Source organism: Jatropha curcas, chromosome 8, assembly GCF_041381405.1.
Source record: "Jatropha curcas cultivar XTBG-Jc1 chromosome 8, XTBG_Jcur_1.0, whole genome shotgun sequence".
Taxonomy (NCBI): domain Eukaryota; kingdom Viridiplantae; phylum Streptophyta; class Magnoliopsida; order Malpighiales; family Euphorbiaceae; genus Jatropha; species Jatropha curcas.
The window spans coordinates 16,016,913-16,089,001 of NC_143158.1; the positions used below are offsets into that span (position 1 = coordinate 16,016,913).

General features: G+C 34.4%; 3 protein-coding genes and 2 long non-coding RNA genes across 7 annotated transcripts; 2 read left to right on the forward strand and 3 right to left on the reverse strand.

The window, feature by feature from the left end:
- Positions 1–3,089: 3,089 nt before the first annotated feature.
- On the reverse strand, positions 3,090–5,057 carry LOC105641369 (UV-B-induced protein At3g17800, chloroplastic). 2 transcript variants are annotated; one of them, XM_012225893.4, is made up of 3 exons: positions 4,738–5,057; positions 4,202–4,521; positions 3,090–4,103 (listed from the first exon to the last, which is right to left on the reverse strand). In XM_012225893.4, the coding sequence occupies exons 1-3, from the start codon at positions 4,879–4,881 to the stop codon at positions 3,272–3,274; spliced, it is 1,296 nt and encodes a 431-aa protein (XP_012081283.1). In that variant the 5' UTR covers positions 4,882–5,057; the 3' UTR covers positions 3,090–3,271. The 2 variants fall into 2 exon arrangements, with proteins under 2 accessions (XP_012081283.1, XP_012081284.1); XM_012225894.4 differs by having other exon boundaries at positions 4,202–4,518; positions 4,738–5,021.
- A 4,422-nt stretch (positions 5,058–9,479) lies between these two features.
- On the forward strand, positions 9,480–15,509 carry LOC110010306 (uncharacterized). The gene is made up of 2 exons (XR_002285283.3): positions 9,480–9,817; positions 13,936–15,509. It is a non-coding gene; the product is annotated as an uncharacterized LOC110010306 (long non-coding RNA).
- Positions 13,868–18,821, reverse strand: LOC105641371 (uncharacterized protein At4g15970). The gene is made up of 4 exons (XM_012225896.4): positions 18,469–18,821; positions 16,334–16,699; positions 14,656–15,137; positions 13,868–14,001 (listed from the first exon to the last, which is right to left on the reverse strand). The coding sequence occupies exons 1-4, from the start codon at positions 18,730–18,732 to the stop codon at positions 13,959–13,961; spliced, it is 1,155 nt and encodes a 384-aa protein (XP_012081286.2). The 5' UTR covers positions 18,733–18,821; the 3' UTR covers positions 13,868–13,958.
- A 15,318-nt stretch (positions 18,822–34,139) lies between these two features.
- LOC149494244 (uncharacterized) lies at positions 34,140–44,889 on the forward strand. Of its 2 annotated transcripts, none has more exons than XR_016322007.1 (2): positions 34,140–34,169; positions 44,669–44,889. It is a non-coding gene; the product is annotated as an uncharacterized LOC149494244 (long non-coding RNA). The 2 variants fall into 2 exon arrangements; XR_016322008.1 differs by having other exon boundaries at positions 34,140–34,156.
- Positions 36,927–38,702, reverse strand: LOC149494245 (uncharacterized). The gene is made up of 3 exons (XM_089724923.1): positions 38,687–38,702; positions 37,334–38,623; positions 36,927–37,009 (listed from the first exon to the last, which is right to left on the reverse strand). The coding sequence occupies exons 1-3, from the start codon at positions 38,700–38,702 to the stop codon at positions 36,927–36,929; spliced, it is 1,389 nt and encodes a 462-aa protein (XP_089581049.1).
- Positions 44,890–72,089: the final 27,200 nt, after the last annotated feature.

Consider the following 72,089-nt stretch of genomic DNA (forward strand, 5'->3'; position numbering starts at 1 on the left):
CCACCTATGGAGCTCAAGGGAACAAGGACCACAACAATGGCAATCCATTAGCACTTCCTAATGGACCAATTACAAGGAGTCGTGCAAAGAAGTATGGAGCAACCATGTCCTTACACATTCAAGAACAAGTTACAAAAGAGCTCCATGACCTTGCTTTCAACAAGTGCTATGAAGAACTTGAAGGAACACCTAAATTTCTCACATTAATAGAAGCACATGTTGAATGGGAACATGAATTGGTTAGCACGCCCGTGCTAGATGGCACACCCCAGGCCGTGCCCTCGTCTGACTTGCTGAGGAAAACAACTACCTTGAAGCACACCCCGTGCCAAATAGCACACCCAGGCCGTGCTTCCCTCTGACTCTGAAGCACCCCCGTGCCAAATAGCACACCCTGGCCGTGCTTCCCTCTGACTCTCACGAGGGAACTCCTACATTGAAGCACACCCGTGCCAAATAGCACACCCAGGCCGTGCTTGTCCCTACCTATCATTAAGTTAGTTAGCTTATTTTGAGTTTTTGCTTTGCTAATGGGTTGGGCCTCCAATATTTCGGCCACCCTTGAATAATTAGCCTTATTTTGATTAGATTTAGTCAATCTTTAGTGGATTTGGATTAGATCTCCAAATCCTTAAGTTGTTATGATTTTGTTAGTCAACTCCTTAGTTGGTTTAGATTTACTAATCCTACTCCTTAGCTAACTCTAAATCCTCTAAGGATCTGGACCTCTTAGATTAGTATAAATAGCTTGTTATTTTGTAATTATTCAACAATTATTCAATGAATTAAAGACTACTTCTTCATGCTTAGGCGTGTTAATGTTTTTAGAGAGTGTGAGATTGCATTCTTCTAATTGCATCAAGAATCAAGGTAAACTTATCAATTCTTTGTGGCGTTTATCTTATTCTTTTACTCTATTATTGGTGTTCTTGCTTCTTTAAGCTTTGGGTGCCATAGAGGGGAATTTATTCTAGATCTTTGATCTCTTCCAAAACTTGTCATTGAGTTCATGAAATTTATTTTCGTTGGGTTCCCCGTCACTTAGTGATTTTAATTTATGTTTGATTGCACTATTGGAAGATAGGTAATTAGACTAGATTAGAATAGCTAACAATACACCGGGAGAGCTTGTTAGTGATTTTAGGATTGTTTCTCCTACTTGAACAATTAAAATCGATTAACAGACTAATGAAATAAATTGGATAGAATTAAGTGAAATCAAATTCCCTAGTAGTTTAAATCTTTGATTTCTTTTCACCTAAACTTTGTTGCTTAATCTCTTTCTGTTTTATTTTTGAATTTACTTTCCTTATAACAAATCTCTCTTATTGTCGTTTAAATAACAATAGGTTAACATAATTTTGATACTTGATATACAATCCCTGTGGGTACGATACTTTCTCATTTTATATTACTTGTTGCGATTTCGTACACTTACGAAAATCTCTGTCAAAAGTATAGCTTAGTGATAAGTATATGTATGAATTGGCAATACATCTAGATTCGGAAGCTCCCTCTCCTAATACCCAAAAAAAAACTGGCTCATTTGATCTAGTTCCTGGGCAGCTGCATCGTCTTTCTTCATTTGGGACGACGGTCAAACAATTGGGCTGAAATATATATATGGACACATACACAGGTAATTTGAGTCAGTGGAACACTAGCTATGTTGATTTAAGAACCATACTTTGCAAAACTGAAACAATATGATGTTTTTTGCACAAGACAATCATGTAATGAACATAGGCATATAGCTTAAAAGTTATGTGGCTTAAACATCAAAAAAACCTTGAGTTGTAATTCAACTTAATTTGACCTTTTCAATAACCTTACTGGTTAAACAAGTTATGCTTCTTATGGGGATTAAAAACTCACTTCCATAGGCTTCATTGTGCATATGGAGATTATCCAACGAGTGTAGTTTAGTTAGTAAAGATGAATGTGCCCTTTTGTTATCAATTAGGGTTCGATTCAGCTAAAACAACTTCGAATTATTTCAAAAATGTAATTCTAAATGCAGCAAACTGATATGGGAGTTGAATTTACTTTCGGTACGATAAAAATGGTCCAGAATACTCCTTAGAACAAGTACCAAAAACAATTATCGGAAATTCAGCACTTCAAGAATCAACAATATTCCAATCTCCTTAACTGGAAACGGATCTGGAAACATAAAATGCCCAGAAAGCATAGCAGTTTTTTTGACGAGCATGTAAAATAATTTTCCTTCTGCTCAAATTTTACAGATCCCCTCTGTTTGCAAATTCCAGATCCATTGTCGTCAAATTTTACAACGTAGTCTTCTGGGTTTTTGCAGTCTGCAACACTTGAAGCAGGAAATCTATTTATGATGACAATATGGTATTCTAGAAATGTGCTTTATTTCCAGCATAAATGCATCTCACATCATCAGGTTATTGGTATTCCTTGTAGATAATTTATGAGCATCAAGATCATGAATATACCTTCAGGTTTGGCAAAACCAGCAGCAGGCACAATGAAACTTGACACGCAATTTTGGCTCTTATGAGATTGGATTGCAGACAATTGCAATGGCAACAGGCTCCAAATAGAATCAGATAAATGATGAGTTGACATAGCTACCTGTGCTTGGACTTTTTGTGGCAAGCTAGCGTTTACCTCTGTTTGCATAAAGTGACAGTATAAAAATGCCACATGAAAACAAGTCAAGATCTTCCAATTTTGGATGTTTATGAACTCAAATCTCATATTCTGCCTTTTACTTAGTTTCATGTGCGTAGGCAGGCTAATCAATCTGCTGCCGATCTTCACCTAAGTTGTCTCTTAATGATTAAAATGGGGATCACCCTTGGATCAAGGAAATTCTGCTCTTCTGAGCTCTCATTATATTTTTTCGCTTTCATTCTCAAAAAGTAAAAATACCAGTAACAATGATTAAGAAAAGAAAGAAAAGATAATACAATATTCTTTCAAACATTCAATGAATATATGTCAAATGGAACTTATGACCAAATCTTCTGCAGCTAACGATTTTCTACAACTGTGATACAAGGATGAGCGCGTTTTCTTCCTCCCAATTTCTGATTTCTGATCAGTAGACATAGATATAATAGAGAAACGAATTTCACATAGCCCGCCCCAAGTCACAGTGCATAAACCAGAAAATACATCACATAAACTATATACAGAGGTATCACTGCAATTCCTATAAGATGTGAAAGCCTAATTTTACTCTAATTTACTCCATTTGAATTTGGTTAGTTGCACGTCTGGAACAAATTTGCATTGCTCAGTTCATCACAAAATGGTACCTTGAGTCCACATAGCTCTCAACATCCCATAGGAAAGAACCAAAAGTCACAGCCTCCAAAACAAGTCTCTTCAGTCCACCAAAGCTGATCTTCATCAGTTCATCCTTGGAAGAATCAACAGTCCCTTGAGGTGTTATTACGATTTCAGGTCTTCCAAACAAGGCCTCTGTATGCTTCTCAATAATGCTAACTGCCTCTTTGGATCTTATTGTTGCATATCTTTGGAGTGTCTCTCCATCAAAGGACATAACATAACTTCGAAGTCGAGAGGCCCTTACGCCATGGCCAAAACCCCCAGGACTAATACCACCAGCTGACAAGCCTTCTGGATGGGACGACATAGCTTCAAAGGCATCCTCTCCACCACTAGATTTCATATCCTGCATTGCAGCTTGTTGCAAATTATCATCTTCCTCATCCATTACATTTGGAAGGATTTTCATTGACTTCTCAAGCTGAAACCTCTGATCAACACGCTTGAGGAAGTACCCATACATCACAGATGCTGCATAGACCTGTCCAACTCTTAGTTTGCTTATTTGTGCTACTGTAGTAGAATCTCCGATCTTGTTTCCCAAAATGAGAGCAAGGTGATTCTGAATCATCTCATATGCTTCAGGAGAGTGAAGTTGCTTAAGTTTCTCATCTTGGCCAGGCCATGTATCCACCCGGTCAGATTCGTCGGCAGAAGAGGGGGCTATTGTGGGTGTCAAAGAAACATTGGCATCCATAAATTTCTGCACAACCAAGGCATATAAAATCTCTTCTAAAGCCTTTTTCCTTTCATTAGCCTTCACCTCCGCAATTCTCCTATTAAAATTTCAGGGAAAAAAAGCCACAGTTAGATTCTTGACATGAAATATATCAACCACACACCACAGTTATGCTACAAAAAATATGCAACTAACCTATATAATACCAAGTCAGTGCCAGTAACAGAAGGTTCTTCCTTCTCTTTATCTGCATCACGGTCAGTTTGAAGTTGTTCAAGCTGTTGCTCAACTGCTGCTGGTACAAGATGTGGGTGACTCATCAAGATTTGAGACAAGAACTGTCCTATTGGAGACTCCATCTGAAGTGGGGCTATTGGAGCTAGAGACCCACCAGAATCCGAAGATGGTGAGGATGAAGATGAGGATGATGCCTTCACTACCGTACATCTCCTACTTCCAAAACCCACTCTCTTGTTTCTCCCTGACTTTCCATATGAAACTGAATACGAATGCTGCTGTTCATTAAAAAAAAAAAAGAGAAAATTTATCAAACACCTTTCCAGCATACAATATCCAAATATTTATCATCTACCATTTCCAAAACACAAATATAGAATCTAATATTTCAAGAAACAAAAGAGCGAAACCCATCACGCGATGAGAGATTAACGCAGATAAATTTGACTCGAAAAGAAAAATTATAGCAAAACCCTAAACCCAATCCAACGTACCTTAACTGGGAAGTGATATGAAATAGAAAATCGCAGAGAATCGGGAGGACTGGCGGCCAAGAACAGTGGTCTCCCAACAGAACTTGTAGGTCTGCAAATCCCAATCGCGGATCGAAGAACAGATCCTGACGCTGCTGCTTCCATCTTCTTCACAGCTCAGGGAACAATCAAACAAAAATAAGCAAAGATTTGCGAATAATTGGATCTAGAGTTAAATACGAAACTCTTGACTGAGATATAAAAAGAGGGATGGCTGAGAGATGATTGAGAATTGCGAGCCTCTTTCTTATATTTGATATAAAATTGTTTGGTCTTAGTCTAATCTGGTAGGCGTCTCTTTGCTAAAATTATACTAATTTTATAATGTCATCTTACAGATTAGCGTTCCACTCGTATTGGCTGAAACCAAAATTATATCCCCTTAAATTTCATTAAAACTACCGCCTTGCCACTGCTATAATAATTTAACATATATTGATCTTTTATTAATTTGGGTAAAAAAATTTCTCTACAACTGTACTCATTTTAAATTTATTATATTTGATATGTTAAAAAAGAGTTGAAATTACCAAATGATGAATACACCATATTATAAAGCTCAATTGGTCATTACAAAAGAAAATATTATCTGCACTTAAAGATCTGAAATACGTAATAAAAAAGATCAAATCCACCTTATATTTATAAAATCAGGAAAAAATGCAAACACATTTAAAACTCTTTAACATGAAGAAACACGAAACAGAACAAAACTCCATGGTAGATGAAACGACTCAAAAATTTAATTTCGTAAAATTTTTATTTAAAAACTAAATTTTAAATTCGACCAATGAGATTATACAATAAAATATTTAATTGTTGTTAAATCAGACCCGTTAATTAGCTTAAAATTTCGAAAACCAAGTGAAAAACCCATAAACCAAGTGGAAACCGAGTCGAATCGCTAATTTGGACCAAACCGATTCGAATCGAACCGGAACGGCCCAGAATTCTCTAGAACCGCCTTTCTTCTTTCTTTTTCTCTTCTTCTTCTTCTTCTTCTCCTGTGCGTTCTTCTCAGCCTCTCCTCCAATCTCTGGCCTTCGGCCACCAAATCCAGTGAGCCTTGACATTAAATCAGAGAGCACATCAAGAGGAAAGCATCTGTGGCTTTGCTTCGTGGAAATGGTTCCTGAAACGAGAAGGGTCGAGACAAGACCTCGTGCAACACCGTGCGGTAACATTTTTCGGTGATTCTCGCCTTTATCAGCAAAGGCAGTCAACAAGGAGACCTCCAATCGACTCCTCTTGGTCACCTAAACATTTTCCCCCCCTTCAGTTCCAACGATAGGACTCAAATGGTGAAACCACCATTGATGGCGTACCAAGCAGCCGTCAACGCTCGTTCCGGCCAAACTGGCCACTGACTCGACGAACGGACATCAAATCTAAGTTCCCCATGAAATTTCGAGCAGAATGGTGCAAGCCTCGTGAAGTGGCCGACTAGGTGTGATCTCCCAGCCACCATGGATGGCGACGGCGGCGACGTCCGACTACCGGCCGGCAACACTTCAGCGGGTCTGAAGAGGCAGAATCCTCTTCTCTTTGCGTTGATCATGGAATCGTCGCCAGATTCTCAATTGATACATGCTAAGACCAATTCCCCATTTTTAGTACAAATTCTAAATTTAAAATTATTATTTGATTAAATTAAATTGAATTCGAATAAATAATTAATCAGATATAATTCTTGCTAGGAATTAGTTAGTGGCATATTGTAAGATGCAATTTAATTTTGAATATTGTTAAATATATTTCATGAACAATAGTTATGACTAGAAGGTTTGATATAGAAATAAGAATTCCTAACTAATATTTATGTAAGTTAATTTAGGAATTTTAATTAAAAAAAAAGTTAGGAGGTGTTATAATTTAAGGTTTAGACAAGTAACTAGTTATAGAATAATTAAAAATAGCATTGGAACATGCTCGTAGGTTAATATAAATTGTTAATTAATTGATTTGAAATTATTAAGTGTATATATGTGAGTGTGGTGGATAATACAGGTAGTCTGAAGTGGATAGATTGGTTGGATTGATTACCCGATGGATGGACTGTATGAATTGAGTAAACGAATGATTATTGAATATGGTTATGGCGGATAGGATGAGTTGATGTGAATTGTCCGATAGATGGGCTTTGATATTTTATTGTTAAATTGTGGTTTAGTTAAACTTTAGGGAGGTTTTGCCAAAATTTTGACTGAATTTAGGCTAATCATAATTAATAAATAAGTTAATAGATTTACTCATATTAATCCTTTAACTTGATATATAATAAATAAAGTTCTTTAATTATTTTATTATTTAATTATTTGTTTATTTTCCAAGGTCAATTATTATAATATATTGTTAATTACTACTCCTTTATTTAATTGTAATTAAATATGAATGTCTAGTTGTGCAATTGCATCATGATATTTAATTGTTTATCATGCTTGCATTTAATTATAATGTTTGATTAATTGTGTTGTGATAATGTTATACTTTGTTTGTGTGGAGTTGGGATGAAGTGGCTCACCATGGGTTTGTGAGGACGGTCTTGGAAATGATGAAAATATGGAATTTGACCGTCGACCAGGTATGGGGAGATTGGTGCCTGTGTGCACCTGATAATATGATATGGATAATATGGAAAAGCACAGTGTGGCCTCCAATTGGTTTGGAAAAGAAAAGAGAGAATGGAAAAACAATGAGATGGCTGGTCAAGTGAGGATTAGACTGATCGGCCATGTATAGGGGAATCGGCTCCTTAGTGCACACGTTATGAGAGGATAGATGTGGGAGGACGGCTCATCAAGGGTTTCGATGATGCCACAGACCAATTTCCACGTGATGTGATTATGTGAAGGTGTAAATATTTATGAGTATTGTTGCGATGCCATTTGTGTGACTGTCTCCGTGATCATATAACTAGTCGGATGATTAGATTTAATTATTTACACATTTGTGTGAATGCGTGTGGGGTACAATAATTATTATTCTTTATAAAACTCACATGTTTTGTTTAACTTACTAGGAAGTAGACTCTCATAAACCCTAGTTAAAGCTTTGTTTCCTTCACCGCAAAGCTAGAAAAGAAAATATTTAAGTGTAATTGTGAGTTTACAAAATCTAATTATTCTGTTTGATATTGAATTCCGCAGTTGTAGGAATAAAATCAGTAAACTGATGAGGATGTTTAATTAATCATTTATGAAAATGCTTGAATCTGTTAGCCTATATTATATATATATTGGATTATATTTGGGCTTGGGCTATAAATTATTTAAGATGTTATATTTGGGCTAAAGAATAATAAAATTATGAGATTTATGGTGCATGATAATATGAGTTAAATATTTGAAACAGACATTGATATAATTAAATTTTATAGTTTAAGCTTACAACAGGTTCGGTGGCTTTAAGTTTATTTGAACCTTAACGCTTGTCTGATCCGTGAACATGATCGTGACAAAGTGTACCGAACTCCACCAACAAAATGGTATAAAAATACTCGACATTTACCATTAAAGATATATCTGAGGATGTATAAATAAATTGTGTGAATATTATTTTTATATTTTAATGTGTTATAAAAGAGCTAACAACAGCAATAGATTGAGAAAACGAAGACAAGTCAAGCTCGCCTAATCTCACGTGGACCGTCTAAAGAAGAATATTTATTATTTGATCCGTATAATGACACCTGCTACTTAAAGTGGAATAGAAAAGTAATTTAAAGTTGAATTTTTAGCATCTGAAATAGTTAAGATGCTTAATAGCTAACAGCTAAAATTGCTGTTTGTTACTGAATTTTCCAATATTCATAAAAGTTGTTATGCTTTCTTCAAAAAAATAATGATAATGAAATGAGATTTTGCAACTTAAAATTTTCATCACTTGAATAATTCAACTTTAATTTTCAATTTTATTGAAACCCAAAAAAATAATTTTACTTAATTATATGACAAACTAAAATAATTTATTTTTTAATTAGGGGCAGAGCAGCCCTTATACTCAATGAAGTTAATTTTCAGTTTCTATTAGTTTTACAAGTCATCTAAAATTATGAATGAATTTAAAAATAACTTAAAATGATAAATAAAAAATTTTAATATAGATTATTGGATCTTTGAATAATTTTACAATTTAATATAAGAAAAAACATATTATAAACAAATAAAAAGCACACGTCCTCGTGACTGTCATAATAAAATATAAGAAAGAAGGAAACATTTCTAATTAAAAAATATAAATGCTCAACCCACGTTTTTATTTTTTATTTTTCTGGATAGACAAAACGGTATCAAATGGGACATGGAAAGGGGTTGCTGGTAATTTCATATTTGATTTTGAAGATTTTCTTAATTTAGTCTTGATTTAAAAAACTTCGGGAGATCTCTGGGACCAGAAAATAGGGACACGTATTTGTCCACGTGTAGATGTTGCTTGCCTGCAGTTGATCATATATAATAAGGGTCTACGCGTTCCATTCTGAGTGCAATATGATATTTTTGTGGCATTGCATTTTTCGCTTCTAATTAATTAACGCGTAAACAAACTTATCCCTCAATCAAATCTTATGTATTGGCTCTTAGTGTGTTCCATGTAATAACAATTGAGGGGTGTGAAACGTGGATTACCAACATGCGCAACACGTGGTACGATTGCGTTCGTAATTGTATTAAATATTTAAATACACACACAGTATGAAAATCAACAAGTAATACGAAAATTTTTTTTCATTAATATTTGCATAGCGATATGATATATAGACATAGGCGTTTTATTTACATCAACATGGGACTGATTGATATGAAAAAAAGAAAAGAAAAATGTGCATTATAGAAAATTGATTGTCTTTCCCTTGTCGTGTTCTAACTTTCTTCAATCGTTTTCTCCATCAACGCCTTCTGTCTCCCTTCCTAAAACCTAATCCAATTTCTACTCGAAAACCTATGTATTTTATCGAATTTCAGCAAGCCAAGATTTGGTGCTCTATCTTTCCACCATAGCTCTTTCTCTCCACTCTGTTTCTGCTTTTATGCCTCTTCTTCAGGTATAGCGTTATCTTTAATTTTTTTCTCCTTATTCTACTGGATAGTTCTTTCGTTTTGGCATTGGTTTTTCTTTAACATAAATGTTTTTTGATTATCTAATTTGATTAAAAAAAATTCAGATTCTCTCCTTTATTCATTTCTGAGTTATATTGTTGCTGTATTTTTCCTACCTTTTCTGCATTTTATGAATTAAACCCGAGTTTGTTGTCTGTTGCTCTCTTACACTCTGAAACTTGATTTTTATGCTCTATATTGCTGGAAATGAATACCTTGATTTTAATAGTAATACTTGTCAAATGGAAGGTAAGAGAAGAGCCCCGTCTTGGCCTTATGAAAAATAGAAGGAAGGAACCTGACTTTATTTCTAATATTATTAATTATTAATCAACTAATGAAATATTTGACATTATTATTGCTTAAAATTTTACTTCTGAATTTATAGATGATTCTTACTTGGAACTTAGTTTATATTATCATTTGTTTTATATCTAAATATGAATTTCTGCAGCAAAGGTTCATTGCCATTAAGGTTGTGCTCTCAAAAAATTGGAACTCCAATATTCTTTTTGGGGTTTTTTCAATTCCATTAAAATTTAATTCTCAAAACTGAAATATTCATTTGCTCTACTGATTTTAAGTTGTTGTTTTTGGGTAACGTTAAAGTAGAGTTTTGCTTGAAAATTATTTATTAGTATTTGTTTTGTCCTGATCTCCGTTCTTGGCTGGCCTTTTTTTTTTTTTTTCGTTTTAGTTGTTTAACGGATTTTTCTTCCTTTGTTAAACCCATTTTTGCCTGGTATCTCTGCTGCAACTTTTATTATTTACAATACCTGCTGATTATTGATTATCATTGTGACTGTTGCTATTGTTTGGTTGTGACTATTTGTGTTGTATATGGAACTATATTGTATTGGCATTTGATGTATTGTTAGATGCTGGTGGATGGGCTCTTCTATAATACATTGGTTTCATTTGTCTTGGGCTTTTGTTAATCCCTTTTTCTTTCGCCTTAGAACTCTTAAACTATGGTTCCAAAACGTAAGGGCACTAGTAGTACCTCCTCTTCTCTTCCCTTTTCTAATTTTGACTTCCCTATCATAACCAGAAATTTTGAAGCATTTAGGGCCTTTGCTAAACGTTCTGTTCACCCCGGTTGTCTTGTAGATGATGTTGAGCACTTCATCCGACATGGATTCTTAGAACCCTTTAGAAAACAAGGAGGCTTCATTTGATTACCTCTGATGGTCCCACACATGAGATGATAGTCAAAGATTTCTATGCCAATCTTCAACCTTTGACTTCACATAAACCCCTCATTCTACTTAGCTATGTCAATGGTAAAAAGTCTGTGTTAAAACCTATAAAGATTGGTCAGCTTCTCAAAGTTCCTTTTACTGGTTTCACTCTTCATTCTACCCATAAATGGATTGAAGAACCTTTCTCTCCTCTAGAACAAACCAGAATTATATCTCAAGAACCCAATAACAATCGTCCTAAAAAGTTAGTAGCTGCAGAACTCCTTGCGATTTCTAAGGTAGTGCATCATATTGTCTCAAATGAGATAGTACTACTTCTTTAATGTATAGATTAGATTAGTTTAGTAAACAAATTATTACTAATAGATTAGAAAGTTCAAAGTTTGTAAAACAGAACCTAATAAAAAAAAGGGGATTAAAGTGCAACAGATTATTAAAATTGGTTCAAGCACCGACTAATGGTAATTCACATTTGTAAGCACTATAGTGGGTTTGCAGGTCAAGTCGTCAGACATAAAAAATTGGGTCATTTTGTTTGTAAGCACTAGTGTTTGGCAAATATTTAACTATATAGTTTGATTTATTACTTAGATGATTGAGTTTTAGAAATAGACTCTACATGTTAGATTATTTAATAATCTATATGTGGCCCATGTGATTAAATGACTGGTTCTAATTAAAGTGGCCCAAGATGATGGTTATTGGGCTTAATGGATAAGAGCTAGTTAGAGTTTTAATACTCTTCCTTTGCCTTATAAAAGATAAAGGGATCAACAGTTTACGGTTAACACAGAATATAGAAAAGAAAACAAAATAGAGAGTGTGACGGCTGCTTCAAACACATACGGTGATAGCTTGTTTTAGAGAGCTCATAAAAGAAACTCCTGTAGCTGTTGATTATTCTCTGACCATTGAGAGAAAACTTACGGACAAAAGGCCAGAGGAAGAAACATAGATTTGTTGTTACGGTGAGAATCGAATTGCCGCAACAAGGTAACCCATAATATAGATCTGCTGTTATGGATCAAGGTACGCTTCCGCTTATTATCTATTTTTATCAAACAAATTCTATGAACAATAGATTTGGGCATCTTCATGTTTGAGGTTGCCTAGTGGAAGTAAGGATATATAATCCATATGAAAAGAAGCTTTATGCTAGAACAGTTAGTGGATTTTTCTTAGGATATCCTGACAAGTCAAAAGGGTACAGATTTTATTGTCCTAACCATAATATGAGATTTGTTGAGTCTGGTAATGCTCGGTTATTGAAAATGGCCAAATTAGTGGGAGCAGTGAACCACATAAGGTGAATGTGCAAGAGATTCAGATTGAAAATCCAACTCAGATGGATTTTCCTAATGTCTCTTCTTCGGTTGTTGTTCCAATTGTTGTATCACGGTTTAACAACATGGTTGAACAACAAAACAACATTTCGAACCCACAAAATGACCATATAAATGATGAACCAGCAATAATGAACAATTCACGAATGATCAAGTGGTTTCACAAGAAATAGCATTACGGATGTCACAAAGGCAAAGAAGGCCAACTATTTCTAGTGATTATGTGGTTTATTCACTTGAGCATGAATGTGAATTGAGCATTGATAAGGACCCAGTCTCTTTCCAGAAAGCCATGAATTGTGATACTTCTGAAAAGTAGTTTAATGCCATGAAGGAAGAAATCCAATCAATGAGTGATAATCAAGTTTGGGATTTGGTCGAGTTGCCTGAGAGGTCAAAACAAGTTGGTTGTAAATTGGTTTTCAAGACCAAATGGGACTCTAAGGGCAACATTGAAAGATATAAGGTCAAACTTGTTGCTAAAGGTTACACTCAGAAGGATGACATTGATTATAAATAGACCTTTTCTCCAGTTTCTAAAAAGGACTCTTTTAAGAATTATTTTGGCTTTGGTGGCTCATTATGATCTTGAGCTTCACCAAATGGATGTAAAGACAGCCTTTCTTAATGGTGACTTAGAGGAGCAAGTATATGTGGACTAACCAGAGGGATTTGTGGTCACAGAAAAGGAAAACTTGGTGTGTAAGTTAAAGAAGTCAATATATGGACTGAAGCAAACTTTCCGTAAATGGTATCTTAAGTTTAATAATATCATCACTTTATATGGTTTTATAGAAAACACTGTTGATCGGTGTATTTATATGAAGCTCATTATGTTAGTCCTATATGTCGATGACATTCTTCTTGCTGCGAATGATGTTGGGTTGTTGCATGATGTAAAGGGTTTTCTCTCTAAGAATTTTGAAATGAAAGATATGGGAGATGCATCCTTTGTGATTGGAATAGAGATTATTCTGTTATAAATCACAAGGACTGTTAGGATTATCTCAAAGAACTTACATTGATAAGGTATTAAAGAGATTTAGAATGAAAAAATGCTCTCAATTCTCAATTTTGAGAATTAACAAATATTAACATAAGGGTATATTAGGAAAAGATAAATAAAAAATTATAAGTTTACTACATTAATTAAAATTTCTCAATTTGTGTACAAGTCATTGGGGTCAAACAAAAACAAAAGTCATGTGACAAAGTTCTTAAAAAAAAAAAAAGAGTTATATGATAAAGGGAGAATAATTTGATTTAAATTTCTAATATTAAAAATCCTAAATTTCAAATGCATAAAACAATTTAAAATTTCAAGTTTCAATACATGAATTCAGTACAACTTTATATATTTCTATCACATTATTATTATTATTTTCAAAAAGAAATGGAATTTTTTTTATCTTTCTATTTGCAAGAACTATGTAACGAAAAATAAAATAAAATTTGCCAATGGATGTTATTGTTTTAAGGAACATCAGGTTTCTTACCGTCATCCAATTGTCCTTGCAGTGAGAGGATGGTTATTGCGTTGTTCAATTACTCTCCGGCAATTTGGGAGGATGGAAAGATTTGAGACTGAATTTGTATGAATGGACAATTTTAGAAATAATAAAATGAAAAAATAAAACTATTTGTGTCTCAATAATGGAACTGTTGAATTACAGATTAATCCATAACATATAATAAAAAATAAAATTTACAAATTCACAATAAAAAACTATGTCTAAGATTTATAGATTAATCTACAACTATTTATTGTCATATTATGTTTTTAGAGGGAAAAAAGTTCTGAAGATAAATAAATAAATAAATAAAGTTTTTCTGATAAACACACTTTCAAAATTCGTTGAAATTACAAAATAAATAAGTATTGACAAGACAAATGATAATATTAGAAATTAAAATCTATACATAGAGTAGAGGTAAAGCTGAATCAAATTAAACAACCCAACTCAGTTTGAATTGAAATAAAAAAGATTTTTAGTTTGAGAAAATTGAGGAAAAAATTATTTTATTTAGGACTAAATCATTTCATCGTTTAATTAAGATAATTTTTAATTTTGGTCAATTAAACTCAATGTTTGTTTAAAAATAAAAATTGATTTGATATGTTTTGATAGTAAATATATTTTAAAATAAAAAAAAAAAGATTTAGCTATTTTAAGCTAATTAAAATAAAAGGTTTAATAATTTTTTAATGTTGTTAATTATTATAATTAAAAAATTTACCTGCATTTGTTTGGAGCTCTCCAATAGAATGGTGAAGATAAACTTAAATTTGAAGAGGCCAACATAAATCTTCTCCAATCTTGAAGCACAATTCTAAGATCATGAACTTTACTTTCCAAACCAAAACAACAATTTGCATGCATTGTGCATACCAAGTTAAAATCTTTGCTGGGCTCACAAAATCCACCAAAATAAGCTGTGTCCAAAAATCTTATTTGTAGTCCAATTTCGTCAATGAAATGATCATGTTTGATCTTATTCAAAACATCTTGATCATGCAACCCTGGATAAGATTTTCTAGAGGAGTACCAAAACTCGTAAAATTTAATCGTTCGAGGATTCGATTTGACATAGTTAAATCCACCATTTGGCTGATTATTTCGGTCGGAAGGGTTACCTAAATAATGGTCACAAGCTATCTGGAAGTCTGCATCTCTGTAAAAGTGTGGAAATGGATCTCGAAGCCACATTACATCAGCGTCCTGACCAAAAACGACGAATTCTTATATTTATAACACTAGCCTATACAATAATTAAAAGTGTGGAAATGGTATGTTCATGTTAAACTCAAGTATAGAAGTTCGATGATAATTGAAGACACCCAATCTTCAGTCATGGTGGAGACTTATTAGGATTTGAGTCAAAACCTTATAAATCCTTATGCCTAATTGAGGTTGAATTTGAGGAGGCGAACTCTATGGTGGTACCATAAAGTAATAATGGTGATGGCGTCAATGTAATAAGATTGAAATAGTAAATATTTAGAGAAGAATGAGAGGGACAAACTACATTACTATATTGCAATTAGGTATGGGTTTGCAAGTACTATAAGTACAATGATTTACTCCTCTTCCCATTTGTAGATTTCAGAAATAATAAATTAGTTTTTCCATTTTTACTCTTTGTACAGTGATTGTTTCAATTTTTCAATAATTTATTGTAATTTAAATAAATTAAAGGTAGTATAGTTAATTGACTCAGTAATTTATTGTAACTTAAACTAATCAATGGTTTTGTTAAGGGATGTGATAAGTGTTTGGAAACGTATGGAGTTAAACTGTTATGAATATAGTGCATGATGACATATATGTAAATATAACCAAATCACTATAATTATCTAATGTGAGAATGAATTATGTAAATTTTATATTGTGGTTTGTTTATTTATTTATGTTGGTTTTCTCATTAGTGTGAGGATTGAGAGGTTTTGAGTTTGAGTCCTCCTGACTATAAGAGTTTTCACCAATTTAGTAAATTAAGGAGAGTGTTACTCCTATTGTGTAGTCCATCGTATTATTCCAGCTCATTGGGACTTCTAATGAATAATAAAAAAAAAATTTCATACCTAAACACATTCAAAATGTATTTCATCTATTTCCCTTCAAATCCATTTCTTTTAAAAGTATAACAACATTTAGAAAAATAAATGAAAAGTGTTGGGATTATATCTCACAACCCTAATTAGGAAAAATTTTCTATTTAATAGAAAATTGATATTAGGTATTTATACTTTTTTTTTAAAAAAAAAAAATACAAGCTTGAACTCAGGGGTTTAGATGGGATTAACACAAAATTAAAATCTGATATTAAAAAAATAAAACTCAAAATTAGAATTTATGAGATGATTAATCTAAAATATAATAACATAATAGCCAAAAAAAGAGAGAGAAGAGTGTACCGTGAAGACGAAATTGTAGCCCATTCGGAGAATAGTAGCTAAAAAATCAATTCTGGTCCACATCATCTCCAAGTAATTTGAGGTCATGAAATATGCTTCTCTAGAAAAGTTAAGGCCCTGAGTGTTTAGCATATAACAGAATGGATGTAACGCTAAGCAACGAGCATATGCCTTTTGGTCTAATGATATTATTACCAAATGACTTAAAAGCCCATGTGTACGGTTCCCAATTCTAAAACTCTCCAAGAAGATATCAATTATAGACTGAGGTTCTGCCCATGCTTCATTTAATGTTGTTAGGATTACTGTTTTATCCTTCATGGAAGCAGATTTTAGAACTCTCTCCAAATCAGTATCAAACTTGCCCTGAAAATGATCGGAAAATATATTTTTCAACTAATTATATAATATAATAAATGTAATATACACACACAGAAAAAGATTATGATCATTAAATTTTAAAATTGTATTAGAAAATTGCAGTTATTATTGATATATTTGATTTATTCTAATATAAATTTAAAATTTAGTAGTTAATAAGCAAGTTGTTGTATAAGTAGGTTTTTATTTTATACATTAGATTAGTTTTATCGTTCAATTAAATACAATCTTTAAATTGCCAACCTTTTCAAAAAAATTTATATTTGTTAAACTCAGCACATGGTTTTACCAAACAAATGAAAAATATATTTTTTTTTTTTAAAACAAGAGTATTTCTAATCATTTAGTAGAAAAAGTAGTAACATGAAACATTTTTTTTTAAATTTATTTTTATTAATTTGATTCATGAGTGGACCCATAAATATGGGTCTTTGCAAGTTTCACTGGATGATGCATCCATTCAAATACGATGTTTTTGTTTAGAAAAAAAATACTATTTCATTATTGTATTTTGTAAATATATGATGCATAGTTAAAAATACATAGTTTTATTCCTAGTTTTTGCCTCTGTTGCATTGTCACATCTTCTCTTAATTTTTTGCATTTTTCCGTTAAATACAATGACATATTAATTAATTTTGCAAAATATAATGATAAAATAATTAGTAAGTATGAAGATAAAAATAGTTAATTTTGACAAATATAGGAATAAAATAATAATTTATTCATGAAAAAGTACAAAAAGTTGACGGAAGTATATAATAATAGACAAAAAATACTGAAAAAACTATGTATTTTAAAATGCAGCGAAATATTAATATTATGACAAAATATATAAATCATAATTTTCTCTTTTATTTATTTATCTATTTGTTTTCTTAGATAGAAAGATAACGTTTCTTCTCGTTGTTCTTGAATCTCGCCTTAGCAGTTCTATTGCGGTTACTTATATTTCCCCAATAATGGTGACCTAGTAAACGCCTGCTGCCGGCTCATATACTAGTAAACACCAACCCTGATGTAGCGTGAAATGCAATTATTGTTTTAATACTTTATCTTGATTGTTTATGATGTTTTACTAATTCACGCTTTCGTCATTCTTCTTTTTTTTTTTTTTAATAAAATGAGTGTTTAGTTTCTAGAAAATGACATTATACCGACTTATACATTTTTATTAATTAAAATTTCTTTCTGAAAGTCTAATTATTAAAGTAATAAAATGCTAATAAAAAGTTAAAAATTGATAATATAAAAAATGTTAAAATGTTAAGAAATGTGATATTTGTTTTATTTTTGGTTAAAAAATTTATGAAGAAGAAAAAGCAGAAAAAGCAAACGGTTTTCAATTTCCACATGTTTTATTTTTTCTAATTATTGATTTTTAAATAACTTTTATTATTTTTAAAAATAAAAAAATACTATTTTTTTGGTCAAAAATGGCACAAATTAATCATAAACTCAAATAAATTTCTAAATTAGTTAAAATATAAACGAAATTTAATATTAAGTAAAAGTTTAGGAGTTAATGGTTAAATTTGAAAATTATGATTTAGAATAAGTAAGTGTGCAGGTGAAACATGAACTTATTATAAATTAACGTTCACATTTACAGGAAAGGCAATTTTAAATATTTTTTATATAAAAAAAAATTAAATTCACATATCAATAACAAGTTGTATAGATGTAAAAAAGCACAAGCAATTAGCAAGTGAAACAAAAGAAAAGAATAATTGGACAGAGGAAATTAAACTCACCGGAGAGACGGATTTATTGGTGATGGGAAGTGAAGAAGACGCAAAATGAAGAGAGAGAGGAAAAGATCCAAAAGGATTGGCCGACTTGTATAAACCAAGGCATGAAATTCCAACTACTAAAACAAGTAGAACTGAAATTCTGCCGGTGGTTATATGATGATTTCTCCATGGAGTTGAGGAAGAAGAAGAAGAAGAAGAAGGCGACGATGGCTGCTTGGTTTCAATGTCGAGAGGAGCTCCTGATGATAAGTTGTTCATCGTCATGTTCGTTTGATCTTGTTTTTTCTGAACTTTTTTTTTTTATAATGAAACTTGTAGAGTTTTAGTAAGTCAACTAATGACTAAGTCAACTAATGGCTAATGAATGGTGGAACGAGTATCTACTTTTGATATTCTCTCTAATGACAACGCTATGAAAAGACTAGGAACAGGCTAAACTAATTATTTTAATGAGTTTTATTATATTTCGATTTTTATTATATTCAATCTCTGGAACACTCCAATTTCATGTTTTTTCTTTTTTTTTTCTTTTTTATAGTTATACCCAAATTCAAATTAAGGTTTAGAAATGAAAAAAAAAAAAAAAAAAAACTTAATTTGGGACCACTAGTAAAATTCAGTAAAATGTAGTGAGGTTCTGCCCATGCTTCATTTAATGTTGTTAGGATTACTGTTTTATCCTCCATGGAAGCAGATTTTAAAACTCTGTCCAAATTAAAATCAAGCTTGCCCTGAAAATCATCCGAAAATATATTTTCAACTAATTATATAATGAATATAAATATGCAAACAGAAAAAGCTTATGATCATAAAATTTTAAAATTGTATTGGAATGAATATAACTAGTATTGATATACTTGATTCATTCTAACATTATTTTAAGTTATCTTAATCAACAACTTTTTAAGTAGCTTAAACGGCTATATTTTTATAGTATTTGATAACGTAGCGTTTGAATTAGTTTTTAAAGGTTAAGATAGTATTTTATAAAAAGGTTAAGAGCATATTCGACAATATTAACTCTTCTAATAGCTGTTAGTTGGTAGATGTTAGTGGCTAGTTGTAATTATTTAAATACTGGTTGAAAGCGAAAACATTCGATGAAAACAGCCGTTTGATTGACAATAATTTAAAATAACAAAAAAGGATATTGAAATATTCACTTAGAATTTTCAATTAAATTCATTATAAAAAATGATTTTACTATAACTAAATTTTTAAAATTTAAGGGAGCAAAAATAGAAAAGTTCACTATTTTATAAATAAAATGGGAAATTTTGAATATTTTAGCGGATCAACATTTTTAATTTTTAATATTTGTTTGAATTTAAATATATATATATTAATAAATTTTTTTTTTCTTTTACTATCAAATATAAATAAGCCAAACATATAGATAATTAAACATGTAATGTGATAATAGAAGGGTTTTATATTAATTAAGGATAAGGATAAAGTTGTAAAAAAAAAATTAGTAAAAAGAGTGAAACGTTAAAAGTTAGATAAGATAACATTTGCAAAATACTCCATAGACCTTTGAAAACTACTCTATATATCAAGTTACTCAACATAATAATTTAGAGAAATAGTGTTTTAACTAGTTCAAAACACTAAACGCTACTGCTGAACACTCCCTAGGGTTTGTTTGGCAAATTTAGTTGCTCTAGTAGTTGTTAAATGTTTTAATAATTATTAGTTATTTTAGTAGCTATTAGCGGTTAGATATTAGCTGCTTAAATAGCAGTTAAAAGCAAAAGTGTTCAGTAAAAATATTTGTTTGATTAACAATTATATTAAAATAATAAAAAAAGGACATTGAAATATTCACTTAGAATTTTCACTTATAACTATAGAATTACACTCAGTATGAAAAAGAAAAAAAAAATTATTTCACTAAACCTAAATTTTCACAATTTAAAAGAGTAAAAATTGAAAAGTTCAATATTTTATAAATAGAATTGAAAATTTTAAATATTTTAGGTATCAATATTTTTAATTTTTAATATTCTCTTGTGTTCAAATGTAAATTTATGAACAAATATTCTTTTCTTTTACTATCAAAAATTTATAAACAAATATTTTTTTCCTTTTACTATCAATTATAAACCAGTCAAGCATAAAATATTTTTCAAAAATAATTTTGCATCACACATTAAAATAAAAATAATATATTCACCTTAAAATTTAAAAAATTATATATATAATACATCATGGTGTATAAAAATAATTATTTCCTTAATGGATTGTATATTTAACAGTAATTGCTATTAAAAATTTAGCACAATATTCATCATCTAAAAGCTATTAGTCACCAGCTACCAACTATCAGCTAATATGAATAACTGAACAAAAAAAAGTCCTATATTATTTGCTAATTACACTCAACTTTCAAATTGTGAATATTTTCAAAACCATTTTACATTGATTAGCCTCATATATAGATATATTCGTGGAATAAACTAATAAAGAATAATTACTTTTGAAATAAAAACACTTTTTACCATTTAGGGGAAAAAAAAGGATAAAAATGTGAATAATCTTTAAAAATTTTATATTTTCATTGGTTTGATTTATAGTGGACCTGACCACGTATCAAAAAATTTTAGTGAAGTAATGCATTCATTTTAATTCTATGTTTTTATTTATTTATTTTTTTAGGTAGAAATATAACGTTTCTTCTCATTGTTCTTGCCTTAACAGTTCAATTGCGATTACGTATATATCCCTAATAATGCGAATTAGAAAATACCTGCTGCCAGCGCATACTAGTAAACTCCACCCCTGATGTCGTGTGAAATATAATTATTCTTTTAATAATTTATGATGTTTGACTAATTTACACACTCGTCATTCTTTTTTCTTTTTTTTTTTTTAATAAAAAGAGTGTTTAGTTTCTAGAAAATGACATTATAATGACTTAAACATTTTATTAATTAAAATTTTCTTTCTGAAAGTCTAATTATTAAAACGCTAAAACACTAATTGAAAGTAAAAAATTGATAATATAAAAAATGTTAAAAAAATTGACATTTGTCTTATATGAATAAAATAAATAGCTCCATTAAAAGCTTTTTGGTCTTTATTTTATATATGTAATTCTCTAATCACGACTTTGCTTCCTCAAAATGTTGCAATTATATATTTGCATATGTCAACAATAAATAAACATAAAAAGAAAGAATTATAAATATAATATATGATGCATTCCATAAATAAATTTAAGGAATCGGATAAAAAAAGAAAGTTACTATAAATACTCAATTTGATTCTTGATTTTTCACAAAATGTTCAATTTCATGTAAATTAATATTTAGATCAAATTAGAACATAAATTTTGAGTTTAAAATCAATTTATCCTATTTTTGATTAAAAAATAAAATTTTAAAATGATAAAAGGATTTAAAATTTTTTTTAAAAATTTATTCCTTGGAATATGAAGAAGAAAAAGGAGAAAAAGCAAACGGTTTCCAACTTCCACATGTTTTTAGGTTTTCTAATTTTTGATTTTAAATACTTTTTATTTTTTGTCAAAAATGGCACAAATTAATCATACACTCAAAATTAAGTCTTGAATTAGTTCAAATTTAAACAAAATTGATTATTAAGTAAAAGTTTAGGAGTTAAATAGTTATATTTGGAAATTATGATATAGATTTAGGCCCGTATTTGGCAACAACTTTTTAATTAGTTTTTAGTGTTTTAATGCTATTTTTTATAGTATTCGGTAACATAGTGTTTAACTAGCTTTTAGAGGTTAATGTATCATTTTATAAATTTACGTTCACATTTACAAGAAAAGCAATTTAAAATATTCTTATGTTTGCTATTACATAACATTTTTTGTAAAAAAAAAAAAGAGTAAAATATTAATAAATCACAAAAAAATTAAGCAGCTATGTCATAATTATACCCCAAATTCAAATTAAGGTTTAAAAATGAATAAAAAAAAACTCTTTATATTCTCTTTATTTGGAGAAAACTAAAAAAACTATTGGATTAAGAAAATTAGTTAACTGAACTTTTCTCTCTAAAATGCCCTTAATAAGTGTTGATTTCATTATTAATCATGGGAACAATAGCTGACGCTAGAGGCAGTCCTAAAAAATACATTAATGGCCTAATTGCATGGATTGGGGCATCACTTTGATAAAAATTCAAACCTTCCATATTTCTATTATGACACTTTATGACATTGGGGGGACATTTTACATAATATGTGCCAAAAAATAAAATGAATTTTGTAGCCAAATTGAAAGACAAATTTTTAAATTTATTCATTGAAGGCCATAAATTCCAAGATTTTCGGGGAAAAGAAAGGAGAGAAGATTATAATTTTGGCTTAACTTGTTTAAGCTTGAATAATTTTTCAGTTCAAATTCAAAATTAAAAGCAAAATTTAGTTCCTTAAAATTTAATTGAAATTTAGAAAGAAGTGTCCAAATTCAATACGCTACGACCAAAATGATAGAATTTGGATCTAAATTTTTTTGAGTTTACAATCAGACTTCTTAACTTCTAAATTTTTGCCACATATAAAATGAAACTACAGTTAATAATCTGATTAAGAGAAAACCTATTCACCCTCTATAACACTTACATCGGCCACATCATATCCAAAAAGGGCCATTATTTTGCATCCTCCGGACTTGAATCCTATAGGTAATGAAGCAGAAATGACTTCATATTTTCCCTTAGCAATACTATCTTCATGCATTGCAGGATCGGACACATCTTTTAGATTTTGGTTATATTGGTAATCATCGTTTATTTGCTTCTTAAGAATACCATCAGGTCTGGCCACATTTGCATCTTCTTGGCCACCATTAGCAAAAGCAGGTTGTTAAGCTATCAGAATTTAAGGTGTAGTAAATTGTGAATTAACTCGTACTTAGGGTAAATTTGAAGTATATATACTCGATCTAGAGCAGTTGTGTTAGGATAAGGATTATGATTCCTATATTACTTAATAATTTGAGCTTATTTAGGAGTCTAATATTATTTATTTAATATATTTTATTATTATATGCTAACAGTAGTCCCCCTTAATTTATTTGGTCATTTTATGTCCAAATATAGTGCTTATGTCTTCGTACTGTATGTTATTATTTATTTTTTTTACATTAGGTTTTTATTGTGTTGCTTTATGAAGGCTTTTATTTCAAAGAGAACGAGGCGTTCGTCTTAGAGGGGGGCACCCAGAGAGTCACTTCATTTAATGAGGGGACTCTTCAGTGCCTGCCTGGCCTATATAAGGCCTTTATCTTCCTTCATTTGTTTCACTTTCCATTTTTCAACCACTAGAGCGTCTCTCTCTAGAACTTCTTCTCTCTCTAACTTTCAAGTAAGTTTTTTATATCTTCTTCTTTCCTTTTTTCATTAGTTGGGATCATGAATTCCTCTAGGGATGAGGATGTTCAAGTATTACATGATCAATCCGGAGATGAGAGCTTCGAGGATATAGACTTAGAGGCGAGCGAGGTTCAATATAGAAAGGAGAATGTTAGGATCGTCAACATTCTCTCTAATATCGATGAGGGCGAGCTGTTGGATATATGTTTTATGTACAGTATTGTGCTAGAGTGTAAATTGATTAGGCCTTCAGGGAATATGAGGGTGACCGAGGCATTGGATGAAGACTCTATTATGATGTATGAAGAAATTTTTCGATCTCGAGTTCGATTTCATTTGTCTAAACCTTTAAGATCGTTATTTAAGGAATATAATATCACCATTAGTCAATTGCACCCTAATGGCTTGAGGTTCTTATGCGCCATAGCTTCCCTAGCTCGCTAAGATGGATACACTTTAACAGCTCGAGTAGTTCGGGAGCTTTATCATTTCTCCATTCGCCCTAACGAAGATCATTGTTTCCTTTAAGCAAAGAAAGATTGCAATTTCTTTTCTAAGAATTCTAAGATTTTGTCCCTAAAGAACTGGAATCTAAATTTTTTATTGTTAAGCGGTTAGGAGTGTTCGACATGTTGAACCGGTGGTCTAATCATCCCTTTTGCCATCTGCCTGCCTCGCTCACCCCCTATGATCGTATTTATGTGGACTTAATAAAGGTTAGGGGACTAGCTGTTGTTAAACTAAGGCAAGTGATAACCGTGGGTTATCTAGTATGTTCTCCTAGTGGGTCTATGAGGCCGAACCCTTCCCCCACTGGTAAATTTTGTTCGTAGTCATACTATATTTTAATCCTTTACACTGACATTTTTTAATTTTTCTTTCATACCTTTGTGTAGGCATGGCCCCTAAAAAGACCAAGAGTTCCAAGATGGCGAAGGTGACCGAGGCAATGAAAAAATAGGCTACAGCTGATAGTTTAGCAAAAGCAGTTCCTCCAACGGTGCTAGATCCTCAGCCAACTGAGACTGAAGTTGTTTTGAGGGGTTCCCATTCCAAGCCTGCCCATTTGAGCCCCACAATCGAGCCTCGTCGGAAAAGGTAAAGAGAAGAGTCGATCCCTGTTCCCCCTTCTGTGCCTCCTAGAGCTGGTGAGCTTTGGATGTCCGATGCTAATTTATGAAGAAGCATGGGGCAAACTACAGTCTTCAAGAGGATGGGCCTAACTAGATGTTGGCTCGCCACTATCTCTTTCCAGTAGATGTTCATTGATTTGATCATCTGGATGACATGGCGAGGAAAGATTTTGTCAATCAGTGCTTATTGCAGGCGCTGAACACTAACAATTTGAGCTTCGCCCAGATAACTAAGTTGAAAGGCGGTTATACCGAGATGGAAGTAAAGAAAAATTAGATGGAAGATGCATTGAAATGCGCTGAAGCTGCTATGAGGGAGCAAGAAGCTTGGCAAAAAGCTAATATCGATGCCCGTGATGTCGAGCTTGAGAGGCGGAAGGAGGAAAAATTGGGACCTGTTGGCCACGAAGAAAGATTTGGAGAACAAAGTCACGGAGGTGAATGAGGAGCTACAGGGATTGCGAAATATGGAGGGGCAATAGCAGAAGATTTGGCGAAGGCATGTTTGAGCCTTAAGACCAAAATCGTTATTGTGTTGAAGGTTCGGGACTCGAACAAGGACTAGAGTTGGGTGAATGGCATATTTCCTGATGATGAAGAAGAAGGAGAGGAGGAGGGTGCTGAAGGGATTGGAGGTGATTCTTTACCAAAAGATCCTATCGTGGTTAGCTTGCCTCCGCTGCAGGTGGATACCGAGGCAAATATTCACCTCATTTCTTTGCAGGGGCAAGGCCCTGCTAGAGATTTGCCTTCAGGGCAAGATGCTTAGCCTAGGAATTGCTTTGTATTTAGCTATAGGGGAAACTTTTTGTACTTATCTCTGTGTAAGAACTTTTTGGAATCAATTTTTGTAACAATTTTTTGATTTAATGAAAAAGCAAAGAGGCTATTTCGTTTTGTTATGTGTTGTGCTTTTCTTCTAAGTGTTTCCCTATATTAGTGTTCTTCTTTATCATATCAATATTTATACTTAGGTTTTTGCATCAACAAAATGTGTATGTCCGAGCTATGGACTTAGCAAATAGGACCGCTTAGATCACTTAGGCGCGCTTGGTATGTTCGAGCTATGGACTTAGCGAATAAGACCGCTTAGGTCATTTGGGAGAGCTAGGCATGTCTAAGCTATGGACTTAGTGAAATTGGAATGCTTAGGTCACTTGGCGAGCTGAGTATGTCCGAGCTATGGACTTAGTGAAATTAGACCGCCTAGGTCACTTGGCGAGCTGAGTATGTTCGAGCTATGGACTAAGTGAAATTGGACCGCTTTGGTCACTTGGGCGAACTGGGTATGTCCGAGCCAAACAGAAGAACATTTAAAATAAGATCCTTTAGGAAAAACTCAATGTATCATGCCCCTTGTATATTTAAAGGGCATGCTACATTGAGTGAAAAAACTGGAGGCCTTATTTTTATTCAAATATAAAACTAGTTTACATATTACTGAGTGGAGATACAATATGCCTTTTTAGATTATCAGCATTCCATGTCCGAGGTAGCTCGGCTCCTTTAATCTTCCTCAGCTTGTATGTGCTCAAGTCCAACTGCTTTGAAACATCATTAGGACCTTCCAAGTTCTGCCCTAATTTGCCTACACCTACTAGCCTTTGGTGATTTTCTGCCTTAGGCCACACTCTGTCTTCTTCTCTGAATTGCCTATTTTGAACTTGCTTGTTGAAGTATCTCCTCACCCTCTGCTTGTGTGCTTCAGCTTAGACTGCTGCGTTGCCTCTAAGTTCCACTGCCAAGTCTAAGTTGATCTTTATGCTTTCATTACTACCAACTCCTCATACTATCTTGTTCTTTTGCTAGATATGCGTATTTCTACCGATACTACTGCTTTCGTCCCGTACATTAAGGAGAAAGGGGTTTGCCTTGTTGTTTGCCAAGGGGTAGTTCGATAAGCCCACAGTACACTATTTAGTTCGTCTACCTAGTTAGCTTTTCTCCATCCAACCTCTTCTTTAGCCTTGTAGGATAGTTCTATTAGTGACTTTAGTAAGGCCATTGGTTTGCGGGTAAGCTACTAATGTAAAATGGAGTTTGATATACCAGTCTTCACAAAAAGATCTGAAGGCTCTTGAATCAAATTGCTTTCCATTGTTGGTAATAATCTTGTGGGGCATGGCATACCTGAATATCACATTATTCCTGAAAAATCTGATAACCCGAGCTGGGGTAATGGTGCTTAGGGCTTCAGTTTCTACCCATTTGGAGAAGTGATAAATGGCGACTACCACAAACTTCCTTTTCCCAGTTGTTGCAGGAAAAGGCCTTAAAATGTCTATCCTCCATTGAGCAAAAGGCCAGGCCGAACCTAAAGGTTGTAGTTTTGAGGAGCCCGGTCATATTTTTGGTAAGCATTACAATGGTGAACGTGTTGGTGAACATCTTTTTTCATTATTGGCCAGTAGTATCCCAATAGCATAATCTTTCTAAGTATAGCATTCGAGCTCTCATGTGCCCCACAGACACCCTCGTGGGTCTCCTTCATAAAATAATTGCCCTCTTCTTCAGTTACACACTTTGCCTAAGGGTGTGATTTTGATCTCTTGTAGAGCTCTCCATTTTCCATTGCATAGTTCGCCGCTTTCCTACAAAGTTTGATCGCCTTTTATTTATCACTTGGCCGAACATCATTTATTAAGAAATCAATGATCAGACGCATCTAATTGCTGTCAAGTTGGGATACCAGGACTTCTCTCGTCTCATAACTCGGGGAAGTTTTGTGTTCGATTATCACCTCTTTGGGCAACTGTTGACGCGTGTTTTTTATGCCCCGCCTGATCCAATGATGATACGAGGATGAATGGGTCAATGCCATCTAGAAGTCTTTTAATCCAAGGATTTAAACAAAAATAATAATAAACAAATAAATAAATAAAAATAAAAATAAATTAAATTTAAAAAAAAGACGTTAATGTGCTACTGTAGCTACAGTCCTAACCTAGCTCTATAAATTCATCTCTTTCTCACAATTTTCATAACTTCTTTCACACAACTTCACAATCTAAAAAAACCTAAAAAAATACCCTGCAACCACATTCTCCTCTAGAAACTCTTGTGAGTTAATTTGGAGGAAAATTGGCATTAGATATCAATTTTAGGTGATTTAAACCATAAAAAGAAAAATTAAAAGATAAAAAAACATATCAATCCTTGAAAACAAAGCTTCTTGACATTTGATCCATTTACAATCCTCAATTTGAGGTTCAGGTAATTTTCTTAACATTTTTGTATTTTTTTCTTTACATATTTTTGTGTTTTTTTTTTACATGTTCTTGTGCTTTTAATATTTTAAGCTTCTTTAAATTATATTCTGTTCATATTTGGCCATTTTATGTGTCCTTAAATTACATTTGAACAAGAAATAATGTAAACAATCACTTAAAAATGAATTCTGGACAAAAATAAACAGCTGTTCATCGATGAACAGTAACTGTTCATCAATTTTCCCAGAAATGATCGATGAACAGTAACTGTTTGTTCAATGAATAGTAGCTGTTCATCAATTTTCCCCAGAATTGATTGATGAACAGTAACTGTTTGTTCATCGATGAACAGTAAATGTTCTTAATTTTTCCAGAAATCGATACTGTTCATCACACTATTAATGCACTATTCACGTACTATTCATTATTTTTTCCAGAAACGATCGATGAACAGTAACTGTTTGTTCATCAATGAACAGTACTATTCATCAATTTTTCCAGAAATAATAACAAAAAAATATAAATTTTGTAAAAAATAAAGTTTAATTTCTTCAATAAATCTGAGAATGCCCAACTATGAACAGATTATAATTTAATTGAGCTTAAAATATTAAAATGTGATTATATATATTTATTTGTATGAATTTTATTATTTGTATGAATTTTTATTGGTTTATGGATTTAATTTTTCATTCAATCTGTATATATATTTTTGGATCCGGTTTGTTACCCGCCTTTAACCATAAGGCAAGAGCGGGTCATTTATTTATTCCATTATATATTTTTGACTCGGTTTGTCGCCCGCCTTGAACCATAAGGCAAGAGCGGGTCTTTTTATTTATTTGGTTTGATTGCTTGATTTAATTGCTTTAATTTGAATAATTGTTATGTGATAATTAGATTTGTTTGGGACGATTAAATAATTTTCCAAATAGGAACTCGGTCCGATTTATTTGGGTTGGGTTTAAGTAAATAAATAATTTGGCTTTTCTAACTAAAATAAATTAAAAATCGTAGGTTAATAATAGAGGCCGGTTTTCCGGGCGTCGGCTTCCAACGGGCCGACGTACCCAATTCCCTTACCCAGAATCGTATCGGTGCGCCTGACTAGTCTTTTAAAATAATTTGACCTTAAAACAAAATTGGGTTTAAAATGGAGTCATTTTTATAAAAACGGTCCCATTGCCTAAATAATGGGTGGCGACTCAAAATTGTTTATAAGACTGATTTATCGGCACCACATCCAAAATAAAAACATTTTATCAAAAACCACAAAAAGGATGTTTTCGGGTCCTTCGGGGGGATTTCGATGAAAACAGATTGGCGACTCTGCTGGGGAATACAACCACTAATCCCCGATTATTTTTTTTAATTAGATGGTTATGATTAGGAATTAACTCTAAAAACCTATGTTTTCTAAAAAATAAAATTGAATAGAAAAGCTGTTGGAAAATTTTTAATCGTCCGTATATGTTTAATTGCTTTCCTTTTCTTTTATAGGATTTTTGCATTCATTCGCATTTCTCTCTTCTCACCTCATTCTACCCATGCTACCCTTCGGTACTGGTGTTAAGTTTGACGGTGGATCCAGCCTAAACCTTGCGTTTTAGGTACATCCATCCGAGAATTAACATTACTACCAACTGCAAGCCTAGTACCTTTTACAGGTGCGTCAAAAGGAGTAGGCCCATAAAAAAGCCTGAATTCTGTTTGCGGAACCCAGACTTTGTAAAGCCTAATGGACTAAAGCCCATGCATGTAGTCAAAAACCTTAGTTACTTCCCCAATAACACCTGATTCTGTTTGCTGTTATTATGCCGCATTCATTTCCGAGAGTTTATTTCGTCAATCTCAAAACCCCCTGTTGGTTGTCGAGATTAGACCAATTTCTAGGAAACAGATGTCGGAATTTATACCAACGGAATCCGTGTGTGGGAGAAATAAGGTTGGAAGGCATGCATTTCTCAACTCCCATTCCCTGTGTGTTATAAACTGTACATATGATGTGACATTCATGCACCATGTAACATTTTTCTTTTCAGCCATGCATTAATAAGAGCTAATTTCCGTTATGGATGTTTGACTTTGATTTTGAGACTGGACCTTTAGTTCGTTTTGAATAACATAATGCAATCGTTTATAGTGAATTGCGATTCCTTTGAATTTTCACATTTCTTGCATTATTTGAAAATAAGCGTGAGAATGCAAAAAAGCAAAAAAAAAAAAATTTTTGTAATTAATCAAAATAAGATCCTGCTTGGGACCATCTATTCCAAGGCAAAAAGTAAGGACACAAAAAAAAAAAAAACAAAAAATAGTAAAAAAAAAATATATATATATATATCCCGCTTGGAAATTCTTTCATTTCAAGGCAAAAATTAGGGACTCGAGAGAAAATAGTCGACTGTAAAATCCAAAAGGACCAGTCACCGACAAATAATGCTGGAAATGTTTGAATACAAAGTAAATTATTGCCATGTTATTCGTGCCGAATTTTAGGTCCAGTCGTAAAAAAAAAGAAAAAAGATTTTGACATGGGACAACAATTGCACATGATCCAGGCAAACCAAGCACGTATGGAACGGAAGTGGATGAAATATTTTCAAAAAATCAAAAAAATAAAAAAAAAAATCAAAAAACAAAAAAATAAATAAAAAAATTGAATTCACTTTGTCATCTTTAGGTTCGGGAGGCCTAGGGATTTTCTGTCCTTTGTTGTTCATTTTTTCTTGTGTGTTTTATGCATGTGCATTTTATGTGTTTTATGCATGTATTCTCCCACAATAAGGACATCGTGTCTTTTTTCAAGTGTGGAAAAGCCTTATATTTTCATTTCATTTCACTTAAAAAAAAATTTTTTTTTGACAAAAAAAGAAAAAAAGTGTGTGACAAAAAAAAAAAGTCAACTTCTTTGCCTTAGTTCAATGTTTTAGTCTCTACATGTTGATTGGTTTGTATTTTGCTTGTTGAAATAGAAGTCTTGAATAATATACCATGACCAAGAGATTTAAATGCTTTTATGAACTTAGGTATTAAAGTATGACATAAAATTTTTCTTTGGTAAATATTAATGTTCTAGACATTATCTTTGACCTTAGAGAAGCATGAATCCTAACTTAAATGAAGAATAGGAAGGAAAGAGAAACTAAAGCCATAATACTTGTTTCAAGTCAATAAAGGATGAGGGTATTTAAAAAAAAAAAAAAAAAAAACAACAACGATAGAGGGAATAATGGAAATCCGTTCTAAAAACAAAGTGGTACAGAGCATAAAATGCAACCATTTACCATTAACATTCCCACATCTCTCTATAAAAAAAATAAAAAAAAAGAAGAAAAAAAAAAGAAAATGTGGTATAGAGCATAAAATGCAACCACTTTGTAAAAAGGAATAGGTTACCTAAAAATACTTTGAGATAAGAAACAACGCATGTGTGCTATAATTGTCCTAAGTACTTCCTATTCTGCATTTTAGGGCAGGAGGATTGTTCATCTCATATTTTAAATGACTAGATTTTGTATAATTTAGATTTTTGTATAGCTATATTAACAATTTTAAATGTCATATTCATTTATACTACCTGGTTCATAAAACACGTCAAATCTCTTATCTTTGATAGATTACTTAAGAAGTCTAAATCAATGAGCAAAAATAAACATTATCAACATGCAGTTCTAACAAAAAAAAAAATGAATGTTTTGCTTTGGGATAAGCAAAGAGCAAAGTGTGGAGAAATTGATAGCCTCGCAAAGTGGGCAATTTTGTTATGTTATTTTCATTTGCTTGACTGCATGTTGTTTTTATACATTTTTACGTTTATTGTTTTTGTTTTAAAGTGATTATAGGAATACAATTTGAAAAAAAAAGAAAAATAAAAAAAATAAAAAAGAAAATAAATTAAAAAAAAAAAACAAAAACAAAAAAAAATGTAAATTTTTGTCCTTAGCTAAATAATCCACTTGAATGTGCTTTCATTTCTTGAATCTGAGGGCAGGAGGCCCAAAGTGCTAATCCAACAAATAGTTTCGAAAGAAAAGATTTGTTGTTGTTCTTTGTTGTCTTATATGCAGAAAATAGGATTCAGTCAAAAGAGAACCAGCGGATTTATTCATTGAAGCAAACAAAAATACATTGATTGGGAGCTCGTAGCTCTCCGAAATAAAAAAAAGGGAGTGCAGCAGTCATCTTTGGATAATCAAACATCAATGCTCATCACCAGCTAGCCATCTGCTTTTTGCGGTGGTAGGATACGAATGGGCCCCATTGGATTGAAAATTAGCGGTGGAAACATCCGGAGATGCAGCACACGGACAAATGACGTCCGAATAAAGCGGTGGACCACTCTTGCAGTAGATGGGCATTTATGCCCGCATTAACTGGACCACTCTCGCAGGTGAGTTGGATGCCTCCTTTTTATTTCTGTGGCTTTGGTTAGCTTTCATTTTTATTGCCTTTTGTCCATTTTGGAATAAAGTAGGTGGGCATTTATGCCCGCATTAACAAGGTGGACCACTCTTGCGAGTGAGTGGTATGCCTCTTTTTGTTTTTGTGGTTTTGTCTTCTTTGTGCAGGAACAAAGCAAATCAAAAAAAAGAAAAAAGGGCCCTTAGGCAATTTGGAGTCAGTGTGCGGCTCATCACACAAGGGGGCAAACTCAGCACATCCCCTCAACCTCCAGGTAAGTTTTTGAAATATCCCGAATTTTTATTTTCAAAACTTTGGGATTTTTATTAAATCAAAAATCCGAATTTTTGATAGTATGGGTTGGTAGGATCGAGCAATTCTAATTTGAGCCCAAAGTTTTACGAGTTGGGCCCAAGCCCAAATAAAATGTCGAAAATTTTGAATCGTAAACAAATAGAAACCCCGTAATTTAACCTATTATGGATATATAAAAATTTATTATCCTAAAATCAAATACTATTATTATTGTTATTATTGAGTAAATTGAGGAAATGTTCTAGAACCTAACTAAAAGAATCAAAATAAATCAAATCGGATTAGAAAACCAAGCAAATCGAGCCGAATTATTGAATTAGACCAAACCGGTTCGAATCGAACCGGAATGGTCTAGAAGCCAAGATATTTCTTTCTTTTCTTTTCTTTTTCTTTTTTTTTTCTTTTCTTTTTCTTTTCCCTTCTTCTTCCTTGCGCCAGTGCAGCGCGCAACATCCTCCTCCCCCTTCCTCCCTGTTTCCGGCCACCAGGGCCGATCGACCTCATCTCCCCGCCGTCGCCTCCTCACCTTGCGTCTCCAGCCTCTCCTTTCCTCTCTTCTTTCGTTTCTAGTGAACGCAGTGTCGCAGGAGGAGCTGTGACTTTGCCTCGATCGGGAAGTCGCGTCGCAGCCTTCTCCTCGATTTTTCGGCGACACCAGCCCATAGCCGGCCAATCACCTCGTCTCCAGCACCCCTCGAACGCTGTTGCTCCACCTCTGGTGACTGGTAGCTCGCGATTCAGTGAGAAAGAGGAAGGACAACGAGCTACACTTCATTTTGCCGATCGGTAGCCTTCTTCAACGCTTCTCGTTCCATTTTCTAGGGAGCCCAGCCAAGGACCGGCCGGACTATGTTCTCTCCGCGACTCCAGCGTGCCTCCGGCCACCTTTCCACCCATTTCTGGTCACGTCAGCGGCAGCAGCGACTGTGTTGGTGCCTTGTTGCTACTGCCGGTCATTTCAATCGGAAAATTTCAAGTTCCAGCCCGTTTTGCAACTAGGTAAACCATATTATGAACCTCTTCATTTTAATTCATGAGTTCTTTGATCTTAGTTGAAGGATTTGAGATATATAAATGAGCTATTGTAGAAATTTAAATATTCAGCTGCTATTTATATCAATATGATTAGGAAATTCAATTTGTACTCTTTAAATAGGTATATAAACTAAATCCTATATAGAAATGGTTAGATTTTTTTGCTTCTATTATAGATATTTGTGAAGAATTAAAGATTCCTTATATTGGCAGTAGCTATTTAGCCATTAGCTTGAGATTTAGGTAAGTAATGAAGGTAATGTATACTATATGCTAAACTTTTGATGGGAAGTTTTGATCTTTACCTTCTAATTGATATATAACCTGAAATCTTGTATAGAAATAGGTAGATTATTTGCTTAAACTACAAATGTTTGCAAAGAAATCAAGGATCTCTTAACTATGGCAGCAATTAACTTAATTATTTATAGAGTTCTATTTTTTTTTAGAAGGAATGGTATTAAACAAAATGATTATGTTGAGAAATGAATTGATTATTATGTAAAACATGAATTTTGGTGGAGAAACTTAAAGGCAGCAACTATATTGTTCATCTTGATGAGTTTGATAACGATGAGATTAGAAACGGTATATTACAATGAATTCTTTGTTATTTAAATGAATTTGCTAGTAAATGAGTTTAAGCTGGAATTTAGGATTTTTATGTAATGGCGGTTGTTGCGAGGTTAGCTCTTATGAGTATCGGCTAATTGAAAGCAAGAATGGTTGTGTTTGATTTCCTTAAGATGATACGGATTTATTGGGTATATCTTTATTTAAAGTGAAGTTCAATCTAAGAACATTTAAATTAAACTTTAGAAATTTGATGTCCTTTGCAATAATTTGAAGAAAGGAAGATATGTACATAATTCCTACTTGACTCATGAAGCATATTTAAATAAATTTGTGTAAGGTAATCAATTAAAGAATATTAAGTAAGAATTAATTGTGGAATGTAATATTGATATTTGAGGACGGGTATGTGATTGGTTGATTGCCCGATGGATGGGCTGTATGATTGATAATTGCTAAGTATATTAAATGGTGATGTTTAAACAGGTAGATAGTCAAATTTTTAGGGGAGGTGCTGCCGAAATTTCGATAGAACTTAGATTAACTTTAATTAACAACATAATTAATAAGTTTAGTTAGATTAGTTCTATAACTTGGTACATAATAAATATAGTGCTCTGATTATTTATTATCTTTATTACTCATTTAATGATTTACATATTTATTTATTTATTTATTTCCATTATTATTGTTACTATTGTTATTTATTTTGTCATTGTTGTTTATTGTTAATACTATTTATTTATTTAGTTATTTGCATTGCATTATGATGTTTAATTGATTAATATGCTTGCATTTAATTGCAATACTTGATTAATTGTGTTGTGATATTGCTGTGCTTTGTTTATGTGAAATTAGAATGAAGTGGGTCACCATGGGTTTGTGAGACTGTTTCTGTTATACGGATCCTGATTCCGATTTCTGTTATATTCTGATTCTGTTATATGGATCCTGATTCTGTTTCTGTTAGCCGGGTAAATGGGAGATCGGCGCCCCCGTGTGCACCTACTGTTACCGTTACTGTTAACCACAGGTTGGCTTCTTTATTGGGCGCACCTGATAATCTAGATTTGATCGCAGCCCGCAGGGTGGCCTCCTGTTGTGAGCGCCTGATGATCTAGATTTGATGGAGACGACCGGGTTGCCTCCTGTTGGTATGAAAAAGAAAAGAGAGGATAGAAAAACAATGAGAGGGCTGGTCAAGTGAGGATTAGACCGGTCGGCCAGTATGGGGGATCGGCTCCCTGGTGCACATGTGAGAGGATGAGCCATGTGGGAGGACGGCTCGTCGGGGTTTCGGTGACTCCACTGACTAATTTCCACGTGATGTGATTAATTGAAGGTGATATTGTTTGTGAGTGCCGGTGACATGCCATTTTGTGTGACTGGCTGCGTGAGCATATACTAGTCGGATGACTAGATTGATATATATATATATATATATATATATATATATATATATATATATATATATATATATATATAAACAAAGGATCGTGACGACAACTTTAATATCTAACTTAGAAATGCACTGAATGGGATGAAATAAGTGGAAGATCTATTTAGATTTAAGTCATATATAATTAATACAACTATCCGATTTAATGCATTTACAATTACATGTATGTATTGCATTTCAAAAGTATGATACGTGGCGTTGTTATACCAAGAAGATGACTAATGAATAGCCCTTTGGACCAGTAGCCCGCACTTCTGGGTTTCCAGCCGATATATCAATACTTTATATCCGATTTACAAATAAAACATACAAAACAAATTTCTGATGTGGAAGATCAGACTAGGCTGCATCCACAGAGCATACTTATAGCAACACACAATACTCAATTTAATTTAATTTTATTTTATGGTTTAGGGTTCCTGCAACCTTAACCTGGGATCCCCAGAATTAAGTCAGAGTGTGGAGGGAGAAGAGAAGAAAGCCTTTAACAGGGCTTTAGATAGTAGCAATTTATAAATTTACAAAATATACGAACTTTTATTTAAATACAAAATTTAAATATACAATTTTAATGTAAATTTACAAATTTAAATAATGTTTATACTTACTTAGAATCTCTAACCTTGAATCCTTACAATCAACTTGGAATGAAGGAGGAGGAGAGGTTCTAAGGTTTTACCTAATTTATATAGAAGGGCTTCTAAAAAGAACGCCTGCCTTTACAAGGGGAAATGCTCCCTTAAATAATAAAATTTAGAATCTTTCCTGTTTACTTTTACTGTGTGAACAGTAGTGAGAATCTCTACTGTTTACTTTTACTGTTGAAACAGTAGTCTTTGTCGAAGAATCTCTACTGTTTACTTTTACTGTTGGAACAGTAGTCTTTGTCGAAGAATCTCCACTGTTTACTTTTACTGTTGAAATAGTAACTGGACTGTTGTTTACTGTGTCGAGTTGACCTTTACTGTGCCGAGTTGGCTTTTACTGTGCTGAGTTGGCTTTTACTGTGCTGAGTTGGCCTTTACTGTACCGAGTTGGCTTTAACTGTGCCGAGTTGACCTTTACTGTGGAAGAATTTAGCTGTCACTTGAATTATGACTTGGCGTTTTATTGAAAAATTGAAGGAATAAGGTTCCCTCTGCCTTTTTACAATGATTCAGAATAGGATGAGGACGATGATGTGTCCTTCTTTTTCTTTTTTATCTTTTCTTTCTTTTTTGCCTTTTGCTTTATTTTTTCTTTCTTTACTTTGGCTTTTTCTTTTTCTTTTTTACTAGCTTTACTTTTGATTTTAATGGGGGAAGGAATATCATCATTACTGCTTTCACTTTCTTCAACGGATGATGATGATGTTGAAGATGATGATGATGATACCATTTTATTTTTACCTTTACAACGCGTAGTCTTGGAGGATTTACTGGAAGTTGCATTGTGTGCTTTACTAGAAGATGGTTTTATGGGCTGATTTGTACTGGATGAGAGTTGTTCAAACATCTCTTGACAAATCAGTTTATATTCTTCAGGGGTTTTAGCGGCAGCTAAACGGGCCTGACATTGGGCCTTTTGGATCCCAAATTGAGGGTGATCCTGTATGGCTAATGTACTGGCATACGTTAGGGCTGGTTTAGATGGGCTTGATAATTTCTTTAGAATCCACTGACGGATTTTATATTCAGTAGTGGAGTTTTTAAAAGATCCCCACCATTTGATTTTATGGCGTTTTATAAGCATAGGAATATTGGTTCCTGGTATATAATGATAATCGAAATACCATTGATATACCCAGGGTGTGAAGAAGGTCATACAATAATACATAAGAGAAGGGATATGGGCTTCTTCAGGTTTAGGTTTATAATGGGTTTTAAAGTATTGATATAAAGAAATGATATCTTGGGGAATAATTTCCTCAGAGATACCTTTAAATTGCCACCACCTTTTAAACCAATTTGGTATTTTTAAATCAGTACGTATACTATTATCAAAATAAATTAACCAAGAATGTGTTGCAGTGGGGTTTTGTATGCAAAAAACTTTATCCCACGCATCTTTATAATCAAAATAATTATAGTTAGTACTATAAACTCCATAAGTTTTATACAAACTTTTAAATCTTACTGGAGTGTATAAAGAAGAAGCGGGCCAATCCTTAGGGTGGATGACTCGTTTTATTTGTAAAGATGAATATGAAATAATTTTATTTTTATCAAAGGTATGTTTAATTTTTACAGATTCAGTATCTACTAAAATATTATAGTAGTATTCCTGAGGTTTTGAAAGATCAGTAGGAAGAAAATACCAATCCTCAGGATAATAATTTTTACAAATTTGCCAAGGATTAATATTGGAATATCCATCCTCGACTTCTATTTCAAAATCATATAAATGTTTTATAAACCATTTATGAATTTTACTAGAAGTACCAGTTTGGATTTTTGGCAAATCCACAGCCATTAACGGATTTGATAGCTCTTTACCGCCTACCGTTTGAGACGGAGTAGCCGTATCATGAGCGGATACGATCGCTTTAGTTTTAGAAACCATACCTGACTCTTCTGTGGAAGAAGAGGCCATCGCCTGTAGGGCTTTTACTACTTCTGGAGATTGGGATAATTCCTCAATCCATTTTTTAAGGTTTTTAGGAGAAGTGGGTTTAGTGTTTATGGTTTTACTAAGGTCTTCTGAATGCTCAGAAAGAGCTTTAGTTGGGGAGCTGGAATCTTGTTTAATCTCTTTCTCCTTACCCTTCTTTCGACCCATTGTTCTGTAAGAATTCACGGGTTAGAAAATCCGGAATATTATTATCATTACCTTTAATATATTCGATATCAAATTCAAAAATACTTAATATAGCTTGCCAACGAGCAAAAATCTGTTTAGAGGCAAGGTTTTGAACATCTTTTAGTAAAACATCTTTAGCAGATTTACAATCAATTCTTAGTAAAAATTTTTGGTTTAATAGATCAGATTGAAATTTATTTATACAAATAACAATGCTTAAAATTTCTTTTTTAATGGTAGAATAATTTAATTGTGCAGGATTCCAATGTCCTGAAGTATATTGGATTATCCGTTCTTTATTATGAATTTTTTGTTTTAGAATGCCTCCATAACCAATATTAGAAGCATCAGTTTCAACAATTTTAAATGCATCAGGATTAGGAATATATAAGTATGGGATTTCTTTTACTAAATTCTTAATCTTTTTTACTAATTGTGTGTGTTGGCTAGTCCAAGGACCAGCATTTTTACGAAGTCTATCATGTAATGGTTTTATCATACAATTTAAATTTGGATAAAAATCAATAACATAATTTAAACAACCAAGAAATCTCTGAAGTTGTGTTTTATTAGTTATTTCATCTGGAAATTTTTCTCCAAAAACCAGAGTTCTTTCTATAGGTTGGATTTTACCTTGTTCAATATAATGACCTAAAAATCTAATTTTAGTTTTGAATAAATCCATTTTTGTTTTACTAAGTGCTAATCCATTTTGCTCTATAACCATGCAAAACGTTTTTAAGTTTTTAATATGTTTTTCAAGGGTTTGACTAAAAATTAATACATCATCGATGTAGACTATACAAAATTCAGAATAGGGATTAAAAATGTCATTCATTATTCTTTGGAATTCTGAAGGAGCATTTTTTAATCCAAACGGCATTACATTCCACTCATATTGGCCAAATGGAACTGTGAATGCAGTTTTATACCTATCTTTAGGATCAATCTGAATCTGCCAGCATCCAGATTTCATATCAAATTTACTAAAAATGTTTGCATTATATAATTTCTTTAAAAGATTTTTTTTATTTGGAATAGGATATCGAATCCATTTTAATGCTGTATTTAATGGTTTATAATTTATGACCAATCTAGGTACTCCACGTTCTATTTCTGCATTTTTATTGACATAAAAAGCAGCACAAGACCATGGGCTTCTAGATTTACTAATTAATTTTTTATTTTCTAATTCTTGAATTTCTTTCTTACAATGCTCAATCAATTCAGGATTCATCTGAATTGGTCTAGCTTTAGTTTTTATAGATTTTTCATCAAAATCTTTTTCATATGGTAAATCAACAACATGCTGTTTACGATTCCAAAATGTATTTGGATGATCAGCACATAGTTTATTTTCCATAAATTCTTTTAGATTATTTATTTTATTTTGTATAGATTCATCTTTTAATTGTTCCTCAATTCTTTTGAGACATAAATTATTTTTCATATCTTTTATATTTTCTTCTTTAGATTTTATTAAAGAGTTAATTTCTAGAATTTTTATTGAATGTGCTTTTAATAAGTTTAATTGCTTCTTTTTAGGTTTTTCTGTAAATTCCAATTTAGCTTTATTATTTTTTATTTTAAATTTAATACAATCTTCTTTAATTGAATATGGTGTTATTAGGTTTATAAATGGAGTGCCTAATATTACCATATAATTTATTTGAGAAGATAATAAAAATACTGTGTTGATTTCTAATCCTCGATTTACTATTAATGCATCCGTTTTACCTATGATTTCAAGTTTAGATTTATTGGCTGTACTTAATTTTTCATTAGTTTTTAACCAATATCTTTTAGGTACTAAGTCAGATTTTATACAATTTAAATCAGCACCTGTATCAAAGAGTGCAATTGCTTCTATAACAAAATCATTTATTTGAATATTTATTTTTACTAAATATTTTCGTGAAGTAATTTCTTGTAATAAATTTAGAAAATTACAATCAACATCTTCGTCTAATTCATTTATTTCATCTTTTAATTTATCATCAGGTTCTTCATCTGAAGAGGAACTTGAAATTAATTGAGATTCTAAAAATTTTATTCTTTTAGTGTTTTGTTGAAGTTGAGTTTTTAATTCCTTGATTTCATGTTTTAATATTTTAATTTCTTCTTTAGTAGATACATCAACATCTACCTTTTTAGTTTTGTTTTTATTTAAAATGGTAGTTAAATCATAAGTATTAGATTTGAATTTTGGGAGTAATATCTTTTACTTCATTTTCTTCTTCAAAACTTTTTATTAATTTTTTTAGAAGTTTAGCTTTAGTTTCTTGATCTTCAATACCATTAACTACTGTCAATAAATTACTTTGATCTTTAGTTAACATGTTTAAAGAATATTTTGATGAACTGGAAGAACTTGTGGTAGTTCCTAATTCATCAATTTGATTATCACTTTCTACAATTCCAGACTCTGAAGGATCAGAATCAATATATAATTCATAAATTTTATTTAAAACATTATCCTCTAAATTTAGTTCATGTAATCTTTTATTGAATTTACAAAATTTAGATGTGTGTCCTTTTTTACCACAATTATAACAAGTCAAATTTTTATAAGAAGTTTTAGTTGTAGATTTAGAAGGTTGTTTATTTTTGTGTCCATGAGAAGGTTTTGTCTTCTTTTTACTATAAAATTTATCTTGACTAGGTGTAGACCTATATTGTCTTTTATAATATTTATTTCTATAATATTTTTTAGGTTTAGTTGTATTAGAACATTGACCATCACATCTTTGGTTTGATGTAAGGTTATAATCAAATTGTTTACAAAATGATCTTAATTCTCTTTTAGTTTTCTTCATTTCATATTGTAATTTTCTTTGAAGTTTTAAATCTTGACAAATTTGTAATCCTTCTTTTTGAACTATACTAATTAATTGACCATAAGTTAATTTACTATAAGGTATAGGTTGTCCATACTGTTGTTTTATATGATTTCTAACTTTTTCACCCAAAAAATAAGGTAATCCAGCCAAAAACTTTTCTTTCCAAAAGCTTTGGTTAGAATCTTCCCTTAACATTAATCGAGTGAGGAAAGTGGTTTTATAATTTTGAAAATCACCTAAGTGTTTACATTTAAGATTACTTAATAATTCTGCATTTTTATCTTTTAAGTGAAATGGATCTCCTATAAAATGTAATGAAATAGTGAGAATCAAAGATGATACTACATCTTGAATTACTTCACCATTTTCATCATATATAGGTTCACCTTCATCATTTACTAAGATTGAATTTAAAATTTCTAAATGTTGTTGATCAGTAAGATGGTAATCCCACCAACCTTTTAATTGGCCTGTGAAGCCAGCTATAATTATTTCTGCGATAGCTCTATCTGAAATAATAGATTGAGTTTTATACGCATTTGCAGCCATAGTCATTTGCTGCAAAATACTCAATATATTATATTCAGAAAGTCCATTTATATTCCACTCATAAATTGTGGTGGCATTATATTTAAATTGAGATATAGTATTTGGTTTATCAATTATTCCTAGGTCTGGTGCCCTATTTACTATTTCTCTATGTGTTATATGATTTAATTCAAATTGTTTAACATCTTCTGAGTCAGGTTCACTAACTTCAGAATTTGAACTTGAATTTTCTTCTATAGTGTTTATATTTCTTGATGCTTGAGGTGTTTCAGGAGCTACTTGTTGAGTAGTTTCTGAATTTAATTCTAATTTACTAAGTTGTGCTTTAAGTGTATTTACAAATTCATTTTGACTGGATTTGGAAATTTGATATGGTTTAAATATGTGAGTTTTAATTTTCTCTTTACCTTTTACTTGATCATTTACCAGAGGTTTTTCTTCCAATAAATGTTCAATTTTCTTTAATTGTGTATTTAAACAAATTAAACTAGCATTACTGAAATTATTTTGTTCAATCACTTTTTTATTTATATCATTTTCTTGAGCAATTTTATATGGAGCACATATAACTTCATTATCTTGATATTTTAGTTTTCTAATTGTTTTAGGTGGAAAATCACTTTTTATTATTTGATCATTTACTATCCATTCCTGTCTTTTATCTCTTATAGTAATTGGATTTAAGGTTTTATCAGAAGAGTTTTCTTTAATTAGTTTATACCAATCAAAGAATTTTATTTCATTTTGTGAATTTATTTTATAATCTAAATATTCATATTTTAATTCTTCAAAAGTATAAGTTTTTAATATCTTTTTCATTTTAATTAAATTTTTCATTTTAGATACTTCTTTTATTAAACTTGTTTCTATATCTTCTTTACTAAGTACATTTAATTCTCTGTTTATTTCACTAACATTTTCAGTTATAGTTGAAGCTGTTGGTGATTCTGGAGATGTATTTACTAAATTTGATTGTTGGTTTAAGTAATTGTCAACAGGATTATAAACTGCCTGTGGAATAGAATTACTATAATCAACACCTTTCATTTTTAAATTTGGGATATCCGAAGTGGAATATCTTGGTTTTACTAATGTTTGAATTATTGGTTTTGGCTCAGTTTCTTTATATTTAGCATAAATAACAGAAGGTATAGATGAGTTAGGTTTATCATTTTCATCTGTAGTAACAGAGGAAGATGATTCCGTATGTCTCATACTATGACTTCTATTAAATTTTAATGTTACTTTACCATCTTCAAATTGTTCAATTTTTTGAAGATTTATATTAGGTTTAATTTTATCAAGAACTGGAGGAGGTACAACCCCTTCCAAAATCCATTCATCTGGAAGTGTTATATCCTTCCATTGGATGATTTTAGGAATTACTGTGTTTGTTTTAGTCAAATCAGTTTGAAGAAATCTTGTTTCTCCAATTTTAGGTTGTAATTTATATTTAGTACCAAAAGCTGAATTCATGGCTTTATAATGAATTTTATAGATTAAAGCAATAGGAATTGATCCTTGCTTCATTTTATAATTATGAGTTTTAATTTCCAAAACTATACTTTCAAGAATATTTAAGTCATTTAATGAAACTGTCATATCCGGGTATATTTCAAAGGAAATAGGCCCTTCACTTAGACTAGTTTCAACAGATCCTAATAAAGAATCTTGAAAATTTAAAAATCTAGCATCCCTTACTACTGCAAGAATACTAGTATTTAATCCTTCTCTAGTTAAAGGTTTTATTCCTACTTGTATTAATCCTATGTGAATATATTTATATTTTTTATCTTTATGTTGTTTTAAAGTTTTAGAAGATAAAAGAGTTATTCTTTCAAAAGGTTTCCTTAGTTGAAAATCTCTTTCTTCAGTTTTAATAACATAATCTGTTTTAAATAAATTAAATTTAGAAATTTTATAAATTTGTTCTTTATCAACTTTAGGAATTTCCCATTCATCAATAGCTTTACTAAAATCTTGTAAAATTAATTCATTTCTATTTATTACCCTTTTAATTTCTGAAGATTCAGAGTCATCAGATTTAACACTACTTACAGATCTACACAATAAAGGATCCATTTTAATATACCACTAGGTAGCGGCCACTGTCTGGTTATACCCTTATTGCCCTACACTCAAACGGGACTTACAACCGGTTCAGTAGACATACCCAATACCATCTATGGTATCTGTCAAATGAATTTCTTTATTATATAGTTGTTTATAGTGTTTAGATCGAAGGCTCTGATACCAACAAAAAGGGCGGAAGCAAGGGTAACAATTTTAACAAAAGTTTCTTTATACAAGATCTATGTTTAATTCATCAATTGTAAGTTCATTATATATATTTACTTCATTTAAAACATTAAATACATCATCAATGTAAATATATATTTCATTTAAAACATTATCAAAAAGTACATAAAAATAAATCATATATATATATATATATATATATATATATATATATATATTTATACATTTGTGTGAATGTGTGTGTTGTGCAATAATGTTACTCCTTAGAAAGCTCACATATCTTGTTTCATTTTCCAGGACGAAAGTTTCTCTTTAATTCGACTAAGCTATGTTCCTTCGTCGCAGAGTTAGAAAGAAAATTTTACTAGATCAATAAATATTTTGCTATGTATCTAGATGTATAAAAATCTATGTATGTCTATTAGTTAGTGACTCCGCAGTTGTAGAAACTGTATACAATTAGTCGTGTATTAACATAAACAATATAATTATATTGAGCTGGTAAAGTTTTAGTGTTTTAGGCTTACTACGGGCCTCGGGAGCCTTAAGCTTACCTGGGCCCTAGTGCCGGTCCGACCCACGGAAATGGGTCGTGACAGTTTTCTTTCAACACCACATCACGAAGGGTATACCTGAAAATTTGCTAAAATTCCAAAGCAAAAAAAAAAAAAAACAAAAGAAAAAAAAAACTCCAAAGCCGATTACACTGAGCTGTGGAGGTGGACAAAGCCGATTACACTGTGCTTTGGACACAATCAAACACTCCAAAGCCAATTAGACCGAGCTGAGGAGGCCGATTACATTGCGCTTTGGACACAATCAAACACTCCAAAGCCGATTACACCGAGCTGCGGAGGTGGACAAAGCCGATTACACTGTGCTTTGAACACAATCAAATCCTCTAAAGCTGATTACACTGAGCTGAAGAGGTAATGAAACACCCCGAATTTTTATTTTGAAATCTTTGGATTTTTATTTAATTAAAAATCGGGAATTTTGACCGTGTGGGCTGTAAATGTAATATAGTCTCAATTCGAGCCCAAATTTTCGAATTGGGCCCAAGCCCAAATATAATGTCGAAAATTTTGAATCAAGAACAGTTAAATTTTCGAATAATAATGTGAAGTCCAGCAATTAATCTATTATGTATATATATAAATTAATTTTCCTAAAAATCAAATGTCACAATTGTTCATATTATATTAATATTGACTAAATGGAGAAAATATTATGGAACCGAACTGCATAATTAAAATAAATCAAACCGGGCCTTAAAATCAAACTAAATTTTCCAAAACCACATGAAAAATCCGAAAACCGAGAGAAAAACCTGCAAACTGAGCAAGAATCGAGCCAAATCGTTGAATTTGATCAAACCGGTTCGAATCGAACCGGAATGACCTAGAAACCGACATACCTTTCTTTTCTTTCTTTTCTTTCCCTTCCTCCTCTCCTTCTTCGCGGGCGGGCGCGACTCCCTCCTCTCCCTCTCCTTCTGTCTTCGGCCACCAGACTGACGATGGTGGGTGGCGATCGATTCCTCTCATGCCGCCGGTCACGTTGCCAGTCTTTCTTCACGCCGATCAGGCCCTCAGCGGTGACGATGCAAGCCTCTTCCTCTTAGCGACGCAGCTTCGATTCCGGCGAAATCCACGCCGTTTACGATTGCTTCACGTACAACTGAGGGACTCAATTGACTCCGCATCACTTGCTTGACGTTTTCCCTGCATCGATTCCGGCGATGAAGCCTGGATGACGGAACTGCCATGAATGGCAGTGGCGAAGCCATTGTCGAAGTAATTTTCGGCCAATCAAGGCACAGTCAGTCCAATTTGAACACAGATCCGGAGTCCCCATGAGATTTCGAACATTTTGGTGTATATATTGTAAAATTCTGGGCAAAAGTCGTTTTTCCGACCACCGTGCACGGCGGCGACGGTGGCGGTCCGGTTACCGGCCGGCGACACTCCGGCGAGGCCTCCGAGAGACAGAATTCTCTTCTCTTCATGCTGATTACGGAATCGTCGCCCGATTCCCAATTGGTACGTTCTGAACTAAATTTTCAATTTTTGTATATAACGAATTAATTGATTAATGAATGTAATTGAGTTATTAAATAGATTAAATTGAATAACAAGAAATTAGGTTATTGCATTAGCTTAAAAATATATGAACATTTATAGTCTTGTAAATAAATGAGATTGATTAGTGTGTGTATTTGAATAGTGAATATGATTTGTTAATTGGCTTAGGATTTTAGAGTAATGTAATTGCAAATTAGCTTAGAACATGGTCAAATAAATCACATGAACCATAATTAATTAGGAAGTTTGATATTAAGATAAAAAAAAAAAATATATATATATATATATAATAATAATAATAAATAAAAAAATAAAAAAAAAATAATAAAAATTTCTAACTAAATTCTATGTAAGTTAATATAGGAATTTTAATAAACATTGTTAGGAGAAGTTACAAGTTAAAGTAAATAGTTATAGGGTAATTAACGCTATTAATGAATCACGCATGGAGGTTAACTAGTTGAAATCATTTAAGTATATATGTAAGTGTGATGAATGATATATGTAGCTTGAAGTTGATGGGCTGTCTGAATTGATTGATCTATGATTGAAAAATAGGATTATGGTGAACGGGTTGAGTTGTTTTGAAAGGAGGATGGGAATATAGCTGATTGATTGCCCGACGGATGGGCTGTGTGCATTGATTCATAAAAATATAATAATATTGTGATATTTGAGCAGGTAGATAGTCCAATATTTAGGGGAGGTGCTGCCGAAATTTCGATAGAACTTAGGCTAGTTTAGTTAACAATGTAAAATAATAAGTTTACTTAGAATAATTCTATAACTCAATACATAGTAAATAAAGTATTCTAATTATTTTACTATCATCACTATTTACTTAATTATTCAATTACTTATTTATTTTCATTGTTATTGTTTATTTTCATTATTATTGTTTATTCTATCATTGTTGTTTATTGTTAATATTATTTATTTATTTGCATTTGAGTATGAATGTCTAATTGTGCATTGCATTCCGATGTTTAACTTTGCAATATTTCTGCAATTAATTGCAATGCTTGATTAGTTGTGATGTGACAATGCCTTGCTTTGTTTGTGTGGAATTGGGATGAAGTGGGTCACCATGGGTTTGTGAGACTGTTTCTGTTATACGGATCCTGATTCTGATTCTGTTATATTCTGATTCTATTATATGGATCCTGATTCTGTTTTTGTTAGCCGGGTAAATGGGAGATCGGCGCCCCCGTGTGCACCTACCGTTACCGTTCCTGTTAACCACGGGTTGGCTTCTTTATTGGGCGCACCGGATAATCTAGATTTGATCGCAGCCCGCAGGGTGGCCTCCTGTTGTGAGCGCCTGATAATCTAGATTTGATGGAGACGACCGGGTTGCCTCCTGTTGGTATGGAAAAGAAAAGAGAGAATGGAAAAATAATGAGAGGGCTGGTCAAGTGAGGATTAGACCGGTCGGCCAGTATGGGGGATCGGCTCCCTGGTGCACATGTGAGAGGATGAGCCATGTGGGAGGACGGCTCATCGGGGGTTCGGTGACTCCACTGACTAATTTCCACGTGATGTGATTATATGAAGATGTTAATAATTGTGAGTGCTGGTGATATGCCATTTGTGTGACTGGCTGTGTGAGCATATACCTAGTCGGATGACTAGGTTGATATATTTATACAAATGTGTGAATGCGTGTGTTGTGCAATAATTATTATTCATTAATAAACTCACATCCCTTTTGTTCAATTCTTTCAGGAAGTAGCATTTTCTAAATCCCAGTTATAACTCTGCTCTTCACCGTTAAAAAGAAATTCGCTAATTTTAGTATTGATCAATTAAATAGATAATTGTCCGAAGACTTATATGTATACATCCGTCAGTAAACTCCGCAGTTATAGAACTTGTATACTTTTAAGTTGTGTATTATTATAGATGGAATAATTCTGTGAGCCTGTATTATAACTATAGTGTATTGTAAGCAGGGAAATTTGTAAATGTTTAAAATTTTATTGAGATAGCAAATTTGTAGCGTTTCAGGCTTACTACGGGCCTCGGGGGCCTTAAGCTTACCTGGGCCCTAGTGCCGGTCCGGCCCATGGAAATGGGTCGTGACAAAGTTGGTATCAGAGCTTAGGTTAGGGTTCTAGGACACAACTGCGGAGTATAGGAAATTTCTTTATATTGGGATCGGCCGTAACCAACATAAGGAAAGAAACTTTGTGATTTCCTCCTCTAGGGATGGTGGACGCACTAGACCCTATGAGGTGGGAAAATCCACACTTATTGTGTAGATCAATAGACTATAGAAGAATTAATTGAGGATTAGAGTGGAAATAGTGGATAGTAGAATGAACCCATCGCAATACCTGTAGGGGTTAACGCAGGTATCAACCCTCAGGCTAGGGAATGGAGTAATACTTGGATGGTAATGGATTGGCCTGATCACCCAATGCATTACTTTTCATGTGAGCTCTATTCCTATATTGAATCGGATAGTGTAGAGAATAAATAGGTTTTTCATCTGTATGGCGGATTGGTGAACTTTGGGCGATTAGGAATTGGTATCCTAGTATTCAGTTCGGCTACTGAATTTCTTTGGAATTTCTTTTTATTGTTTTAGTTATTTGATATTTGATATTTAACTTTAAAACCCCATTTTAATTTTGAATTCAAATTGTGTTATGATGAATAATTTGAAATTGATTATTTATATAGAAAATTATTTTTGAAAGTTGTCTATTTATATCACGGGGCTAATGGGATTAGATCATAAAATGAAATGGTTACAAGGATAGTAAAATTTGAAAGAAGGTTGGAAAAGGAAGGCTAAGACTGGTGGTGGTAATAATAAGTAGACAGGTAGTAATCAAGTTGAGAATATGAACGTTGGAAATACCGGGTAACCGACTTTGGTATAGAAGTTAAATGGTGATTAGATTTGGAGTACATGATTGTTTAACATAATAAAGGGAAGAAATAATATTACGAATGGACTTGAATAATTTAAGGGTATAGGAATGATATATATAATGAGTTGTAATATAGACATGAGGAGTAAATGGTAGATAAAAATTAGAGGAATTCAGGGATACCTTACTAGAATTAGATAAGGAAAAGATTGGTTGAAAATTTAAGATAGATAAAATAAGTAAGTTGATATATGGAGTGGATTCTTATCGTAAATACAATCGATAAAGGTGTAGAAATAGGAGATTATTACGTCTATTGAAATTTAGTATGGTAACAATTGTCTAGTCATTAGCTTGAGTTTTGATATAAGGTGAATGGATGGATAATATATTTTTAAACCTGAAGGTATATAGGTTATAGGATGGAAAATAAAACAATTAACTTATGTATTATAGGTACTAATTAGGGACTTGTTATTGTTACATGATTGAAGTATAAATTGAAAATTTCATGTAAAAACGAATAAATTATTTAGCTAAAGGATTTGGTAAAGGAAGTTGGGTTATTATGGTCTATTTGTTTGATTATATATTTTGATGGTAAGGCACCATTAGGTCAAGAATTAAGAAATTTTATTAAAAACCTCAGTATTGTTATATTTAGGACATGTAATAAATGGTAGGTTAAAATGTTAGCGAGTAGGTAAGTCATGAGTGATAATGATTAGTTGTATGGAAGAAACCAAGTGGATAAAATAATTAATAAGAGTATTTAATATCCTTAGGATGGACTAATAGCAACATTGGTGGAATGAAAAGTTATTAACAACAAGAGCTAAGAGGGATGAAAGGTATTATTATGAAAGTCCATTAGGTGATAAGTTTTAGAGTAATTTGAGAGATCAAGTTAAAGAAAAGTTGATGGTTGAGTCAAAAACATGAGAATCTTTGTAAAGGTAAGATATTTATGTAGTGCAGTGAGATCCTTGAGTCCAGGGGTCATCGAATAGTGGAACTGGTATAGGATAAGAATATCATAGGAAGAATAGGACTTGCATAGGTAAAAACCAAGAGAATGAGCTTGAGTCGCCCTGTGATACTAATAGACAACGAAAGTTACAAGATTGACTTTTTCTTAAAGTTTTGTATTAAAGTAGTGGTTTCTGAACTTTTGATTAAGGAAAGTTTTAGTACTAATATATGTAATTAGACAAGTTAATTCTGATTATTATAAATGAATTAAATTTCAATTGTTGTGTTTGGAAGCTATGTGTTAAGTTTTCCTGAAGAAATGCCTAGTGAAAGTTTAAATTTTCATATGAAATTATATAATATAATATATATATATATATATATAAAAAAACTATATATTTTCTTGTTAAACCCAGTTTTATTGTAAGATTTTATTCAAGAGAGATTTTCTAAAGAGATTTCAGTAGCTGTCTGAAGATAGGAATTAGAGAATTAGACAATAAGCTTAAGTTTCTCGTAAACTTCAGCCAAGTGGCACTAAATAGGATTGTTAGCAATAGAAATACAATTAGAATACTTGACTCTTTTCTTTCCTAGGTTTATATTATCTACTCTCGAGCTGTGCCCTTGGTGTTGGAAGTAATTTCTTATGGCTTTGGAATTCTCTGTGTGCCCATTCTTACTCTCTCCTACTAGATTCCAATTCGAGGACGAATTGTCTTAAGGGGGAGAGATTGAAACACCCCGAATTTTTATTTTTGAAATCTTTGGATTTTATTTAATTAAAAATCGGGAATTTTGACCGTGTGGGTTGTAAATGTAATACAGTCTCAATTCGAGCCCAAATTTTCGAATTGGGCCCAAGCCCAAATATAATGTCGAAAATTTTGAATCGAGAACAGTTAAATTTTCGAATAATAATGTGAAGTCCAGCAATTAACCTATTATGTATATATATAAATTAATTTTCCTAAAAATTAAATGTCACAATTGTTCATATTCTATTAATATTGACTAAATGGAGAAAATATTATGGAACCGAACTGCATAATTAAAATAAATCAAATCGGGCCTTAAAATCAAACTGATTTTTCGAAAACCACACGAAAAATTCGAAAACCGAGAGAAAAACCTGCAAACTGAGCAAGAATCGAGCCAAATCGTTGAATTTGATCAAACCGGTTCGAATCGAACCGGAATGACCTAGAAACCGACATACCTTTCTTTTCTTTCTTTTCTTTCCCTTCCTCCTCTCCTTCTTTGCGGCCAGGCGCGACTCCCTCCTCTCCCTCTCCTTCTGTCTCCGGCCACCAGACTGACGATGGTGGGTGGCGATCGATTCCTCTCATGCCGCCGGTCACGTTGCCAGTCTTTCTTCACGCCGATCAGGCCCTCAGCGGCGACGATGCAAGCCTCTTCCTCTTAGCGACGCAGCTTCGATTCCGGCGAAATCCACGCCGTTTACGACTGCTTCACGTGCAACTGAGGGACTCAATTGACTCCGCATCACTTGCTTGACGTTTTCCCTGCATCGATTCCGGCGATGAAGCCTGGATGACGGAACTGCCATGAATGGCAGTGGCGAAGCCATTGTCGAAGTAATTTTCGGCCAATTAAGGCACAGTCAGTCTAATTTGAACACAGATCCGGAGTCCCCATGAGATGTCGAACATTTTGGTGTATATATTGTAAAATTCTGGGCAAAAGTCGTTTTTCCGACCACCGTGCACGGCGGCGACGGCGGCGGTCCGGTTACCGGCCGGCGACACTCCGGCGAGGCCTCCGAGAGACAGAATTCTCTTCTCTTCATGCTGATTACGGAATCGTCGCCCGATTCCCAATTGGTACGTTCTGAACTAAATTTTCAATTTTTGTATATAACGAATTAATTGATTAATGAATTTAATTGAGTTATTAAATAGATTAAATTGAATAACAAGAAATTAGGTTATTGCATTAGCTTAAAAATATATGAACATTTATAGTCTTGTAAATAAATGAGATTGATTAGTGTGTGTATTTGAATAGTGAATATGATTTGTTAATTGGCTTAGGATTTTAGAGTAATGTAATTGCAAATTAGCTTAGAACATGGTCAAATAAATCACATGAACCATAATTAATTAGGAAGTTTGATATTAAGATAAAAAAAAAAAAAATATATATATATATAATAATAATAATAAATAAAAAAATAAAAAAATAATAAAAATTTCTAACTAAATTCTATGTAAGTTAATATAGGAATTTTAATAAACATTGTTAGGAGAAGTTACAAGTTAAAGTAAATAGTTATATGGTAATTAACGCTATTAATGAATCACGCAAGGAGGTTAACTAGTTGAAATCATTTAAGTATATATGTAAGTGTGATGAATGATATATGTAGCTTGAAGTTGATGGGCTGTCTGAATTGATTGATCTATGATTGAAAAATAGGATTATGGTGAACGGGTTGAGTTGTTTTGAAAGGAGGATGGGAATATAGCTGATTGATTGCCCGACGGATGAGCTGTGTGCATTGATTCATAAAAATATAATAATATTGTGATATTTGAGCAGGTAGATAGTCCAATATTTAGGGGAGGTGCTGCCGAAATTTCGATAGAACTTAGGCTAGTTTAGTTAACAATGTAAAGTAATAAGTTTACTTAGAATAATTCTATAACTCAATACATAGTAAATAAAGTATTCTAATTATTTTACTATCATCACTATTTACTTAATTATTCAATTACTTATGTATTTTCATTGTTATTGTTTATTTTCATTATTATTGTTTATTCTATCATTGTTGTTTATTGTTAATATTATTTATTTATTTGCATTTGAGTATGAATGTCTAATTGTGCATTGCATTCCGATGTTTAACTTTGCAATATTTCTGCAATTAATTGCAATGCTTGATTAGTTGTGATGTGACAATGCCTTGCTTTGTTTGTGTGGAATTGGGATGAAGTGGGTCACCATGGGTTTGTGAGACTGTTTCTGTTATACGGATCCTGATTCTGATTCTGTTATATTCTGATTCTGTTATATGGATCCTGATTCTGTTTCTGTTAGCCGGGTAAATGGGAGATCGGCGCCCCCGTGTGCACCTACCGTTACCGTTCCTGTTAACCACGGGTTGGCTTCTTTATTGGGCGCACCGGATAATCTAGATTTGATCGCAGCCCGCAGGGTGGCCTCCTATTGTGAGCGCCTGATAATCTAGATTTGATGGAGACGACCGGGTTGCCTCCTGTTGGTATGGAAAAGAAAAGAGAGAATAGAAAAATAATGAGACGGCTGGTCAAGTGAGGATTAGACCGGTCGGCCAGTATGGGGGATCGGCTCCCTGGTGCACATGTGAGAGGATGAGCCATGTGGGAGGATGGCTCATTGGGGGTTCGGTGACTCCACTGACTAATTTCCACGTGATGTGATTCTATGAAGATGTTAATAATTGTGAGTGCTGGTGATATGCCATTTGTGTGACTGGCTGTGTGAGCATATACCTAGTCGGATGACTAGGTTGATATATTTATACAAATGTGTGAATGCGTGTGTTGTGCAATAATTATTATTCATTAATAAACTCACATCCCTTTTGTTCAATTCTTTCAGGAAGTAGCATTTTCTAAATCCCAGTTATAACTCTGCTCTTCACCGTTAAAAAGAAATTCGCTAATTTTAGTATTGATCAATTAAATAGATAATTGTCCGAAGACTTATATGTATACATCCGTCAGTAAACTCTGCAGTTATAGAACTTGTATACTTTTAAGTTTTGTATTATTATAGATGGAATAATTCTGTGAGCCTGTATTATAATTATAGTGTATTGTAAGCAGGGAAATTTGTAAATGTTTAAAATTTTATTGAGATAGCAAATTTGTAGCGTTTCAGGCTTACTACGGGCCTCGGGGGCCTTAAGCTTACCTGGGCCCTAGTGCCGGTCCGGTCCATGGAAATGGGTCGTGACAGGTAAACACTCCAAAGCCGATTACACCGAGCTGAGGAGGTGGACAAAGCCGATTACACTGCGCTTTGGACACAATCAAAAAATCCAAAGCTGATTACACCGAGCTGAGGATGTGGACAAAGCCGATTACATTGCGCTTTGGACACAATCAAAAACTCCAAAGCCGATTACACCGAGCTGCGGAGGTGGACAAAGCCGATTACACTGTGCTTTGGACACAATCAAACACTCCAAAGCCGATTACACCGAGCTGAGGAGGCCGATTACATTGTGCTTTGAACACAATCAAATCCTCTAAAGCCGATTACACTGAGCTGAAGAGGTAAACACTCCAAAGCCGATTACACCGAGCTGAGGAGGTGGACAAAGCCGATTACACTACGCTTTGGACATAATCAAAAAATCCAAAGCCGATTACACCGAGCTGAGGATGTGGACAAAGCCGATTACATTGCGCTTTGGACACAATCAAACACTCCAAAGCCGATTACACCGAGCTGAGGAGGTGGACAAAGCCGATTACACTGTGCTTTGGACACAAACAAACACTCCAAAGCCGATTACACCGAGCTGAGGAGTTGGACAAAGCCGACTACACCGTGCTTTGGACTCTTTTCAAACCCTCTGAAGCCGACTACACCGAGCTGAGGAGGTGGACAAAGCCGACTATACCGTGCTTTGGACTCTTTGCAAACCCTCTGAAGCCGATTACACTGAGCTAAAGAGGTGAACAACAAAGCCGATTATACCGTGCTTTGGACTTTTTTTCAAATCCTTTGAAGCCGATTACACCGAGCTGAGGAGGTGGACAAAGCCGACTATACCGTGCTTTAGACTCTTTGCAAACCCTCTAAAGCCGACTACACCGAGCTGAAGAGGTGAACAACAAAGCCGACTACACTGTGTTTTGAACTCTTTTCAAAATCCCCTGAAGCCGATTACACCAAGCTGAGGAGGTGAACAACAAAGCCGACTACACCGTGCTTTGGATTCTTTTCAAAATCCTTCGAGCCAATCAGACCGCGCTTCGGAGGTAACTTCAAGGCCATCAAGGCCAATCAGACCGTGCTTTGAAGCTGATTACTGATCCAACTGGAGCCAACAAAGCCGATCAGACCGAGCTTTGGACGTGACCAGATGATCAAGTCAATTCAAATCAAAATCCTTCGAGCCAATCAAACCGAGCTTAGAAGGTATCTTCAAAACCAATCAGACCGAGTTTAGGAGATTGTTACCGATCCGACTGGAACCAACAAAGCCGATCAGACTGAGCTTTGGACGTGACCAGATGATCAAGACAACTACTTCATTCAGCCCAAGATTGAAGGCGTGTCAATAGGCCACTTTAACATTAATCGTTTATGCAATTAATGCTAAAGTGGGGGGGGGGGGCAAACTGTTGACGCGTGTTTTTTATGCCCCGCCTGATCCAATGATGATACGAGGATGAATGGGTCAATGCCATCTAGAAGTCTTTTAATCCAAGGATTTAAACAAAAATAATAATAAACAAACAAATAAATAAAATTAAAAAAAATTAAATTAAAAAAAAAAAGACGTTAATGTGCTACTGTAGCTACAGTCCTAACCTAGCTCTATAAATTCATCTCTTTCTCACAATTTTCACAACTTCTTTCACACAACTTCACAATCTAAAAAAACCTAAAAAAATACCCTGCAGCCACATTTTCCTCTAGAAACTCTTGTGAGTTAATTTGGAGGAAAATTGGCATTAGATATCAATTTTAGGTGATTTAAACCATAAAAAGAAAAATTAAAAGATAAAAAACATATCAATCCTTGAAAACAAAGTTTCTTGACATTTGATCCATTTACAATCCTCAATATGAGGTTCAGGTAATTTTCTTAACATTTTTGTATTTTTTTCTTTACATATTTTTGTGTTTTTTTTACATGTTCTTGTGCTTTTAATATTTTAAGTTTCTTTAAATTATATTCTGTTCATATTTGGCCATTTTATGTGTCCTTAAATTACATTTGAACAAGAAATAATGTAAACAATCACTTAAAAATGAATTCTGGACAAAAATAAACAGCTGTTCATCGATGAACAGTAACTGTTCATCAATTTTCCCAGAAATGATCGATGAACAGTAGCTGTTCATCAATTTTCCCAGAATTGATTGATGAACAGTAACTGTTTGTTCATTGATGAACAGTAAATGTTCTTAATTTTTCCAGAAATCGATACTGTTCATCACACTATTAATGCACTATTCACGTACTATTCATTATTTTTCCCAGAAACGATCGATGAACAGTAACTGTTTGTTCATCAATGAACAATACTATTCATCAATGAACAATACTATTCATCAATTTTTCCAGAAATAATAACAAAAAATATAAATTTTGTAAAAAATAAAGTTTAATTTCTTCAATAAATCTGAGAATGCCCAACTATGAACAGATTATAATTTAATTGAGCTTAAAATATTAAAATGTGATTATATATATTTATTTGTATGAATTTTATTATTTGTATGAATTTTTATTGGTTTATGGATTTAATTTTTCATTCGATCTGTATATATATTTTTGGATCCAGTTTGTTACCCGCCTTTAACCATAAGGCAAGAGCGGGTCATTTATTTATTCCATTATATATTTTTGACTCGGTTTGTTGCCCGCCTTGAACCATAAGGCAAGAGGGGATCTTTTTATTTATTTGGTTTGATTGCTTGATTTAATTGCTTTAATTTGAATAATTGTTATGTGATAATTAGATTTGTTTGGGACGATTAAATAATTTTCCAAATAGAAACTCGGTCCGATTTATTTGGGTTGGGTTTAAGTAAATAAATAATTTGGCTTTTCTAACTAAAATAAATTAAAAATCGTAGGTTAATAATAGAGGCCGGTTTTCCGGGCGTCGGCTTCCAACGGGCCGACGTACCCAATTCCCTTACCCAGAATCGCATCGGTGCGCCTGACTAGTCTTTTAAAATAATTTGGCCTTAAAACAAAATTGGGTTTAAAATGGAGTCATTTTTATAAAAACGGTCCCATTGCCTAAATAATGGGTGGCGACTCAAAATTGTTTATAAGACCGATTTATCGGCACCACATCCAAAATAAAAATATTTTATCAAAAACCACAAAAAGGATGTTTTCGGGTCCTTCAGGGGGATTTCGATGAAAATAACAACGTATCTTCTCGAGCTACCGCTTTGGCTATGGCATCTGCTTCCTCATTTTCTATTTGTGTCACCTTCAAAACACAACCCTCTTCATCTAATTTGTGTAAGAGAGACAAGGCTGCAGAATGGTACTTGATTAGGTTTGGCTCCTTGGTGGTGAATTTGCCTGTAATTTGTTTGACTACCAATTATGAGTCTAAGAAAATATGGAGAAATGGAGTTCATACCTTGAGGGCTAGCTTAAGCCCTGTAACTAAGCCTTCATATTTGGCACCATTGCTAGTTGTCATAAAGTTTAGGCACACAGCATACTGTATTTTTATCTTCCCTGGCCCTTTTAGGATTATCCCTACTGCTACCCTCGAGCTCCCTAAGGCCCCATCTGTGTGCAACTTCCAAGTACTAGAATTGGGGCTTGATAGTTCAGCTTCAAGTTCACCATTCTCTTCTTCCCAAAAAAACTCGGCCATAAAAACTGCGAGTACCTGCGCCCTCCATTGCGGTACGAGGAGTGTACCTGATATCAAACTCTCCTAATCTTATCAACCATTACACCAATCTCCCAAAAGTTTCAATTCGATGCAGGATCTTTTTGAGGGGGTGGTTAGTTCGGAAGATTATAGTGTGAGATTGGAAGTAGTGGCGTAATCGATTCGCCGAAGTCAGGATGGCGATGCTATTTTTTCAATATTTGGATACCGCAACTCGGAACCCTTAAGGACTTTGCTAATGTAATAAACAGGGTATTGTTCGCGCTCTTCTTCTCTAATCAATATTGAAGCCATGAAATTTTCAGTAGCAGCTAGATACAAGCAGAGAGGCTCATCTTTTTTGGATCTCCTTAAAAAAGGAGCGGAAGACAAAAAATCCTAAATCTTTTTGAAGGCGCGCTGGCATTTGTCATCCCACTGAAAACCCTTTAGTTATTTTAGGGTTAGTAGAAGGGCATACACCTCTTGGCCGAGTAGGAAATAAATCGCCCTAAGGCCGTAATTCGACCATTCAATTGTTGGACTTTATAGATGCTGGCGGGTGCCTACATCTCCAGAATTGCCTTGATCTTTTTAGGGTTCACCTTAATCCCCCTTTATGATATCATGAAACCTAGGAACTTCATTGCCTTAACTCCAAATGTGCATTTATCTGGGTTGAGCTTCATAGTAAATCTGTTCAAGATTTCAAATGCTTCCTGTAGGTCTCTAGGATGGTCAGTAGCTCGAATGCTCTTTATTATCATATCATCTACATATATTGTGGGTCCCAAATATGTATGGGACAACCCAAGAGGGGTGGTGAATTGGGTTTTCCAAAAATAAAAATTTAACTTTAGAAACAAACTCAGAATTCTATAGCAGCGGAAAAGTAATGTAATTGTGAGAATAAGTTATTGATTAGAACTTCCTCATAATGCCCTTATGCAGAAAATAGAAAGATTTTGCAAAGTACAGTTATTGATTAGAATTGCTTCACAATTTCTTATGCAATATCAAAACTACTTTATGAAGGAAAGCTATTATGTTTAGAACTTCCTCATAAAGTTTTGATAAATATAAAAGACTACATGAGAAACAGTTATTGAAATCTGAACTGCTTCACAAAGCTTCAATCAAGATTAGAAAATTGATTAGAAACCCAAGTAGTGAAATATACTGAAAATAGAAGAACAATTTAGAACTTGGTATATTCACTGAGCAGAAGTCCAGAGTTCTAATGTTCAGAAAAGACAAAGCTTATTCCAGTTTAGAACATCAAAACCATTAACAACTTTTAGCATTTCTAAAATATAAACAGAAGTGTGTGAGTAAAATAGTATCAAGCAAAACTTCAGAAAATAAAAAGATTAACACAGTGATTTATAGTGGTTCGGTAATAACTCGCCTACAGCCACTCCCAAGACTCATCTTGAGATCCTCAACTATGTTATCTCTTTTCAAGGGTAAGAGACAAACCAACAATACAAGGCAATAGATCAACTCCTAGATCTACCCTTTGTCCCACTAGATTTTCCAAAGGTTCTAGTTAACCTCAATCCTTTCTGTTTTTGGCAGAGAACAGAAACTCAAATCAAAACATTAGAATCTCTCACACGGAGAAGGTTGCTTGATAACCTATTTCACAATAGCTTTTCACCTAAGCTATTACACAAATGTTTATCAAATAAAAAAAAAAACCTATCTACTAAAGATTACAGAATCTAAATAGACAGACAGAAATACAAGTATAGGCACAGGAAAAACATTGTTTAAGATTAGAAAATCGTTTTAGAAATCAAAACTGTTTTTCAAAAGAAGTTGTTATAAAATTTCTTTTCTCTTTTAAGGATAAAATGTAAAGTATTAAGATGAAAAGAAATAAGGGGGTTGAGAATAAGTTTTGAGAGATAAAAAATATGATCAATGGATGAACACTCTTAAAAACTCTTTTTCTCCCCACGTCTTTTAAAGAAAAGACGCCTTTTATAAAGAGAGATAATAATCCCGTTTTTAGAAAGTAAAATCTCTTTTTCAAATCAGAATATTGACTTTCCATTTTAGAAGATACGGAAATCTTTGTTACTAAGTCTTTTGAGTCAATATTCTTTGTTTTTAGTAAGTGAATAAAAGAAAATCTAACTTTCCTTTAAAAACAAGATTTTCGAAAATAAAAAAAAATCTTTTTTGAAATAAATATTTACCAAAAACGATTTGAGATAAAATCTCTTTTGTTTAGGTAAGAAGATAAAATCAAGATTTTGGATCTCTTTAAAATTTGTTTCCGAAAAATGAAGAGCTTAAAAATCTTATTCAATTTATTCTTATTACCAAAATCGTTTGAGACAAAGTCTCTTTAATTTAGGTAATTAAATAAATTTCGAACCTTCATGAAGATAATTTTCGAAAAACTAAAATAAGCTTTTTCTAAGATATTTATTACCAAAAATGATTGAGACAAGATCTCTTCCATTTTAGGTAAGATAATCGAGGAACGAAAGAAGCTTTTGATTTTTAAAGAGTTATTTTCGAAAAATCCTTTTGATAAAGAGAGAAAAAATTAATTTTGTGATTATAAACGGATGTTCTCTCTATTCTACAATGAATCCTAAAAATCTAACCACTAAGGTCTTCATTAGTCTTTATGATCCTTGAAATTGTAGGACTTGTCTTGTTTATTTATTACCTTCCATATATAATCTGCATAAAATTATTATTAGCACAAATAACATAATTTAAATTTATTTGTTTTGTTTTAATCATAAAAATCTCGAGATAAATATTTGACCCTTAAGCCAACATATACTTCGAGGGTTCACCTAATCTAGTCTTGAAACATGCTATTGACCAACCTTTGGTATGTAGCTCCCGTGTTTTTTAGTTCGAACGACATGACTTGATAATCATAAGTTCCCATGTCAATGACAAAGCTCGTCTTTTCCTCATCCAAGTCGTTCATTGTTATCTGATGGTACACCGCCGCTGCATCCACAAAACTATACACTTCATAACACGCTGTTGAATCTACCAGCTGATCTATATTGGGCTGAGGGTAAGGATCTTTGGGCATGCCTTATTCAAATCGGTAAAGTCAACACTTAACCTCCATTTTCCATTGGACTTCGGTACCAAAATGACTTTTGCCAACCATTCTAGATAGTTCACCTCCCTTGTAAACCCTGCTTTCAAAAGTTTTTCTACTTCAATTGCTATAACCTGCTGTCTCTCTGGGCCATGATTCCGCTTTTTTTATTTTATTGGTCTAAAGCTTCGATGAATGTTGAGCTTATGGGATATGGTATCAGGATCAATGCCAACTATGTCCTTCGCGGTCTAAGGGAAGTTATTAACATTATCTTCTAAAACCGCCTTAATATTATCTTATACCTCTCTCGATAGGTCGGCTCCCAGCATCAAGTTCCTCCCTATTTCACTTCCCATGTAATCAGTTCGCCCACAGGTGTTGGGCTGGAATCTACATTATGTCTGGGAATATCAAAGGGTTGGTGTTCGGTTGGTTTTGTGGGTGGTTCGCCTTCTGCCATCCACATGATTGGTAGGGCAAGAGGCAACCCTTTTAATGCTATCATGTATGCTTCTCGAGCTACCTTCTGGTCTCCCTGTGGAACTCACAATACTTGATCTTATCTCGATGGCTCGAGGTATCCTCCTTCATCTTTGTAGGATAATAAAACTGAATTTGACCACCATGTTCTTACCCAAGATAATATTTTCGAGCATGGTCTGTTCAAAGGGGTAAATTCTTGATCTTGTTATGGCTTGCCATCTCTTGAGTATGGCGTTTGAACAGAATAACTAGTTCATGAGAGCCAAATAGGTGACCTCCTTCGAGGCGATCATCTCCTCACTAGAGATGGATGTCTCTTGTGTCTATACCTCTCTTCTCTAGGAGATCTGTCCTGTTGAGCCTCATAGGCTTTGTCTAATTTTGTGTATTTGTGGGCTTGTGCCATAAGCTCGGCGAAGGTCAGGGGAGGATATATACTCAAACTTTCAAACAATCTGCTGTACCTGTAATTTTTTGCCATGGTGTTAACAGCTACCTCTTCATTCATGTTCTCTACTTGCATTGCCATTCTTTGAAATTTGGATACATACTGCCTTAAGGTCTCTCCTCCTCTCTTTTTAAATCTATGAAGTTAGACGATACTTTCCTGGATGGTACACATGTTATGAAACTGGCTCGAAATGCTATGGCCAACTGAGAGAAGGAATGAATGGATCTTATCTTGAGTGTTTGATACCACTCTTGGGCTGCCCTTTTTAAGCTAGTTGGGAAGACCTTACACATGAAATCCTCTGAATTGGTTTGAAAATACATCATAGTTTGGAAGGTCGCCAAATGGCTCCGGAGATCGGTAAATCCATCATAGGATTGGAAAGTAGGAAGTTTGAACTTTGGTGGAAAGGCTGCAGCTAAAATATCAGCTGATAAGGGCGAGTCCTGACGCATTCCATAATCTCCTATGTCTTCTATCTCTCTATGCTCTCAAACCGGCTCCTTGACAACATCCTTGAGATTTGCTCTGTCCACAATTGGTTGGGTGCGACTTAGTTCTTGGCTATTGGTGTGGACCCTCCCCCGAAGGCAAAATTATGCTAGAACGAGGTATGCTCACGTGTGTGTTTTATGAAGTCGCCACCTAGTTTATTTTTATAAGGGAAAACTAAGAAAGAACCCTAAATGACTCCAATTTTAATTAACCTAAGTCTAGATTAATTACCCCAAAGTTTAAGGCACAATCTACGAACCTGAGGTGGATCCCGAGACTATGTCATGCTGATTAACTAACCTAAGTGTAAATGCTTTGCAAGGTAAATTGATGCAATTGGACCAGTAAAGTGTTTTGGTGATTTCGACTTGCCGCTCGGGGTTAAATCCCGAACGTGCCTACGTACTCTCGTTTGAATGAGAGATTAAAGCCGACATAGTTCGATAAAGCCTATTCAAAGGCATTTTGAAGGGGTATGCTTCATGCATGAGTGTGTGCATGCTTCATGCATTTTTTAGGCATTCTTGCCAAAGATTGATTGATTTTTTGTTTTAGGCATTTGTTGCCAAAAGGTGTTTGATTGGGCAATTTATTGCCAAAAATTGAGGTATGGGCTATTTGTCGCCAAAAAGGGTTTTGTTGGGCGATTTGTTGCTAAAATGATTAAGGCATTCGTGCCAAAAGATGATATGTAATTTAGGCAATTTATTGCCAAAGAAAAGGTGATATTTGGGCGATTTGTCGCCAAAAAGTGGTTATTTGAATTATAGGCAACTTGTTGCCAAAAGCGATTGATTAAACCGTAGGCAATTTGTTGCCAAAAATGTGATTGATTAAACTGTAGGCGATTTGTTGCCAAAAACGTGATTGATTAAGGCTTTTAGCCACAATTATTGATTAATTGGACTTTTAGCCGAACTGTTCGAAATAAAGGCAATTACACCGTAGTTATTAATTAACTAGGCCCTTTAGCCAATATGTTCGGAGTTTAGCATTAATGCCACGATTATTGAATAACCAGGAATTTTAGCCTAAACTTATTTACTTAAGGCAGTTTGCTGCCAAAACGACGATGGTGTGAATGCAGTCATTTAATATTTTAATTAGAATTTAGAGTAGAAGAGAATATGCACAAAATGCTGAAATTTAATGGGCAGAGTTTCGTTATTACCTGAGTTAATTGGCGGTCGCTTCTTAGCTTCAGTTTGAAAATTCCAGATTGAGCTTCTCGTTTGGGGAATATTAATTAAAATTAATTCAATTAAGTGACCAAGTATCACAACAGCAGAGTAATAAGAGCCTAAACTAAATGCAGAAAAGCAGTAGAAGAACCGCAAGGAGCGTAGGAGAGAAGAGAGCGTCCGTCAACACAGACCGAGTCCCTCAAACTGTCGATTCGGGGCTGTTTTTATAGGGGAAAAAAAGCCCAGGCTGGAGGGCGGGTGCTGCCACCGTGGACGGCGGCTACTGTCACCCTATTCTGTCCACTCGCTAGTTTTTCATTCCAAAGGCTTTTCGGGAGTTTCGTACCTCCAAAAAATATTCCGGGACCAGTTCTGTGATCCTCGTAATTTTCCGGACGTTTCAAGTATCATATTGGCATACTTTCGGTGAACTTTCCGAATGGCCTCCTGTCCGGCCGGACTGTTTGCAGTCCGGGAAAATAGGCTTTTTGAGCCTCAAAATTTGAGTATTCACAGTTGCCCCCCACCGGCAACCATAAAAATGATTTATGGGAGTCGGTGGTTGTCTGAAAATATAAATTTTGAAGGCGAAAAACGGACGTGTCCAGAAGACCCGTCTTTTGGCTATTTTCCTTATAAATAGCTGAAGTTTCACTTTTACATTCATTTTCTCTCGAAATTTGAGCCAAAAAAGCAGTTTTCTCTAGGAAATCAGTCAGTTTCTTCTTCTTCTTTTTTTTTTTTTAAAATGAATCCCTTTTATAACCACAGCATGCACAATTGGACTAAGAGTCTCTCCAAGGTAGAAAAGATCAATTTGGGGAGGTACGGTCTATCTCCTATTGCTACCCTTAGGGGAGTGGTTATAGACTGGGATTTTTTACAGGCCTGCATCAGATTTTGGGACCCGGAGGCCCACGTTTTTCGATTCGGTGCCATGATGGAGAAAATGTGTCCTCTCTTTGAGGAATTCTGCATGATTACAGGGTGCGATCCCAATGCCCCTTTGGTTAGACATGAGGTCAAAATTGGGTATATGCGGTCGTTTGAAAGTCTATTCCAGTTCAGCTGGTGTTCATACTTCTCTAGAGTACCGAACCTGGTTCATTGCTGCTGTTTGGCCGATTGAGAGGCCAAGGAGGAACGCACTGCTGAGTGCACTTGAGGGTTGGGCTCAAGTTGGCGCCGATGATGTGGACGGGACTGATGAGGAGATTGTGATGGCTCCTCGGACAGGCGAGGTTAGAGAGGGTTCAGCACCTAAAGACGACATTGAGGATGTTGCCCCACGTAGGCGACGGGACACTTAGATTTTTTGGACTTTTGTTTTTTTTTCTTTTGCTATTTTGACTTTTGACTTTATTTGGAATTCGACTTTGGATTTATCTTTTGGCTTTGGATGTATTTTTTTTTTGGACTTAGACTTTTATTTTACTTATTTTTTGAACTTTATGGACTCTTTTGCTTGACTTTATTGGAATGACATTACAGTTTTGACTTTTGGGTTTTTTAAGCATTTCCCAATTTATTTATTCAAGCTCTAACTTTTACCTAAGCCGCCCTTTCGGGTTTTCAGCTTAGCGAGCTACCCATTTTTGCCTAAGCCGCCCTTTCGGGTTTTCAGCTTAGCGGGCCCCGACTTTTGCCTAAGTCGCCGTTTTCGGGTTTTCAACTTAGCGGGTTTTTCTTTTTTTTTTTTCACTTTTTTTTTTGGCAAAGAAGAATGAATTATGAAATGATTTTTCCATTAATGTTTAGACCGCGCCCAAAAGAGGGCTGCCTACATATCTCCGATACATAATTTCTTTTTTCCGAGGAGAATCAGGTCTAATGTAGCTCTTTTTTACATCATGCAATGATTATAATTACACATAATATCTTTTTAACTGATCTAAATTACATGGATTCATGAATTCCGAACCATCTAAATCAGTCAAAATGATGGCTCCGCCGGACAGTATTCTCTTTAGAATGTAGGGCCCAACCCAATGAGGACGGAACTTCCCACGTGGGTCTATGATTAGTTGTCTAATTTCCTTCAAGACCAAACAACCTTCTTCCAATTTTCGATCTTTGACCTTCTTATTAAAATGCCTAGCCATTCTCCTCTGGTAAACCTGAGTTCGGTGGATCGCTTGTAATCTTTTTTCATCAATACCCAGGAGTTGGAGGTGGTAATTCTGGACCTAATCTGCTTCGCTGATTTGGCTTTCCCGGATGATTCTTGCCGACCAAACTTCCAGTTCAACAGGTAGCACTGCCTCCATACCATATACCAAGGAATACAGAGTTACTCCGGTGGGTGTTCTGATTGAAGTCCTATATCCCCATAGGGCATTCGGTAACTGTTCATGCCAAGCTTTGTGCTTTTTAACTGTCTTCTGCAAAATGACTTTTATAGCCTTATTTGCAGCCTCTACAGCCCCATTTGTTTGTGGACGATAGGGTGAGGACTTATGATGTTGGATTCTCTTTTCTTTTAACAAATCAGAAAATTCACTCTGAAAGTGGGACCCATTATTAGTGATGATCTCAAATGGCATTCCGTACCGACAAAGGATGTTAGTACGAACGAACTGTGCCGCTTTCTTAGCATTCAAAACTGAATAAGAGGCTGCCTCGATCCACTTAGTGAAATAATCTACGGCAACCAGGATGAATTGATGACCATTGGCAGCCTTTGGGTAGATCTTTCCGATCACATCTATGCCCCAAGTTGCGAAGGACCAAGGTGAAGCAATGGGATTCAAATTGACCGGAGGCTGTTTTTGCAGCTTAGCAAAAATTTGACACTCATGGCACTTCTGCACGTGCCTCACGCAATCTGCATTCATAGTTGACCAGTAATAACCCAGGTTCATGATTTTTCGAGCCAAAGCTATCCCGTGCATGTGTGGACCGGACTCCCCGTTGTGCAAGGAATCCATAATGGTTTGAGCTTCCCCTTCATCTACGCATCTTAGATGCAAACCGTTCCAACTTCTTTTATATAGAACTCCCCCAGTAAGGAAATATCCGAATGCTAACCGTCTCAATGTCCATTGATCAGTCTTCGAGGATCCATCCGAGTAAGCCTCGTTCTGAAGATAATTCTGTACGTCCCAAAATCAGGGCTTGTCATCGACCAAATTCATGATGTGGGCCGGTTGTTTCTGAAGCCGAACTGTCAAAGGTCGAATAATTTGATTCCCCTCTACATTGACCATGGAAGCTAAAGTAGCAAGGGCATCAGCAAACTGGTTTTTTGGCTCGGGGCAAGTAATGGAAAGATAGATCCTCGAATTGTTGAGCCAATTCGTCCAAGCGTTGTAGGTAAGGAACCAAACGCTCTTCCTTAATTTTCCACTTCCTTAGAGCTTGAGAGACTATTAAATTGGAATCCCTGAAAACCCTAAGGACTTTTATCTCTTTTTCCAGGGCCGCTTCTAACCCCTTAATGCAAGCTTCATACTCGACTTCATTGTTGGTGCAGTCGAAATCTAACTTGACTGCGATTGGGACGTATTCTCCATAAGGAGTTTTGAACACGACTCCAATTCCATTTCCGTGATAATTCGAAGCTCCATCAAAATACATCTCCCAAACGTCATTTTCCACGTTCAATAGATCTTCTTCGGGAAACTCCACTTCTTTCATTTCGTCTTCCACGGGCAGTTTCGCTAATTGGTCAGCCAAGGCTCCTCCTTTTACTGCCTTCCGTTGTACAAATTTCAAGTCATAGGCTGCGAGCACTGACACCCACTTAGCCATCTTACTGTCAAGAATCGGCCTCTCCATAAGGAATTTCAAGGGGTTCGATTCAGAGATAACATATGTGGTATAGGATGAAAGGTAGTGCTGCAGCTTTGTACAAGCCCAAACCAGAGCCAGACATCACTTCTCTATCTTATTATACTTCAGCTCATAGTCTAGCATCCTTTTGCTAAGGTAGTACACGGCATTTTCTACCCTAGTGTCTTCTGCTTGTTGAGCTAGCATTGCACCCATCACTTCTTCTATCACTGATAGGTACAATAGCAAAGGTTTTCCTGGCCTTGGTGGTTGCAAGACTGGCGGAGATAGTAAATACTGTTTATCCTGATCAAAGGCTTTCTGACAATCTTCGTTCCATTCGACGGATACTCCTTTCCTGAGCAATTTGAAGATCGGACCACAAGTATCGGCCAATTGATTAATGAACTGGCTGATGTACTGTAGCCTTCCTAGGAAACCCCGAACTTCCTTTTCCGTCTTCGGTGCTGGCATTTCCAAAATGGCTTTGGCTTTTGAAGGGTCAATCTCTATGCCTTTCTGGCTGACCATATGCCCCAGAAATACTCCAGATGTAGCTCCAAATAGACATTTTGCTGGGCTGAGCTTTAAATTGTACTTTCGAAGCCTAAGGAAGAACTTCTCAATTGCTGTGGTATGTTCTTCAGCTGTTTTCGATTTAACAACCATGTCGTCCACATACACTTCAACTTCTTTATGAATCATGTCGTGGAAGATAGTTGTTGACATTCTTTGATAAGTTGCCCCGGCATTTTTGAGCCCAAAAGGCATGACCCTATAGCAGTAGGTTCCCCACTCTGTGATGAATGCCGTCTTCTCTTTGTCTAGCAAATGCATCATTATCTGATTGTACCCAACAGCGAGATCAGTCAAGGAGACCATCTCGTGTCCAGCCATTTGGTCCACCAACAAGTTAATATGAGGCAAAGGAAAATCATCCTTCGGACATGCTTTATTCAGATCCCGGTAGTCGACACACATTCGCACCTTTCCATCCTTCTTAGGAACCGGCACTATGTTTGCTAACCATGTTGGGTAGGCAATGGGCTCTATGAACTTGTTTTCCAATTGCTCAGCTACTTCCTCCTTGATTTTCAAGGACCATTCTATTTTCAGCCTCCTTAGCTTCTGTTTTACCGGCTTAGCCTCGGGGTACACTGGAATCTTGTGTACTGCTATTGCTGGGTCAATACCCGTGATGTCACTAGCCTTCCACATGAAGCAATCGGCAAACTTCTTCAAGCATTCAATGATCTGTTCCCTGTTCACATAGTCAGATACAATGTATGTATGTTCATTTTCTTCTTTGCCAATGATTATTTTCTCTTTTTCATTTTTTATTTCATTTATTTCTTTTTCATTACTTTTCCTAGGATATGCTTGGAAGATTGACATGCAGGGTAACCAATGATATGTAAGCTTTTATTGATAAGGACGGAATCGTCCTCAAAAATTACATCAAATTTAAAATCTGGATTTTCCAAATCCGATACAGAAGACTTGGAACTAGACTCTGACTCGATTTCAGACTCAGGGTCAGACTCAGACTCAGTACAAGACTTGGCATCAGGTCTAGACTCTAGGTTTGGCTCGGGAAGGGTTTTGTCAGCAGCGCGCTCCTCCTCGGTATACCAGTTGGTGAGAGGCCCTTTATTCGGCTTGATCAGGCTCAACAAGTCTTGGTTCCCATCATTACTAGTAATAACTGCAACCTCGTCAAAGAGACTGAGCTGCATGAGTTCTTCTATCTCCAGCTCGATTATTGCCTCTGGCTTGTTGTCCCAGGCATCAGCAAATATTTCCAGCCCAGGCAGCATTTTCTTAGCTGTCGGGAAGTAGAATGGTTCCTGGAAGCCACAATAAGGAATTGTTTCTCCCGGTTTGCAGAAATGACCATTCAAAGTCAAAAGGTAAGGCCGCATCTGTATACTCTTCTTCTTTCTTCTCCTGGTCCTTCCAGCAAGGTCTTCATCAGTGGGCTCATAACCTAGCCCAAAGGTCCCTTTGTTCACCGGACACTCCCAAACTTGCAGTGTGGGGTATGTCTTTCCGGACCTTGCCATAACCATTCCCGACAGGTAGGACATTTTCAGCATTAAAGGAACCATGCAGTTTACTTGCATCGTCCCGAAATCAAAGAGAATTCGAGAGTTTGCAGTTTTTCCCTCTATGCACTGTACTGTGTCATATTGAAATCCTGAGACGGGCAGGTTGGCATTCTCAGGATTGACCTCAAAGAGAGGCTGGCCCTTTGTCTTCTTCAGTTGGCTATAGTCATCCCCCTGAATAGTGATAACTTTGCCCTCGTAAGGAAACTTGACCTTTTGATGCAGAGAAGAGGGCACTGCCTTAGTATGATGTATCCATGGTCGTCCCAGGAGTAGGTTGAAACTGGTAGGCACATCAATTACTTGGAACGGGACCTCCATCGTAGCTAGCCCAATTATTAATTTCAATGTAGCAACCCCCAACACTTCCCTCTGGGTGCTGTCATAAGCTTTGACTATCTGGTCCGATGGACTGAAATCTGCTTCATCCAACCCCAGATAGCTAGCTACCCTTAGTGGGCAGACATTCAATGCTAACCCATTGTCAATGAGAACCATGGGCACAGTCTTTTCTCTAGTCTGAACAGTAACGTAGAGTGCATCATTGTGACTGCCTCCTTCCTTAGGCAAGTCATCGTTGGAAAACCCAATGCTTTGCATCTTGGATGCTTGTGTAAGGGTGGATACCAGCAGTTCAGGGTTAACCTCCATCGATGTTTGTAGCTGACTCAAGGCCTTGCAAAGAGCTTGGCGACGAGGGAAAGATGATGCCAGAAGTTCCCAAATTGATACCCTAGCCTGGGTCTTTTTTAACTGCGAAAGTACTGGGTCTTCCTTTGGCTCAGCTGCCCTCTGGTAGGGCTTATTTTGGACTTTGTCCAGAACTATTGGTTCATACTGTCTCCCACTCCTGGTCATTGCATCGACCTCTTCAGATAAGTCATTCAGGTCCAGGACACAGATGTCATTCATTTCTAGGAATAGTTCGAAAGGATCGATCAATTCCTGGTCAGCAACGATAGCATTTATCCCGTGATTTTGTAAAGGATTAGTGCTAATATTTGGCTTGCTCTTTGGAATGATTGAAATGTTATCCACCAGGTCTTGGATGCGGTTCTTAAGCGTCCAGCATGCTTCAGTTTTGTGCCCGTTACCTTGATGGTACTCACAGTATTCATCAGCCCTATAGTTCCTCGGCAATGGGTTGGGTGGTGGCCTTGCTTCCAAAGGCTTAATGTAATTTGCCTTGACAGCCTCTCGGAATACAAAAAGGATTGGCATCCCGAGATCAATGTAAGTCCTCCTCGACTGGCTGCCATTTCTCATATTCCCCACACGTAAAGGGTTCGTGGGGGTGATACTTGCCACTTCGTGAACTTTGCTAGCTTGGCTAGGCTTCTTATATTTTGAGGTACCCGACTTCTTTCAGTTGACCCATCTGGATTAAATCCTCTACCTTGGTTGCAGTAGCAATGAGCGACAGAAACGTTGGTAGGTACTGAGTTTGCAATTGTTATTGGTAGACCAGCAACAAATTTTTGATGATTATGTCTACCTGTTCTTGTTCTGAAGGTCGATTGATCATTTGGGCAGCCTTGGCCCTCCACCTCGTAAGGAACGAGGAAAAGGGTTCGTTGCTCTTTTGTTTGGTGGTTTCCAGTTCTCTCCGAGTAACATCCACCTCTATATTATAGTGGTACTGCGTGTTAAACGCATTGCAAATGTCTTCCCAGGTCTTCATTTTAGTCCGATCTAGGCTGACAAACCATCTCAAAGCAGCACCAGTCAGAGATTGTTGAAACAACTGAGCAAGGAGCTCGCTGTTCAAGCCAAACGGGTTGAGGGCACCCACATACATTTTCAGGTGCATTTTGGGACAAGTGGTTCCATCAAACTTGTCCATGTTAGGCATCTTGAACTTTGTCGGCAATCTTGCTTTGGGGAACAAGGACAAGGAGTCCATGTCTACCACTTCCTTATGTGTTTTAAGGGTAGTGATTGACCTTTCCAAGAGTTCCAGTTTTTCTTTCATTTTCTGAGCTTCCAGTTCAGCAGCAGTTCTGGAGTGCATGTCATCCAGGTTAAAGGCAGGGTTTGAGGACGTCGGTGCAGCAGCAGGTCCCTGATTGGAGGTAGCAGGATCCCTTCCCGCGGTGGAAGCCCCATTTCCATTACTACTACCTAGTTCAGCTATTAGGGCAGTTCTCTGGGCAGCTAATGCCTCATTCATTCTAGCCTCCATTCTGGCTTCCAGTTGTTCCATAAGATTTTGGATGTCAGCAAGTGATGCCATTAGTGCAGTTGAAGATGGTGAAGTTGGTGAAGCTGGTGAGGTTGGTGATGGCACTGTAGGCGTGACTGGAACTTGGATAGTGTGAACCCCTCCCCAAATATCAATGCAATGTGAATGCATGTGACTAAGGAAGAAATGCACGTGATGTGTGAATCACCACCTTGTTTAATTATTTTCGGGTAAACTAGGAAAAAAACCCTAAGTGACTCCAATTTTAATTAACCTAATTACTAGATTAATTAACCCGATGTTTAAGGCATGGTGTGCAAACCCGAGATGGATCCCGAGACTATGTCATGCTGATAAACTAACCATGAGTGAATGCTTGAATGCTTTGCAGGGTGAATGACATGTTTAAAGTGATTTCGACTTGCCGCC

Excerpts from the sequence above, each read along its gene's own strand:
- LOC105641369 (XM_012225893.4), bottom strand. The coding sequence starts at position 4,881 with ATGGAAGCAGCAGCGTCAGGATCTGTTCTTCGATCCGCGATTGGGATT. Across the intron at positions 4,522-4,737 it reads CATATCACTTCCCAGTTAAG|CAGCATTCGTATTCAGTTTC; the intron begins GTACGTTGGATT and ends TTTAATGAACAG. Across the intron at positions 4,104-4,201 it reads ACTGACTTGGTATTATATAG|GAGAATTGCGGAGGTGAAGG; the intron begins GTTAGTTGCATA and ends AAATTTTAATAG.
- LOC105641371 (XM_012225896.4), bottom strand. The coding sequence starts at position 18,732 with ATGACGATGAACAACTTATCATCAGGAGCTCCTCTCGACATTGAAACC. Across the intron at positions 16,700-18,468 it reads CCAATAAATCCGTCTCTCCG|GGCAAGTTTGATACTGATTT; the intron begins GTGAGTTTAATT and ends GATCATTTTCAG. Across the intron at positions 14,002-14,655 it reads AGAGCTCCAAACAAATGCAG|TCTCAAATCTTTCCATCCTC; the intron begins GTAAATTTTTTA and ends ATACAAATTCAG.
- LOC149494245 (XM_089724923.1), bottom strand. Across the intron at positions 37,010-37,333 it reads CAAGACTACGCGTTGTAAAG|TAAAGGTCAACTCGGCACAG; the intron begins GTAAAAATAAAA and ends ATTCTTCCACAG.